Raw genomic sequence first — 72,089 nt, forward strand, 5'->3', positions numbered from 1 at the left:
ATATGCGATCATATTGAGTGGATCGTGGTTGTTAGATCAATCAAAAGTGTAACTTGGTATTAAATCATGCATATGTTGGAATATGATATAGGTTTGGGTTATCAAATTTGGTTAATCATGGCCACTGGATCCCTCAGAATGAAACTCCACATAAACCCTCATGCTTATTACAATATTTGGACTATTGGATCATGTTAATCATGTTTATTGGATCCATAAGAAGTGCAACTTAGGACAAATTGTCATGTTTGTTGTAATAAAATATGAATTGTAGGATGTTCATACACTCCAGGACCAATCCTTGGATTTGAAAGTGTATGATTCACAAACCTTGGGAAGAAGTGGGGAATCAACCCCACATGATGTCATAACCAATAAATGAATGCCATGTGGAAAGGTGGCGGATGAAGTGGGACCCTGTTGAAAATAGCAACAAGAAATGATGAAAATAGAAAAAAATAGCATTGCTAAAGATAGCATTTCAAGGTATTCCAATTTTAATTTGTCCTTGAATTAAAATTGAGAATTAAAATTCGAATTCAGTCTCGCCAGCTATTTGAAAAATAATTAGTTAATTCATCCCAAGTTAATTAGTTGGAGAAATTCAAACATGAAGTCTTTGTGAAGTCATGCAACAGTTATCCATTTGATTGAGGAAGTTATCCCTTAATTAAGGAGATAAGGATGAGTTGTATTTAGTTAGCTCAGTTAACTGAGTTAAGTCCAGTTAGATTAGTTCCAAATAGTTTGTGGAACTGATTGTTATTTCAGTCAGTGAATGCATGCATGCATGAAACTAGTGTACTCCAAATAACTGAATATTCTCTCATAAATAACTCATGCATGTAGTTTAGACAGAGACCCAATTGAGATTAAAGGCAAGGACAATGTACTATCAGTTACAAGAATTTTCCTATAAGCAAATCTATTGCATGTAGAAGGAATTCATTCCTTGAGGAGTGCATAGTTTTACAATGTGTTGGAGCAGTGTGTGAGATCATTTGTCACACAAGGTTATAGTAGGAGCACCCAGGGAAAATAGCACAAGGAAATAGGAGGCTTGGAGGATAGAGGGAGGCATATGAGTTGTTTGGTCTGTCTATGAGTAGTGAGAGGGATTGTACTGAGAGCTGGATAGCTGTGAGAGCTAAAGCTTTGTGTAACCCTGAGATGTTTCCACTTGTATGATAATACTAATAGCGAGGTTTTTAGCTGAGGCTTTCCCTAGAGTATTCTTCTGTATTTCATGTGTGATTGATTCTTCTTCACTATTATATGTGTTCTATTTGATCTTGCTCAAAATCGATTAAGCTTCCGTAAGTTTGAGAGTAGAAGTAGATTAAGTATTTTGCTTTAGTTACATTGCATTATTAGGTGATCTACAGTGAGAATTTATACATGGTATCAGAGAAAAGGTGATCAAAGCGGATAACGATATACAAAAAAAGGGAAAAGTTCGAAGTTTGAAGTTCTTGATTGTTGGTACAAAATTGACTTCCTATCACATCTCAAAGTTCACCAATGGTGTTCAATGGCTTGAGACTCGAGTATGCTCTGGATGGCATCTAGAATTACATAGCATGGAAGGATCACATGGAAGAGGTATTAGAAGACAATGGTCTAAAGGACTTCATTGATCAAGAAGTCCCCAAGCCAACGATAGCTAATGCCCAAGAATCGGTAGAATGGAAGAAATGTATGGCGAGAGTGAGGAGGATTCTTCTGGAGGGAGTTCGAGACATATTGTCTTGAGTCTCCATGGGAAGGAGAATCTGTTTTCAATGTGGAAGAAATTGAAGGACTTATATTAGAACAACAATGACTAGAGGAAGCTGGTGCTGAAGGACAATCTTTGGAAAATCAAGTGTGAAAAGGGCAACATGATTTATACATATCTGAACAAGCTCACCACCTGCAGAGATGAGATTGGAAGTGTAGGAATCATGATAGCTGATGATGATATGGTGAGTATTTCTCTCCTCAGTCTTCTTAAGAGTTGGCATAGCTACCAGGACTCAGTGAATGGAAGAGAGAAACTGCTGGATTGGGAACGACTGTGGTTGGATCTGATGCAGGAGGTGATCAGGAGGAGCACCAGAGATGGTTCTTCATATAAGCATGATGATGAAGAAAATCTTGCCTTAGTCAGTAAGGCAAGGAAAGGGAAAGAGAAGGCTTCTCATTCCAAATTGAGTTCTTCCCATGGTTGGAAGAAGATTGAAAATATAAAGTGAGATGCTTTAATTGTCATGAGGTGGGCCATTATGTAACTAATTGTCCGTTGAAGAAATCCAAGAAGGGATCCTCGAAACGATCAGAATGTGAGGCACTGGCCTCTCAGTTTGAGCTGGATTTTACCCTCATCGCATGCATGGTTTCATTGATGGTGGGTTGTGTTTGGTACCTGGACAATGGAGCCTCATTCCACATGACTGATGATAAGAGTTTATTCAGTACCTTGGAGGAGAAAGACCTCAAGATGTGCATAGATATGGGTGATGATGGAAAGTATTGTGTTTCAGGTGAAGGTACGTTTGTGTTTCAGAGGGAGCATGGAGCTCCTTTCACCTTGACTGATGTAAAGTATGTGTCTGGACTGAAGAAAAACTTAGTATCGGTCACGGTGTTGGAAGAAAAAGGTTATGATGTAGTCTTCAGTAAAGGAAAGGCATTCCTAAGACACATAGCCATGGGTTAGACCAAGAGGATTGGGATTCGAGTGAAGAATATCTACAAGATGGAGGTAGATGACTGTGCTGCATTAAGTTCCAAAGTAGAATTGGTGCAAAGCCAATATATTGGTGAGTTATGGCATAGAAGGTTGGGCCACTTGCATCATGAAGCCTTGAAGATAATGCAATAGATTTCTATCAGACTTCCCAAAGGTAAACTTGAGCAAGTAGACACATGCAAAGGTTGTACCTTGGGTAAGTATGCAAAATATTCCTTTCATGATTGAGACAATTGAGCTGAAGCAATCTTGGAGTGAGTTCACACAGATGTGTGTGGACCATTCTCGACAGCCTCCACTACTAAACAAAGGTATTATGTGATTTTCATTGATGATTTTTCTCGTAGATGCTGGATCTATTTCATGTAGAAGAAGGATTAAACCTTCTCAAATTTTTGTGAGTTGAAAGCTTTGGTTGAGAAAGAATCAGGAAAGAAGATCATGGCCTTAAGAATCGACAATGGTGGAGAGTATGTATCTCAAGAGTTTAAGGGCTTCTATGCAGTAGAAGGAATTAAACGGAAGTTGACGGCACCTCATAAACCACAGTAAAATGGGATGGCTGAAAGGAAGAACAGAACAATTATGGGGGTATCTTGGGCGATGTTGCATGACCAAGGCCTACCACTTCATTTGTGGGTTGAGGCATGCAACACAGTGGTCTATTTGCAGAATAGAAGCCCGCATCGCATACTTGGGATGAAGACACCAGAGGAAGATTTCTCCGGGAAGAGACCAGATGTGAGCCACTTCAGGATCTTTGGCTCATCGGTTTATTGCCATGTGACCAAGGATTCCCGGAAGAAACTTGAGCTGACAACTGAGTTGGGGATACTTGTGTGGTATACTGATACACCCCACGACTATTGGGTGTATTTTCCTACAAGTCAGAGGATATTGGTTCGCAGAGATCATAAGTTTGATGAGCAGAAGACCATGTGAGTTTCCCTTGAGAGGGAGCTCCAACTATAGGCTGTGGAGGAACTTTTGGTTCCTAAGGAGAAGAAGCCTTAGACTGATGTGGAGCATCCACATGCAGAGGTTCCAGGAGTGGAGACATCCACTCAAGCAAAGTCTTCCAGAGATGGGTGGAAGCACACAAGAGAAGCTGGTAGATTGTTGTCAGATGCGAGAGAGAATGTTGGAGAACCATCTTCTCAGTGCAGATAGAGGAGGTCACCTGATAGGTACAATGGATACATGGCCCTTATTGGGGAATGTGTTGAGATCGAGCCATCTTCCTTTGAGGAAGTAGTGCAGCAGCTGATTTGGGTTGATGCTATGGTGGAGGAGTATGACTCCATAGTTCGGAATAATGTTCGGGATGTGGTTCCAAGACTGGAGAACAAGTCAGTTATGAGTTCCCATTGTATTTACAAGGTAAAGAAAGCTGCTGATGGTAGTTTTGAGAAACATAAGGCAAGATTTGTTGCCCGTGGTTTCTCACAAGTCGAGGGGATCGACTATGATGAGACTTTGCTTCTGTAGCAAGGTACTCATCTATCAGATCGATGTTGGCACTATCAGCACAGATGGGTTGGAAGATCGATCATATGGATGTGAAGACTGCCTTCCTCAATGGAAAGATTGAGGAAGAGGTGTACATAGAGCATCTTGAAGGTTTTGAGACCTTCGATTATGAGTCACATGTGTTCCGACTCAAGAGAGCTTTGTACGGGCTGAAGTAAGCACCTCGTTCTTGGTACACCAAGATTGACAACTACTTAACTGGGTTGGGCTTCACGAAGAGTGAAGCGAATGTGAACTTGTACCACATCATGGTGGAAGGTATGTAGTTGATCATTGTTCTTTATGTTGATGATCTGATATTGACAGGCGATGATCAGTTGATGATGTCTTGCAAGGAGGCCCTCGCAAGAGAGTTCGAGATGAAAGACATGGGTCTCATGCACTACTTTCTAGGCATGGAAGTGTCGCAAAAGGACGGGGAAGTGTTTGTGTCTCAAGGCAAGTATGCCAATGAGATACTCAGGAGATTCCACATGGAGAAGTGTAAGCCCATGCAGACTCCTCTAGTAGGTAACTAGAGGAAGGAGGATGCTACTTCAGGAGAAGTAGTAGAAGCTACTGTGTATCGACAGCTTGTGGGTTCACTGATGTACTTAGTGAACACATGACTAGATTTGTGCTATGTGGTGAACCAACTGAGTCAAGCTATGGTTCAGTCTACTAAGCTGTTTTGGAAGGCAGTGAAGCATGTTTTGAGATACCTCAGAGGCACATCTCAGTATGGATTATGGTACAGACGGTCAGAGGGAGTGAAGCTACAGGGCTTCATAGATGCAAATTAGGAAGGGAGTCCATCAGATCAGAAGAGCACATCAGGAGGAATTTTCAACCTTGGTTCAGCTGTAGTTTCTTGGTATAGCAGGAAACAGAGGTCAGTTTCACTCAGCTCAGCAGAGGCTGAATACATGGCTACAAGTCAGGCAACATGTGAGGCCATTTGGATTCAGAAATTTCTAGTTGGTTTGTTTAATCAGAGGATGGATCCAACTGTGATCTATTATGATAATCAAAGTTGTATCAAACTCTTTGAGAATCCAGTATTTCATGACATGTCCAAGCATATCGACATTTAGTATCATCATCTCAGAGACTATGTGGCAAGGAGGATCATGTTGTTGTAGTATATTTTGACCAAGGAGCAAGATGCTGACATTTTGACTAAGGCATTATCAAAGTGTAAATTCGAGTTCCATAGAGACAGGATTGGGGTGGTAGATAATCCCTTTCTTATTGAGATGGAGTGTTGAAAATAGCAACAATAAATGCTAAAAATAGAAATGCTAAAAATAACATTGCTAAAGATAGAATTTTAGGATATTCCAATTTTAATTTGTCCTTGAATTAAAATTGAGAATTAAAATTCAAATTTAGTGTCACCAACTGTTTGAAAAATAATTAATTAATTCATCCCAAGTTAATTAGTTGGAGAAATTCAAACATGAAGTCTTTGTGAAGTCATGCAACAATTATCCCTTTGATTGAGGAAGTTATCCCTTAATTAAGGAGATAAGGATGAGTTGTAATTAGTTAGCTCAGTTAACTGAGTTAAGTCCAGTTAGATTAGTTCCAAATAGTTTGTGGAACTGATTGTGAGTTTAGTCAGTTAATGCATGCATGCATGAAACTAGTGTACTCAAGATAATTGAATATTCTCTCATAAATAACTCATGCATATCAGTTTAGACAGAGACCCAATTGAGATTAAAGGTAGGGAAAATGTACTATTAGTTGCAAGAATTTTCCTATAAGAAAATCTCTTGCATGTAGAAGGAATTCATTCCTTGAGGATTGCACAGTTTTACAGTGTTGGAGCAGTGTGTGAGATCAGTGTCACACAAGGTTACAACAGGAGCACCTAGGGAAAAAAACACAAGGAAATAGGAGGCTTGGACGATAGAGGGAAAGGCATATGAGTTATCTGGTCTATCCATGAGCAGAGAGAGGGATTGTACTAAGAGCTAGATAGCTGTGAGAGATAAAGATTTGTGTAATCCTGAGATATTTCCACTTGTATGATAATACATATAACGGGTTTTTAGCTAAGGCTTTCCCCAGAGTATTCATTTGTGTTTCATGTGTGATTGATTCTTCTTCTCTGTTATATGTGTTCTGTTTGATCTTGATCAAAATCAGTTAAGCTTCCGCAAGTTTGATAGTAGAAGTAGATTAAGTATTTTTCTTTAGTTACATTGCATTATCAGGTGACCTACAGTGAGAATTTCTACAGACCCTTCTATCTTAGTGGAGTTCAATAAAGTACCAAATGAACCAAGGGGTCCAAGTGGGGATTCAAAGGCAAAGAAAGTAGTTGCAAGTGTGCTAAGTGTTTAAGGGAAGACATATCACTTTGCATCCAATGAGAATAAACACACACACACACACACCCCTATACTTAAAAATTAAAGGGAGTGCATATAAACTAATGTATAATTATATAATAGTTACGTACTAAAGTTATAGGTAGTTTTAATGGATTCAAAAAATGGAGACAACGTAAAATCTATTTTTTTTAGATTTTTCACCGATTTTTCAGCTTATTAACTTGCAAGACATTTTGAGGACGTAAATGACATTTTTGGGTAGTGAAAACCCATGAACATTATGTGTACAATTGGTACACATAACATTTGTAGCTTAGATGAAATATCGTGGAGAAATATTTCCAATGAAATATTACAACTATGAAAAGAAGTTAGTATGAGAAAGTTATGTTGGAAATAGTACAAGGGAAAAAGGGTATCAATTTACTTCTAGGAGGTGAAACTCTACAAATAGAGCTTAATTTGGGACATAAAAGTAATCAATAGAAATATCTTGGAAAATTAGAACATAACCATGGATCCAAAATTGAAATTTGGACACACAATATCTCAAGGAAACGATAGAAAGATGTTGTGGCTGAATAGGGAAAATTATGCAAAATTAGCCAAAATTTTAATAGGCCATAACTCCCATCCCCTAACTCAAATTTGGGAAAACAAGTAGTCAATAGAAATCTCTCAAGAAGGAGAATGCATTTTTGAACCCAAAATTTTGATTTAGGACAAAATATTTCCTAGAAAATTAAAACAAGTCTATTAGTGGCCTACAAGAGTAGAATTAACATGAGGACCAAAAGTATGTCATATTACTAGAGAACTTACAATCATGAAGAGGAGGTCAAAGATATGAATGTTAGCATGGGTAATGATAAATATAGTCAAATGGAAATGGAAGGGGTAGGTTAGAGAACAAAGACTTAGGAGATCATGAGGAGTGCCAAAATGGAGGTGCTCAACTATAAGGATGACAATGAAAGATTGATCAAGGAAAAGTAGGAAATTAATACTCATATTCTACATATCCTAAATAATTTGAAAAGGAGAATGGGCAAGAAATTTGAGTCAAGTCATGTAGAGGAACACACATTACAATTTAAGAGGGAGGATATTGGAAGTTCAAGGAAATACAAGAGTGTTAATAGGGATCAACATAATTCATCAAGACATTCAACTAAGATAGCTTATGTTTCCTTAGAATTTGGGAGTAGTCCAAGCATATTACCAGTTGTCAGGTAATTTAATTGTTGGTTAAATTACTTAATTAAATTATAGAACAAGGTTTGTAAACTTGTGAAGTGTATGTGCATCGTATATGCTAGGAATCTATTTTCAATCAAAGAGAATGGATATAAAATGTAAATCCTAATCTAGCTATGATTAATTCTCATTATGTGTACACACATGTTCTATATACAATGTATTATAATTTAAATCATATTGAAAGCAAACTATTCTAATAAACAAGAATTTAAAGCTATTCTATTTGAGCAAGAAATGGAAATTTATTCTATTAGAAAATAAAAATAAATCCAATTTAATTGACTTGAAATAAATAATTACTCTAGAAAGATTTCAAAAATGAATTCTATTTTAATTCTAGTTTATAAAAAAATTCTAATCTAATTGACAAGTAAGAAAGAAGTTTATTCTAAAGAACCCGAAATCAATTTTATCTAAGAACATGAAAGGAAGTTTATCTATTGATAACTGAAATGAAACTAAATTAAAGATCAAAATAAAAGAGCATAAACTAAATGAAACTTGAACTGAAAGAGCGTTTATAGATTATTGGTGTGCATATCCCTAATTCAAATCAATATTAGCATGTAAGATGAATCTGAAACAAAGAAAGAAATTAAACATGAAAGAAATATTTTTGAGGTTTTTGTATTACTATTGAGTGCTCAAAATGTCATCGGTAGAAAATAAATGAGCAAATTGTTCTTGAAAATGAAGCATTAAAACATCTAAAAACTGAATCAAAATGAATGCTAATCTGATTGTAAAGCAATAAGGAATAAAATCAAAAGAACAACTATGCAGTCTCAAAACTTCAAAAGGGACCCTCTTGGTGAGTGCAAGGAAATAGAAACTCAGATCACTAGCTTAAGTCACCAACACATTTCACAATTGTGCCATGAGCAGAGTAATTTCATTAACTAAAATAGAGTCTTTTTAAGAGAGTAACAATAATTCAAGAATTTAACAACTGATTGCCTTGCTTCCAGATTGAAGAAATTTATAACTTTTTATGATCTAAAAAATATAAGAGATAAATGTTGAGAAGCGACTCCTTCATTTGATAACTAGACTCTAAAATTAGAATAGGAAGTTTACTCTCATGATTCGCTACTAGAAGAGTGAATCATGAGAGTGATTTTGATTGACACATCATTAACTAAAAATTCTAAATTCCAGATCTCGCTTGCTTGACTTCTCCACGCTCACTTGATGATAAGATTGAATTCTTAAAATTTTGCGTGAGAACAATCTTCTATAGCTAGGTTTGACTCTTGGTTTGACCAACAAGATTCTCATATTTTGTAAACTTCTAGGTGAGCCCAATAAGTGGATACCCATGTGGTTGGAAGTTGGCATTTTCTATATTTCTTTCTTGTCTTTAAATTCACGGGAACTTATTCAACATTGTATTTATCCGTAGAAATGTTAGTTACCTATGGAATGTGCATCTTTCAGTAGCTATAGCCATGTTCCAACCAATTTCACAAAGAAATCATAGACTATGAGCTGAGAGTGAATGATACCTTTTTTTGTAGTTATGCATGACCTATATGACGTCATAATTTGTGGATGAACTAAAAATGTGCACACATGGAAGTAAGTGAAGGAAACATTTTTTCAAAATGAGGACAATTTAGAGGCTCAACATTCCCCCATGCTGAATATGTTTCATGTCCTCATGCACAAAATTCAAAAACTAAAGTGATACCTTCTCACTGAATTTCCTCTGATTCTTGGATCAAGACATCCAAGTTTGTTGATGCTCCTCATCTTTGTACATTTAGACCATTTTGGTTTTGGCATCAAAAGATTCCCTTGTAACCCCTTGACTTTTTTCTAAGACCCTTATTATTTTCCTTGAGTTTTTGATTCTTCTTGTACCAATAGCACATCCTTAGTAAGTTAGCTTGTCTCATGTGTCTTATTCATTAGGTCTAGTTCATATACTTCTTCTTTTAAGTCATTAACAATCTTTTGCTCTTTATAGATTTTTGGTTCATGGTAAGATATAGGAGCATCACCATGTAAATAATCTTCATGAAATTTATATTCCACAAGAGGATTTACCTTTTTTGTGATTCATTTTCCAAGGTCTCCAAGTAGTCATAGATTTTCTGTTAAACAAGATCGATCTCAAGGGATTTTTTTACCAGAATTTGATAACATGTAGATTTTGCTGCTATTTCTGTCTTAACATTTTTTCCTTCATCGAGATCTATAGTCCTCAATGGTTCCTGATTTATTTGCTTGCCTGAATTCTTAATAATTATTTTGCTTCTCCTCAATTTATGTTCAGGTTCCATTGCATTTTTTTTTTCTTTTCCTTTGTTCTCCTTTGATGCCTTTGGTTTCTCTTTAATCACTGAATTTCTTTCTTCTAACATTTTATCTACTATTTTTCTTCTTAACTTAATTCAAAAATTGACTAAGGGAAACATCATATCCTATGCCATTATGTTGAGTCTCCATCTCCGCTGGTTCATTTTGTGTCACTGATAAGGTGCTCAAAAAAATAGCTCAAAATTCAAAGTTGTCAGATTGGTGTGGAACCTAGTCAGTAGTCTGTACAACTGACGTGGCACTGACTGGTCATGCCTATGTGGTAGGATGTCTGTGCAACTTCGACAAATGTTGTGGTGCCAAGTGGCAGTTTCTCATTGGGTGCATTTGGTGGAATTTGATTGGTCAGAAGTTGGCCAACCATAGGTTAGCATGTGGCCCAGTCAGGGGCTACCACGTGGCAGCCCGAGGCCACCAAAATTTTGGTTAATGTTCGGGAAGCAGCAGTGGGGGTCAAACCCGCGACCTCCAAGCATAAGTCCATAGTTCCTACCAACATGGGACATGAATGGTTCTTAACAAACTATGTGTTCAACATTTATTTAAAGACTTTGTACACGCCATTCTAGGGAAAGGACCAACCATGGGGACCAACCCTTGGACACGCGCCACCCACAAGACCACCATTGGAGTGCAGTGGGGGCCCGGTCGGTAGGGGCGGGCCATTGGCATTAGCCCCGAGCACGTGGCCCCCCACACGTCCATAATTTGCAAATTTAAGGCCTTATAGGCCATTTAAAGAGTCTGATAATTTCACATAGAATTTGACAAAATCCGTGCTTCGTTAGCACAATTTGGGGTGAATTTTTAGGATGGTACAGTAATTTGGGGAGTTTGTAGAGAGAATAGCAGAAAGACTCAAGGAAGCCATAAATTCTTCAGTTTTTTACCAAATCAGGAGCAGAAAGAGGCTAGACAAGCATTCTTGGGCATTCTAGAGCCATTGGAATAAGCTTCAGAGCTATATGAGAATTGTAAACTGATGTATTCACACTTTTGAGCATAACATAGAGGGCCAAGCCATTGGAAGTTAGACCAAGGAGATGTAGCCTAGGAGGGTTGAACTCCTTCATCATGTGCTGTTGTGCTATTGTTTTGGTGATGTTCATGTCTATTATATGTTTAAAAGCACTCTAAAATCTTATGTTTAAACTTGCAATTAACCTCATGAATCCTTAAGCACTCTAAGATATTCTGAAGAGGAATTTAGCACAACAAAACTAATTTTCCCATTCATATCAAGTTTGGTATCAGAGCTCTTGGTTTTCTTTGTGCGAGAAGGATTTAATTGTTTGCAAGTGAATGTGATGCTTACAAGGTTGAAGCTTAAGAGAGGATAAGGGAAGCTGGCTGAAAGTCTTGAAGTTGGGCAAGGAGAAGGAGTGCAAGGTTGCAACAATCTCCACCACTAGTTCTTCCTCAAGTTGTAGTTGAAGCTTTAGTGAGCATGTCACATGAAGGAGAACCTAAAAATATGACAGAGGATGAGAAGGTCTTTAGGGGGATTTCTTTGACATGACAAGGATGGTGAAAGTCCTCTATGAAGAGAGGAATACCACACTACAAGATGAAATCTCCAAGCCTCTTAAAGGAGAAGGTTCTTCAGGAGGAGGAGGTAATGGAAATGGAGGTAAATATCCACCCTATCCACCATCTTCTTCAACTTCATATTCATAGGAAACTTCACCCTCTTTCACTAATAAAACCCTTCCTCATACTAATCAACATACCTCAAAAGGAACTGGTAAAACACCCTTGTTAAAACTTGATGTTAAATTTGAACCGCCCATGTATAATGGTGAAGTGAATGTAGAGAAGCTTGACAATTGGGTTGATCAGTTGGAGGTCTATTGCATAATTCAAACCTTCAAGATGATGACATAAATATTTAGCTAGCTTCCTTGAGGCTAGAGAGTGTAGCACTACTATGGTGGGAATCTAGGACACAAGAAGAGATAAAAAAAAACCATGGTAAGATCTCAATTTCTTAGTCTGATTTCATTGTTGCAATTCAAATACAATTTTACCCTCTAGCATATATGCAGAAAGCCATCATGAATTGGCAGAAATTTAGACAACTTAAAGGTCAAAATGCGCAAGATTACAACCAAGAATTTAGAAAAAATTCTCTAATGTTGGGTGCATATTTGCAATCACAAGACACGTTGCTGAAGTATATAGGGGGTTTACATAGTTACATTAGGCATACTATCCTTATGTTTAATCCCAATAATCTAGATGAGGTGTGTGTGCAAGTCACTCATCTTGAGGTAAGAAGGAAAAATACTTCAGAAGAGGGTAGTAAAAAGCCATTTAAGGGTAGAGGAAAAGAAAAGGGTTTCAAAGGGAATGGAAAGAAAAATGCACCCATAAAGAAGGAAGGAGAGAAATTAACATGAAAACATTGTTCCATAGAGGGTCACGATGAAGCTCTTTGTTGGAAGCTTCATCCTGAGATGAAACCAAAGAAATTCAACAACAAGGGAAAAGAAAAGACAACTGCAATGATTCAAGAGAATTTGGGATTCGATTTAGGTGATGAAACTAAAATTACAACCATGGGTATGAAAGGAAAAGAATCCATTGCTAGCACTAGTATATCAAATTGTCACACTAGCACTCCAAATGAGGAAACAAGGATTGCATTATTTCATGTGAGGGTAATCTCAAAACATACAAAAATAGACACACTATTTGATAATGGGTCTCAAGCCAACTTGATATCTGAAGACTTAGTCAAGAAACTTAATCTTGAAACCATTCTACATCCCAAGCCATATCAATTGGGTTGGATATGCAAGGACACAAACTTAAAGCTTACAAGAAAATGTATTTTTCAGTTTGAAATCACAACAAACTTCATTAACGAAGTTGAATTAAATGTTGTATCGCTTGATATTTTAGGAATTGTTTTGGGTAGTCCTTATCTCTATGATAGAAAAGAAATCTTCTATCACCATGAAAACAAGTACCACTTGTTCAAATATGGTGTGGATTATAATGTGATATCTCATCACAAGAAACTAAATCTTTCATTAGTTAATGTAGGGCAAATGAAAATACTAGTAAATTCAAGCAAGAATTTAGTGCTTCTTATGATCAAACCTAATAATGATGTTGATTATGAAGCGTTTGATGGTTGTAATTCAAAATTGAAAACTGATTTGGTTGATGTAATTAACCATGATGATGAGGTGTTTCAGAAAGCAAAGGGATTTCCTCCTAAGAGGAGAATCCAACATGAAATACCATTGCAGCAAAAGTGTCTTCTTCAAAACATTGACATGCACTGGATGTCAAGAAGGGAAAGTGTAGAAATAATGAAGCAAATCCAAGGGTTATTAAACAAAAGGATCATCTAACCATATCCTTCACCATGTGGTGCACCTATTTTTCTGGTGCCCAAGAAGAATGGACAACATTTCATTAAATGGGACTCAAGGAGTGGCTATCATCAAAGTAGTTTTTTTGAAGAAGACATATGGAAGACGACATTCAAAACCAAACAAGGTTTGTTCGAATGGCTTGTTATGCTTTTTTGTCTTTTCCATGCTCCTACTAATTTCATGGATATGAAGAAAGATGTATTGAAGCCATTTCTAGACATAATAGTCTACTTAGATGACATTTCCATTTTCAGAAAATTTCATTATGAACATGTCATGTATGAGAGGAAAGTACTTGATGTCATAAGTCAAGAACATTTTTTATTGAAGATGTGTTAGGTCCCTATACTACTAGTGTAAACCCTTATTGTTATTAGTGCATTCCCATTATTATATTGTTGTGTCCATGTAGTCCCCATATTGTTATTATTGTGCCCCATAGAAGCCCACTATTGTTATTGTTGTGCCATTACATTATTAATGTTATGTCGGCTCTGATTATATTATGACCCCTTAGAGTCCTATATATAGAAAGGAGGTATTGTCATTTGTATCATCCAAGAATTGTTCATTTGTGTAATGTAAAGGAGGTTTCCCTCTAGAAGAGGCTGATTTTGAACTCATTGATCTATCTTTTCTATCTTTTCGTGAGTTGGTTTCATAACATTTGGTATCATAGCTTTGGGTTCTAGGGTTTCACTGCTCCAAACAGGTCATCGTGGAATTTTCGCTATAACCTTTTTGCTACAAAGTTTTAGAAGCTACAAAAAACACCCATTTACGCTGAAATCGTTTTGCACCTCAGGTCCAAATTTCAAATCTTGTCTTGCAATATTGTCGGAGATATGATCTATGGAAGCTAGGGTTTTGCCAAGCTCCAAAATTCAATATAAAATAGGTCATCATGCCATTTTCACTATAATTTGTTTTACGAAGGTTCAGACTCTAAAATTTAAACCCATTTGAGCCGAAACCTTGGTGAAGCTCAGGCCCGAATTTTAGATCTTGTTTCGCTATATTTTTGGAGATACGGTCCAAGACATTTATGGTTTGTCCAGGCTCCTGAATTACATCCCAAACACGTGACCTTGCAAAAATCGTCATAACTTTCTCTTTGAGCATCAAATTTAAATTTCGTAAGAATTTATAGAAAGAGGACAGACTGTAGTTTTCTGGGTATCAATTTTAGGTGTGAAGATTGAAACAGTGACATGTGGCAAGTCGTACAAGTTCGCTCTACTAAACTAGTCTATAATCAGGTCATCTTAGGAGATTTGGCATAACTATTTATTGAAGAATACGATATTGATCAGACTAGTGGGGCTAGAAAGAGGACTCAGAGGGCTACCAGAGACAAAGATTTAAAAACTTGAAGATCTAAAATTACAGAGTTAAAATGGTTTAAATATCGATCTCCTAAAATCAAGAAAAAGCTATATGAGGAAGTTTGATGGCAAGGATCCGATAAATTGGATAATACATATGGAGCAATATTTTGATCTACATGATTTACAATTATTACAAAATGTACATATTGCATCTTTATATTTAGAACCAAATCAGTTTGTATGGTATAGAGGGCTTTGTTCTCGTAAACCACTTGTCACCTCATTAATTCTCGTGGAGGAAATGATAGCACATTATGAGGATACAAAGAGAAACACCTTCTTTAGCCAATTGATAAATCTCAAACAAAATGGTTCAATGGCAGAGCACATTAAGGACTTCCAAAAATTGAATATAAGGGTAAATGATATTCCAGAGAAGCAAAGGGTTGATGTCTTCATAGGGAATTTAAAGGATAACATTCAACATGAGGTTCGTCTTTGGGAACCTGATTCATTGGAGAAGGCATTCAGGTTGGAAAGAAAAATTGAAAGCGGAATTATGGAAACAAGGAATCCTACCACTCACAACTATAAATATGGAAGTGTTTTTGCTTCTAGCCTTCCACAACCTACAAGGTTTACACCACAATAATTGGAAGAAAAAAGAGAAAAAGGGCTTTGTTACAATTGTGATAACAAATACACTAAAGGTCATAAGTATGTTGAGAAGAAATTATTTTACATAGATTGTGAAGAGGAGGAAGAAAAGGATCAATAAATGTCAAAAGAAGGGGGTATACACCAGGAACCAACCCCAAAGAAAGAAGAAATGAATCTGGCCATATCTTGTAAAACATTGGCAATAATTACCACTCCTCAAACTCTCAAGATAGAAGGACATATCAAGAAGTAAACGGTTCAAGAAGTGAAAGATCACGTCAAGCATCAAGAAATGAATCCAACCATATATTGTAATGCATTGGAAAGAATTACCACTCATCAAACTCTCAAGATAGAAGGACATATCAAGAAGAAAAAGGTTCAAGCAGTGAAAGATCACATTGAGCGTCAACAACAAGTTCTCCAAATTTTAAACGATAACCCCACTTTCGTGCAGAATCAAATGAAACATCAGGAAGATCAACATCGCATCGAAAGAAGTTTTGATATAGGAAACTGGGTATTTTTACGAATACAACCATACAAACAAATGTCCCTCAAGCAACCTAAGAAGGATAATGAATTATCGCCAAAGTACTATGGTCCTTACAAGGTGCTGCAAAAGATTGGTACTGTGGCATACAAATTGGAGCTTCCATCATCTTCCTGAGTGCCCCCACTTTTCCATGTTTCATGCTTAAAGAAGGTTATAGGTGACAAGCTCCTAGTTCAAACAATATTGTCAGAACTTGATGAGGAAGGAAAAATCATATTGGAACCTGAAGTAGTCATGGGAACAAGAACTCGACTGCTACGAAATTGATCTATTTTAGAGTATCTCATCAAGTGGAGGAACTCACCCACTGAAGATTCCACATGGGAGGATGAGAATTTTATACAGAAGAATCCAAAACTACTCAAGCGTTGAGGACAAAACCTTTTGAAGGAGAGGGGCATGTTAGGTCCCTATACTACTAGTGTAACCCCTTATTGTTATTAGTGAAACCCCCTTATTAAATTGTTGTGCTCATGTAGTCCCCATATTGTTATTATTGTGCCCCATAGAAGCCCACTATTGTTAGTGTTGTGCCCTTACATTATTATTGTTATGCCAGCTCTAATTGTTATGTGCCTATTGTGTTCTTTTGTTTACTATTGTTACTGGATAAACATTAATAATAATTGAAGATTAAATAATTCTCTGAAAAGATTTAAAAGTGTTAATTGCTAAGGAATACTAATTCACCCCCCCCCTAGTATTTCCAACAATTGGAATCAGAGCTTGGTTCCTCCAATAACAGTCTAACAAATGGAAGGAGATCTTGGAGTATAGTAAGAATAACATTCCTTTGTTCAGTGGAAATAAATATGCACTTTGGAGTGGAAGAATGCATGTTCATTTACTGGTGCAAGGATACGAAGTATGGGAAATCATTGACAAAGGCTTTACACCGACCCAGGATGAAGAAGGTAAGAAAAATATGGTATATGATGCAAAGGCTAAAGATCTTATTATCAATGGGCTTATCAAAATTGTTTATCTTAAATTATGAGTTGAAAAACTACTAAAGAGGTATGGGGAAGCTTGAAAATATATATGCAGGTGACTCAAAGGTGAAAGAAGCAAAGCTTCAAATTTACAAGGAAAAATTTGAGCAACTCAAAATGAAGGAAGATGAAAATATTGTTGCATACTTTCAGCTTATTGATGAAACAAAAAATACATTGGAAGGTTTGGGAGAACCTATCAACACAAAAATTGTTGTCCGAAAGATCCTTAGAACCTTTCCAACAAGATTCAAACCAAAGGTATCTGTCCTGGAAGATAGATTGGATCTGACCAATCTCAACATGGATGAATTGCATGGAACTATTACTGTTATAGACATTTTTGGGCACTGCAACCCCAATCATAAATGTCCATAAACCAAGGGCTCCTAAGTCCCTAAAAGTGTTGTTCCATCCCATAAAAGAACAAGGTCAGCTGATTACATCATCTCCCAGGAGATCTCCATGAAAATCTACTCAGAACTGGTCAAAACTGGGCCATCTCACCTGCTCCATGGTCAAAGTGCGCTGCATCCAACCTAAATTCACACGGGAGGTGCGATGCATACTAAAAATCCCTTCTATGGGGTGTGATGGGCGAGAGTGGACAAATGGCAGAGTCAATTTGCGAGGTGGAGGATCATGGAATCTTCTAGAAACTTCTCTTGTGACAATTGCCTCTCTGCATTCACCCAGGGATGAGTAAGAGATCATCAATCTCCAAGTGGAATCAAGAACTATCAGAGAGAGGACACTAATCAAACCTCAGAAGCTGACTCACCTCCCTGCAATCATCTATATATGGATCCCTCATCCCAAAGATCCAGGGGGGCTGGAATTTTGTATCTTGTAAGGAAGTGCTGCTGGTTTCTTGGTGTAACATCATAGTGTTGGGTGATCTAAGATTTTCATGAGGTGAAGAAGGGCTCTCTTGCTGAGAGGATGACGCTGGGTCAGAACAATTGGTTTTAATCCTCTTTTCTATTCTTGATATTAATAAAGCTATTCACGTTTTCCTCCACATTCTTGTATGATTGATGATATATGCATTTGTGTGGTCAATATATATCTGGTCCTATATTGTTTATGATAGTAGATCTCTGTTCTTGGATAGTGTTATGCTGCTTTGATTCCACAGGTGCTCTTTGAAGCTGGGTAGACGAGGAAGCGAGTGGAAAATATCTATCAGAAGGGAGAGGAATCAAGCAAGGAACCAAGCACAAGACAGAGGTTGGTCTCCTTTGTTCCCCTCTTATCTACTTCTCATAAAGGAAAACGAAAGTAGTTTTAGTTTGTTTGTTTCTAAGATAGCTACCAGTCTTAGTGGGACTAGCAGCTCTGCATAGACACTTGTTTTCCCGATAAAAAAATTGCGACTCCGCTGGGGAGCAAATAGATTGTTTGTTTGTCTATATTTGTTTGCTTTATAAACTTACATACAGAGCCTGAAGTCAAGCCAGCTAGCCTTCGAACTGCATTTTCTATGCAAGTGCAAAGTAGATCAATGCTGTTTCACTCTATCTCCAGGTTTTGTTTATGAACTGAACAATCAATTTAAAAGCTCTCTAATTGCCCTTGTGGTGGCTCTAGTAACCTCCTTAGATCTACCCCTGTGATTTATTTATTGATTATCACTTGCTCGACCTAAATCCCTCAATTGTGCTGCAAACTGTGATCAAGAACTGGATAGAAAGTCTCGCACTTTACCATCACACCCTCTCTTCAAGGATATCAGTATGCATCACACTTCCCGTGTGTTGTAGGTGGGATGCATACTGGAATCCCTGTGTAACAGGTGTGCTGATCAGAGAAGGCTAATTTTGCCTCTAGACTTTGGTTTTTCTTCACTCTTTTCAGCTCTATTCAGGAGTTTTGCTATCTGTAGTCAGTATACCTCTGTTGGAAACCCCATTCCTTGCCATTATTCTACCTCCATTATGCAAAGAACTGTAAATGTTTTGATGTATTGTGAGCCATTTTCAGTTCTCCTTTACAAAGAAGTAGCATAATTGAACTGTTGTTTCTTGATTTGGAAGTGTCGCAAGTGTCGTTCTCAGTCATAAAAGAGAATCTGATTGTTCTTGATAGTCGATTACACTGTTACTCTTGTATTTGATTTGAATTAGTAGTTTTTCAAGTGTCGAAAGAAATTTTTCCATTCCAAATCGCAAAGTGTTGTCATTGTCTTCATTTTGTCTTGAAAAGAAGCTTGTTAGTAATGTCGCTTTGAAAAATAATTCAGATTTGCGCTTAGCTTTATCTTTATCATTCACACATTAAGAAGGCTGAAAAAAAATACATGCATGTGCATTTGCATTTAGACTATTTGTTGGTTTGATTTAGGATAGTGCATATAGTGTGTGCTCTTTGCTCTATGTTGAAAGAATATCATCTCTCTTTCTTTAGTAGCTAGGATTTTCATTGTTAAAAAGAAGATTAAATGATTGTTTATCATCTTAGATTTCATCTTAGGAATTGTATATCTACATCACACGGTGAACCTGAAAGGAAAATTTCTTAAGCAAGGTCAACTGTAAAATAAATTTAATAAATCTAAAAATGCTTTGGAACCTAATGCACAACATTTAGAAGTCTAGGCTAGAGACGTATTCTGGCGTCGTAAAGCCTGGTAACTGTTGTTTTCGTTGTTGGTTGGGTGATTCCTTCACTTTGAGACGACAAGTGCCAGTACGGACTTGTGCTCCCACGTACCGTCGAGTATATATTGGGAGACCATAATAGGCTATATCCTTTATCCATAGGAAGCCGTGTCTGCTGCCCTATCGATCACAATGCACTGAACACAGCATTTGGGAAGATTAACTGCCATACCGTAAAAAGTATTCTGTAGTTTTGTGATTGTTTTGGTAATCCCTCTGTTTAGATTTCCAAAGTAGTCTCTTTCGCTCCTTTTTAGACTCCTTAAATGAAAAGGTCCATCTGAGCACTTGTCACTTCAGGCTCATTAAAAATCGAAGGCGACTAGAGTCATCTTTTGTTTTTTCTCGACTCTTAAAAATTGAAAAAACAAGTTGTGTCAAAGCATCTAAAATTTATTTTAATCGGAATAAACATCACCTTTCCTACATTGGTCTTAGGTTGAGAAAAATAGAGTCCACCAACCAAGGATTTCCCCTTGGGGGAAATCCTAGTCCTTTCTCCTCTTGGGGAGATGTTGGTGCACCCCATATGGCCACATTGTCACTTCCAGGATTGACAATCGGCCTGCCCGTATGGCTCTTCTCGACCTCTGTCGTTCAGAACACTGTGATTCCTGAGCACTCAAGTAAGCAACTATATGATACCAAAGCTACTCGCCAACCTTCTTCTTCATCAGATTCTCCCTCTCCTCCTTCCTCTTCGCTTGATGAAGTTGGTAAAGCCAAAAGTCAAGTAACTAAGAAGAAGAAAGAGAAGAAGAAGGAGGAGTTGAAGACAACAGGGGGAAACCAAGCATCATCTAGTGAAAATCCGCACACTGCGCTGTCAAAGCCTAAATCTCCATGTGTCATTTGCAAAGGAACTATCATCGAGATTGTCCCTGCATCCCTCGGATCTCAAGGGACTGGTATCCTCGTTTGCACAATCTGATGTCAACAACCTCTGATGATCATGTTGAAAGTACATCGTCAACTAGTGAAAGCAAAACGTCAGGACAAAAGGAAAAATAAATTCCCTTGTAAACTGTGTGAAGGCGATCATGCCGTCCACCATTGTCCCTTCCTAGACAAGGCTAAAAGAGTTTTGGACGATCGTCCGGTTGCACTGTTACGGCTTCCTCCTGGATATAAAAAACTCTTTCCAAGTCCATCACTAGTTGAAAATTCGACTGAAATGCCATTATGGTCGGTCGAAGCATCTATCATTGAAGATAAACCATCTGAATTCACACCAGACAAAAGTCAAAAGGTCGAGGCGGCAGTTGACCCGGTCTTTCCTTCAAAAGGTCCATCTTCAGATGATATAGTCACTGGAGAGAACAAGAATGACACCATTCAGATTCTCTTTGTAAGCACAGACTCTGATGAACATGGGGGCAGTCTACCCGTTCCTTTACCGCGGGAAGGAAGTTCCTTAGAGTCATATCCGGCCGTCTATTCGATCCCACCTCTAAGCAACCCATTGTTTCCTTTGATTGGAATCTACTAGGTAGACCCGTTTACCGGCTAGTGTACCATTTCGAATCATTTCTCAAATATATAGAATGGTCATGGCTGGTACCATCATAGATGAAGGGGCTTCTATGAGTATCCTTTCCTCAACTGCTTGGAAAGCACTTGGTTCACCATCGCTTTTTCCTGAAATGAGAAATCTAACAGGCTTTGACAAAAGAACCAGTCGACTGTTAGGGATCCTTCCCAATGTGCCAAAAACATTGAGAAGGAGAACCGTTCACATGAACGTAATGGTAGTCCAAGGACCCCTAGATTATAATCTACTCTTTAGATTAATGTGTTTTCCGCATGAAGGAAGAGTGGTCAAGCTCGTAGACCAGCTTTCATTCCCTGGCTCACACATAGCAAATAGTCAAATACCATCCCTAAATGGTATTTTCATGCAAGGAATGTCTCATCAATCCCCAGTCCGTCCACCTGATGAGCGCGAGTGATTCGGGAGGACATGACTGAAACCCCGGGGGCATGCACCCTGGTCTATTTCAGCAGGAAAACCTTAGGTATAGGGTAGGTTTCCGTGGAGGATATATGACTGGTTTATGAGATTAGACCGGAATAAGATACCTCTGTCAGAAGGTAGGCCTTTCCCGATAGAACAAATGTTTTGTCTGCAAATTGAGGGGTAACTTGTAAAAGGTAGGCCTTTCCCGATAAAACAAATGTTTTGTCTCCAAATTGAGGGGTAACCTGGGAAACTCTACTTCACTATACCTGAGGGCATGCAAACCTTTTGGCATGTAAGTGAAGAGTGACCATTTATTTTTTAAATTTGTAGGTCCTCGGACCCTTTAAATTCGTAGGATTGGTCGTTTCCTAACTTGCATAAAGAAAGGATGCGGGGCAAAGCTTTGAAAAAATGCCATCTTAGATGAGACATCCTTATTATACGACTGGATCGAGCAATTTTTATGTGGAGTTCAAGCTCGTTAAAAGTTAAACATAAGCAGTGAGCAAATTTTTCCCCCAGAGCTTAAGCTCATTCATTAAAAAATGAACCAATTTCTGGTAAATAACCATCGTGAATGCATTATCATCAACCTTTGAAGCCTTGGTCATCTTCTCATCAACACCTCCACTCTGTATTGGCCGATCATTCACCTCCATTTGATTTTTTACCCTTTTTGAGGAATAGCTGCGAAGAGTGTTCCTGTTAGCCATCCTTGTGACACTGCTGTGATTTGAAAATTCCAAACCTTACCTGGAATTAGCTGCTACCCGAATTTATCACTCATTCCTCGAAAAACAAGTCTCCTTTAAGATCTTTTCATCTGACTCGTAAAATATGAAAATATTGTTGAGTAATTGGGCTCTCTAGCTCGTTAAAGTGACCGGAAGTGCTATCCCTCCTTTAGATTTTAATCCTTTTGGACCTGAGGGATTATTACACAAAAAGATCGAGTGCTTGTTTTGTTCGGCTCGTTAAAATTACCGAAAATTCATCCCTTTTGTATTATTTTATACTTTTTCGGACTTAAGGGATTATATGACGAAAAGGATTGTTGGAGTTTTCTTTACGTCCCTTTTCAGACTCTCTAAAATTGAAAAGGACTGAGTTATCTTTGTCATTAAACTCGTTAAAATCGAATAGCGACAAACTTGTCCATACAGACAAGAACGAGTTTCACTATCGCTAGGCTCGTTAAAACATAGCGATGGTTTTGCCCGAAGGGAAAATTATAGAACAAGCATATGTTATCCTCCTCAAGCTTGACAAAAATAAAGAGGTACTGGTCAGCAATGACTGGGGAAAAATTGGGAAGAAAACTTGAAGAAAATTTATTGGTAGCAAGTCGCTCTTGAACATGACACTTTCACTCCGCATCCGAGTCGAGTTGGGTTGTTCCGTTCACTGGTCATATCACCATTGGTCCATCAAACCATCCATATTTTGGGTTAACGCTATCAATCCATCATGTCAGTGTCACCGGTATGTTCAAGAGAAGTCGCTCAGAGAATTCACCTGTGTCTCATCCACTGCAATACATTCATGCTCCATTCTTTCATGACCGCCACCCTGAACCCTCTATCATCAGGCCGTTTTCACCTCCAAAATCATTTACTCCATTCTGTGTCGTAGATGTGGGATTCATTAAGGCCCTCTTACGGCGGGTTGCTTCTTGTCGACATCAGCTCATTATCCAAGAAGTCGACTTAGGGACAACCCTTTCAGTACTTTGAAGCTTGCATGCCTCAATGACAAGTTTCTCACTTTCGGCGACAGGTTTACATCAATGGCCTTCGACCAAAAGATTTTGCGTGGTGTTCGATGCCAAGTCCCTTATTCACACCACGTGAATTGTATTGTAGTACCTTGAGGGTCATCATCATTATCGGTGATTCCTCTCGCGCCTATTAAAAGCTTACATCATTGGCTGGTAATCAGGCGATGTCTTTCCTGTTTGACTCTAGAACATCTCTCACATGGATCGACTTGTACTTTGACTGAAGATCGAATGAGATTGAAAACCCCGGATCTAGTTTCATCCATTCGGGCTGCAATATATATTCAGGAAAATAAAGATATCAAATGTACATCATTGCTGCACAGATAATCATCCAATCTAAGGGATGATGTCTCTACCAAAATCATCAGTCTGCACTCAGACGATTGTCTGTCTTATGTACATGAAAATGAATTTATAAAGCTGAGCATGGGAATGCCCACCTCGAATAGATCATGAAAATATTATGAGGATAATGTATTGTATTGTATCTTATTACAGGTCGCCTTCTAGCTTGAAAAAACTTCGGATCCTCATGATAAAGCATTTCACCCGACATCAAAAGATTAACGACCTCATGCTTTAGGGGGCAACTGTTATAGACATTTTTGGGCACTACAACCCCAATCATAAATGTCCATAAACCAAGGGCTCCTAAGTCCCTAAAAGTGTTGTTCCATCCCATAAAAGAACAAGGTTAGCTGATTACATCATCTCCCAGAAGTTCTCCATGAAAAACTACTCAAAACTGGTCAAGACTGGGCCATATCACCTGCTCCATGGTCAAAGTGCGATGCATCCCACCCAAATGCACATGAGAGGTGCGATGCATACTGAAAAGCCCTTCTATGGGGTGCGATGGGCGAGAGTGGACAAATGGCAGAGTCAATTTGCGAGGTGGAGGATCATGGAATCTTCTAGAAACTTCTCCTGTGACACTTGCCTCTCTGCATTCGCCCAGGGATGAGTAAGAGATCATCAATCTCCAAGTGGAATCAAGAACTATCAGAGAGAGGACACTAATCAAATCTCAGAAGTTGAATCACCTCCCTGCAATCATCTATATATGGATCCTCCATCCCAGAGATCCAGGGGGGTTGGAATTTTGCATCTTGTAAGGAAGTGCTACTGGTTTCTTGGTGTAACATCATAGTGTTGGGTGATCTAAGCTTTTCATGAGGTGAAGAAGGGCTTTCTTGCTAAGAGGATGATGCTAGGTTAGAAAAAGTGGTTGTAATCCTCTTTACTATTCTTGATATTAATAAAGCTATTCAAGTTTTCCTCCACATTCTTGTATGATTGATGATATATGCATTTGTGTGGTCAATATATATCTAGTCCTATATTGTTTATGATAGTAGATGTCTGTTCTTGGATAGTGTTATGCTGCTTTGATTCCACAGGTGCTCTTTGAAGCTGGGTAGATGAGGAAGCGAGTGGCAAAGATCTATCAGAAGGGAGAGGAATCAAGTAAGGAACCAAGCGCAAGATAGAGGTTGGTCTCCTTTTTTCCCCTCTTATCTACTTCTCATAAAGGAAAGCGAAAGTAGTTTTAGTTTGTTTGTTTCTAAGATAGCTACCAGTCTTAGTGGGACTAGCAGCTCTGCATAGACACTAGTTTTCCCGATAGCAATTACGACATATGAAATGAGAATTGAAGAAGAGGGTGACACATATCACTTAGAAACAACATTTTCCAAATCCAAGAAGACTGGTAAGGACAAGAAGACTCAAAAAGACAAAACTTGTAGCTATAAAGATGAAGAAAAGGAAGAAGATGAAGAAAAATTTTCAGATAAATAATTTTCCTACTTCACACGAAATATGAGAACAAGTATGGGAAAATTCAAAGGTAAACATACATTTATTTTTTTGAATCTGGTGAGGTTGGTCATTTTGCAGCCAAGTGTCTTCACAAAAATGAGGTTGTTATGAAAGGAAAGAAAGGCCCTATGAAGTTCAACAAGAAAGGCAAGAAGAAATGGTTTAAGAAAAGTTATTTCTCCAAAGAAGATAGCTCCTCATCCGATGAAGACAGTGATAATGAAGAATAAGCCAACAAAAGAGTTTTGTTTATGGCCAAGCACAATAAGCGAGAGACATCTGGTGAAGAAGGAGACGAAGAAGAAGAGATGACTGAGGTTTAATTTCAAAATGCAGTGATTAGGGTTATCAAAGAACTCAAGGTCGAAAAGAAGCACGTCAATACTCTTGAAGACAAATTAATGACATAAAAAGAAAAGCTCCTAAATCTAAAATCAAGGTTGAAGAATACAAACTAATTGAAGAATCACTCAGGAAATAGTTAAAGGAAAGCAACAAGGAAAGTGAAGCACTAGAATCTAAAACAATCTCTCTATGAAAGGAAGTAAAAAATGGAAAAATCTTCAAAACTATGCTAATAGATCAAAGGCATTGGAAGATCAAAGGCATGCAGTGACAAGAATGGTCTTCGTTACAAAGAAAAATATGAAAAGGAGTCAAGTCCTTCTATGACAACAAAAGAAGATGGATATGCAAAATATACTAAGTGGGCAGACCTCTCAGCTAAATCAAGAGATCAAGACTCACAGGAAGAACCTTGGAAGAAATTCCTCGAAGAAGATTTTCTCCCAGGTATCAACCTATATTTTATGGTTATTTTTATTCATGTGGAAGGTTTGAACATAGCGTTGTAGAATGTCACATGTATGTTTGGAATATAGTTACAGGTGATATTTTAGAAATGGAATTCTAGAACTCAACAGAATATAAACAACTTTGATCATTTGAGAGATGATGTGGAATGTTACAAATGTAACAATTTTGGACACCTGGCTAAAGATTGCAGACTTGGAAGTTCTTCAAAAGAATTCTCACAAAATCAGAATGAAAAAATATGGAAAAATAATATTGAAAAATGTTCTCTTGCTCCCAAGTATCAAAGAAACATAAATGTTTGGTATGTTGATAGTGGTTTGTCAACACATATGACTAGAGATAGCAATAAGTTCATATCCTTGAAGGAAAATAATGATGGAACAATGTCTTTTGGAAATGACAGGTCTTCAAACATCATTGGAGAAGGAACAGTCACTCTTGGAAGCAAGGATGCATTAGCGAAGGATGTGTTGTTGGTTGAAAATATGAATCACAATCTGCTCAGTGTTGGACATATGTGTGATTGAGGACACATAATGCCATTAAATTCTAAGAAATGTGAAATCAGGAAAGGCAAGTTTGGTAAAATTGTGGCTACAGCAAGCAGAGCTCCAAATGACATATATATTTTGGATGAGGTACCTAAAGGGTGATTTTTGGCGAAAGAAGATGAAAGTTGGTTATGGCACAAACGAATGGGACATATAAATTTCGACAATTTGGTCAAGATCAACAAAAAGGAAGTAGTAAGAGACATGCTGAAAATTTCAAAACCTACCAATATGATATGTGAATCTTGTCATTACAACAAACAAACCAAGATTGAGTTCAAGACAAAAGAACACTTTGCATCATGTCCATTGGAATTAATACATATTGATCTATGTGTTCCTATGAGAACAAAAGGTTTAGACAGAGAATTATACTTTATGCTAATGATAGATGATTACACCAAAATGACAATCGTTAGTTTCTTAGAGAAAAAGTCGGAGGCATTTGAGTGTTTTAAAATCTACAGGGAATTGGTCAAAAATGAAACCGATTTGAAGATCAAATGTTTGAGATCAAATAATGGTGGAGAATTCATTTCCAAGGTATTTCAGCAGTACTGTGATGAAAATGGAATAAAAAGGAAATTCTCAATAGCTAGAACACCACAAAAATTGGAGTTGCTGAAAGAAAAACCAGAACTGTACAAGAAATGGCCAGAACAATGTTAAATGACTCAAAATTAGATTATAAATTCTGGGTTCAAGCAACCGATACATCTATCTTCATTAAATAGAGGTCTCCTTAGGAACAATTGTAACATGACTCAATATGAACTATGGAAAGAAAGACTAGTTAATGTCAAATACTTCAAAATATTTGGAAGAAAATGCTACATCAAAAGAGAAGATCAAAAAATTGGGCAAGTTCGATTCCCATGTTGATGAAGGTAATTTCGATGGTTATTCATGCAAAAGGAAGGCTTATAGATGCTACAATATGAGGCAAAAATAAATTGTGGAAAGCATAAATGTTACTTTTGATGAAGATTTTGTTCCAAAGGATAATGATGAGATTATCTCTTTAGGCAAATCTGGGGTAGAATCTGTGAAGGATGAAGAAGAATCTCCAGAACAAGACCAATCAAATAAGGAAACAACAGTCAACCAAGAGGAAATAAGAAATGATTAACAAGATGTACAAGAAACTTCTCCAAAAGTTTTAAAAGGATTGTGTCAAAAGAATCATCTGTCAAATCAAATCATCAGCAAGATAAATTAAGGAATTAGAACCAAAAGAAGTCGACAAATTCGTTCATCACAACAAGCCCACCTTGCTGTTTTAGAAGTTTTTGAGACTAGCAATTTTGAGGAAGCTTGTCAAGATGAACATTGGGTAACAGCTATGAATGAAGAACTGGATCAAATTGAGAAGAACGTCACTTGGGAATTGGTTCCATGACCAAAGAATAACAATGTTATTGGAACTAAATGGGTCCTCAGAAAAAAAATGAATGAGGCCAGATAGGTTACCAGGAATAAGGCAAGATTAGTATGCAAAGGAAATGCTCAAGTAGAAGGAATTGATTTTGAAGAAACATTTGATCCCATTGCCAGAATGGAAGCTATTAGGATGTTTCTCACTTATGCATGCTCGAGAAAAATCAAGGTGTACCAAATGGATGTTAAGTAAACCTTTCTAAATGGTGAATTGGGAGAATAAGTTTACATTGAACAACCTGAAGGTTTTCAGCTCTTGACAAGGAAGAATACATCTGTAGATTAAAGAAGGCACTATATGGTATCAAACAAGCTCCTAGAGCTTGGGATGCTCGTCTTGATGGATATCTACATAAACAAGGATTCAATAAAGGAAGCACCACCAACATTATCTATGTGAAAGTGGATCAAGATAACCTAACAATTATTGAGGTATATGTGGACGATATAATCTTTGGAAGAAATGATGACAGATTAAGTAAAAAATTTGCCACAAAGATACAAAGTAAGTTTGAAATGTCTCTACTTGGCAAGCTAAAATAATTTTTAGGGCTTCAGATATCTCGGTATTATAAAGGAATATTTATATATCAAATCAAGTACATCAACGAAATTATGAAGAAATTCAAGATTGAAGATTCCAAGCCTGTCCTTACCCCAATGGTAAAAGGTTGCAATCTAAGTTTGGAATATTTGTCAAAGGATGTGGACCAAATGTTGTATAGATCTATGATTGGTAGTTTTCTATATGTGACATCTTCTTGGCTAGATGTAATGCAGGGAGTTGGACAAGTAGCAAGATTCTAAGAAGCACTAAAATAATCTCATATTATTGCCGTCAAAAGAATTCTTTAATATCTTAAGGGCACAACAAAATATGGTTTATGGTATCCCCAAGGAAATGATCTAGTTATCCAAGTTTATAAAAATACAGATTGGGTAGGAAGTGTTGATGACCGAAAGAGTACCAGTGGAGCAACATTCTATCTAGGTGGTTGCCTTGTTTCATGGTTAAGTAAAAAGTAGTCTTCAATATCTTTATCCACAACAAAAGTAGAATATATTGCGACAACAACTTGTTGTACTCAAGTTCTCTGGATGAAGCAAACTTTGCAAGATATTCAAGTCAAGTTTGATGAGACTATTCCCATCTTTTGTGATAACCCCAGTGCCATCAGTATCTCCAAGAATCGTATGATGCATTCCAAAACAAAATGCATTCTGATCAAATATCATTTCATTAGAGAGAGTCTTTGAAAATAATATAAAGCTTGAATATTTTGTCACAAAGGAACAAATTGTTGACATGTTTACGAAACCATTACCTCATGAATGATTTGAGTATCTTTGCCAAAAGCTTGGGATTCTCCCAAGTTATCATTAGAATCTTTCTTTTATCTAACTAAGTAGAAAGGGGGAGTGGAGGTTTGTACAGGTCCGCATGATGACAATTTTTCAGGGGGAGTTACCTTTTCCATTGATGATAAAGGGGGAGAGAAGGCAATAGGAAGAGGTGTCATGATCGCAAGGGGAGTACTTTTGTTGCCATCAATGCTAATGGTGAGATTGTGGATCAGTGGTTGTCATTGATGTCAACCCAAGTAGAACCAACGACTACCCAATCTTGCATGGTCATTTTTACTTCACAAATCATCCTATTCTAAGTCAAGGATATTCGATATGGATTCTATGCATTGAGATGTTTCTGTTGATATATGTCACGTCACGTAGTACTTCATGGTTTGAGAGTTATTCGTCTTTGAAGTTAGTAACCCCAATTAGTGGGCTAAAAGCCCATGGGGTTGTGGCATGGCATTTATCATTGTTTTTTTTCATTGAATAGTCAATAATTAATAGTTTTTTAAGCTCCTAAAATCCCTCCAACATTCTCTATAGAAGCCCCTCTCAACTCTATAAAAAGAAATCTCATATATCCTTCAAAAGTAGCGATTGTGCAATTTTCTCTATAACTTTATTGCTGAGAAGTATTAGATGCTAAAATTAAAATCCATTTGAGAAGAAATAATGATTAACATCGTGACCAAATTTTAGATCTTGGTTCACTATATTTTCAGAGATATGATTTGTGGAAGTTAGGGTTTTTATAGGCTCCCAAATTTCATTTCAAAGAGGTGACCTTGGGAAATTCGTCATAACTTTCTCTATGAGAAGCGGATGGGAATTCTGTAAAAAGTGGTGGATAGTGAACGGATGGTAGTTTTCAGTGTAGAAATTTCAGAGCCGAAGGAGGAAAAAGTGACACGTGGCATGCCATACCAGTTCGCTCTACTAAACTAGTCCATAATTAGGTCATTGTGAGAGATGGGGAAAAACTTTGTCTTGAAGAATCAAAATCGGGTCACACCCATGGCAGTGAAAAAAAGACTCAGAGGGATACTACAAGACAAAATATCACATATATGGGATCTGAAATCACAGAGATACATCAGATTCAATATCGTGATCCTAGAAGGCAAGAAGAAAACTAGATCAAGTGTTGTCAAGGGGTGCAAAGGACCAGACTTTCTAGGGCACAAAAGAGCAAGGTACAGCAAAATGATGCAGCAGAGGTAAGCTCTAGGTAAGTATATTTTGTATATGCATGTTCATCTCTTAATTGTATTAGGTTCTTTGTATTCTAATTTGTTTTTTTTTTTAACGCTGACATATGCTCTGTAGGATGAGGTAAGTTTTGCTATTATCATGTCATGGGTATTTCCTTGAAGAATTTTTGCAGGTATTATATATTCATCAAGAGAAGACTCAATGCATAATATAATTTTTTGAAGAGTGACAAAGGGTGGCATGACAAGAGCATCAATCAAGGTGAAAAACATCAACAAGAAGTTCACCACATGAAGTCTTCAAGTGGGAAGCACTGGATACAGTCATTGTAAAAGTATCATTGTACAGAGTCATTGTAAAAGAATCATTGTAAAATTTGTACAAGTGTCTATCTGCCAAGAGTTGAAGAGGTAGTGTTGGGAGGTCTAGGATCATCAGGTGGTTGTGTCATAGTTGGGTTATGGTCTAGCGTGTCTTCTTCTTCTACATCATTCTATATCATTGTAAAGTGGATCATTTTCCCTGGTACGGGAGTCCATTATTCTTTTATTCTTCTATAGGGTGGTAGGATGGTGCTAGGCTAATGCATGAAGTCACCAATAGGTTCAAGCCTAGGAAAACTTCAGGGTGGTAGGGTGGTGCTAGGGTGAGTTTTAGCTCATTGGGTGTTGGGGCATCTGTTTAGTTGACTACTGAAGAATCTCAGGCATTGGAGCATCCATCTAGTGGAAGTTGGATAAGAATGATTTTCTAGATTCTAGGAAGTTCGAGCTTTCTTTTCAATTAGAGTTGAATATTAGAAAAGTGTTCAGGTGGTTTTTTTCCCAGAGGGCGTTTCCACCTTAAAAACTGTGTGCATTTGTGTTCCTTTTGTTTACTACTATCCTTGTACAAACACCGACAATACTTGAAGATTAACTAATGCTATGAAATATTAATAATATTACTAATTGAAAGGAATACTGATTCACCCCCCAGTATTTCCAACATCTGCATCTATCTAGCCCTCAAATATGGGAATGTAAAAGTAGCTTGTACCTTAAAAGGAGTGACGCCTCTAGAGTGGCTGTTGGATGAAGATGCGATGCCTGTGGGTAGCCATCGAAGAATCTGGGCAAAGTTATCTATCATCACATTCCTCTATTGCTTGAGGGCTTCCTCGAGAAATATTTTGATAGGATCTCATTCCCAATCATCTTTCTATTCTTCCACCATAGGAGGCCATCGGGGTTTGCGAGGCTGGTCTTGCAAATGTTCAACTAGATCGAGCCCTAACTCCTTATACCCTAACTTTGTTGGGGACATGCAAAGAAAAATAGAGAAAGAGCGTATCACTTTGATACCATTGATTTGAACATAAACAAGAACACAAAAAATTATAGATATAACCATAAATACATAAATGTAGTAGAAATAAAACTTCATTTCATTAATATTAGAATACTGAAATAGTCTTAAAAACATAATGAAAATAAACTAGCTCGGGCAACAGTAGCTTATCTCTGAGAAGACATGTGGTGGCGACATGCCTCTGAACTGTGTTACAATGAGGATCAAGGGAATATTTATTATTGAACAACAATGGAAAACCCTAAAAAACCAAAAACATAACCCTAGGAGATGGAACACCAAGAGTTTGTGGGCTCTGTTGGGGTTAGTTGGGTAGCCAACTTCTTGGGGTCATAACTTTGTCAGATTATCTCCGTTTGGCACATATGATACCTTGTTAGAAAGGTATCCATGAGTACTACATGATTTTTGGTAGGCCCAATTATGGGCCTATTGCAAACCTCAAAAAACAAGTCAAAACTGCTCCAAAAGTTTAGGACCTAAAAAACTACTAAAAATAGTAAATGCTAAAATAAACATGGAAAAATATGAAACTGATTGGATGTCTAGGTGGAATATGTGGGTGGCCACCAATATCCACTTGGATCAACAATAAGTGATAAATACCTTAGGGTATATGTAATAAAAAGAATGCAACGCCATCTAAGAAGTTTAATGCATTTGAGAGAGGACAGGGACTTTGATCTAAGGAGCAGAATAAGGAGTTCATGCAGTGTTGGACTTATGGAGGAGAGAATCGTAGGAGAGATTGTCCACATCATCAGGTGGTAGATCACAGATATATAGTGCTCAGGAGGCACAAATAGTGGGAGATGTTGGGCAAAGTATTCCTAGGATCTATGTAGTGATAGATAATAGACATGCAGACCATCAAGAATCTATTATTTAGATGGACGGTAAGCTTTGTGATCAAGTTATTTCTATTTTGATTGACCTTGGATCTAATTATAGTTATGCTAATCCTAACCTGGTGGATAAGTGTGTTTTGAATAAATAAGTACACGCAGAGTTTTGGTTAGTACAGTTGGATACTGGTACAAAGAAGCAGGTTCATCATTGGGTAAGAGATTGTACATTTGGTTTGAATGGTATGCCTAACTTAGCAAATTTGAACGTATTACAGTTGGGATCACACAATATGTTGTTGGGAATGGATTTTTTGTACCTTCATAGAACCAAGGGATATGGTTATGACAAAACCATTGAGTGCTTGGATGACAATGGAGAATAGAGAGTCTTGTGGGGTAAGAAGAAAGCAACATCAGTTAGAATGCTGAAAACTATACAAGCCAAGCGTACTCACAAGAAAGGGTGTGTGTTATTTAGAGTGAACATTTCTAGTGACAAAGGTAAGGAAGTTGAGGATGAAGATGTTTTTAGCAGGTACCCAGTTCTACAACAGTTTCAGGATATATTTCCTACAAATATTTCAGAGTTGCCACCTCACAGGGAAGTAGAATTTTCTATTGAGTTGGTGCCAAGGGAAAATCCGACATCGAATGCACCTTATATGATGAGAACACCAAAATTGGTAGATTTGAAGCTGCAGTTGAAGGAAATGTTGTACAAGGGAAACATTAGGCCAAGTGCATCTCCATGGGGCACACCAGTATTATTTGTGAAGAATAAGGATGGTACTCTCAGGCTATGCATTGACTATAGGAAGTTAAACAAAGTGACCATCAAGAGCAAGTACCCGTTATCGAGGATTGATGACTTATTCGATTAATTGAAGGGAGAAACAGTGTTCTCGAAGATTGATCTGAGATCCAGATATCATTAGGTACGCATTAAAGAAGAGGACATCTACAAGACAACTTTCTAGACCATGTATGGGCATTATGAGTTTTTGTAGTTCTAATTGGTTTAACTAATTCTCCAACTACCTTTATGTGCTTGATGAATAATGTGTTTTTTCCGTATTTAGACAAGTTTTTTATTGTTTTCATTGATGATATATTGGTATATTCAAAAAATTAAGAAGAGCATGCGAAAATTTAACAACAGTGTTGAGATTGTTGAGAGAGCATCGTTTGTATGTTAAGCTCAACAAGTGCAGTTTCTTTCAAACTAAGGTACACTTCTTGGGACCTGTGGTTTCCAAGGATGGTATAACAACTGACCCATAAAAGGTAAGAGCTGTCATGGAGTGGGCATATCCCAGTAAAGTGGATGAGGTGAGATCTTTCATGGGGTTAGCAGGTTATTACAGTAGGTTCATTTGAAACTTCTTGCATATTTCTTATCCTATCACATTGTTGCAGAGGAAAGGTAAGAAGTTTGAATGGACAGAGGAGTGTGCCACCAGTTTTGAGCAGCTCAAGCAGTTATTGAAACAAGAGCCAGCATTAACGATTATAGATCCAAAAAAAGAGTTTGTAGTATGTACATATTCTTTTAAGAGAGGACTTGTTGAGTCCTTATACATGATGGGCAGGTGGTATGCTATGAGTCACCGAAACTAAATGAGCATGAGTAGAACTACCAACACATGATCTTTAGTTGGCAGTGATCATACATGCATTGAAGATGTGGAGGCATTATCTTCTTGGTAGGAGGTTTATATTGATGAGTGATCACAATGGTTTGTAGTATCTATTTTACCAAGAAAATCTAAATGGAAGGAAGGCTCGGTGGTTTGCCACGATCAATGATTTCAACTATGAGATTAGGTATATCAAAGGTAAAGAGAACATGGTGGTAGATGCTCTTAGCATGAAGATACAGGTAAATCACATAGCAACTATGAGCTCCTATGGGATAGATTTATAGGACATGACCTTGTGGGTAGGTCACTAGGATGATAGGTATATGGAGGTTGTGCACATGTTGCAACATAGTATAGGTATAGGTACATGTACATGTAGTGGTACGAGTACATGTACATGTAGTGGTATGGGTACATGTACATGTAGTGGTACATGTACATGTATAGATGTAGGTGCACATGATGTGGACTACCATCTCACGACATATGGATTAGTAAGGTTTAGAGACAGTATATATGTTCTAGATAACAGTGAGCTCAAGAAGGTGATCTTGAGGGAGTTTCATGCAAAACCATATTCAAGTCACTTGGGTTATTATAAGATGCTGAATGTAGCGAAGAAATTCTATTATTGGCCGAATTTGAAGAGAGACGTAGCAGAGTTTATGGCTAGCTACTTGGATTTTCAGCAGGTGAAGGAATAATGTAAGAATCAAGGTGGACTGCTACAACTGATTCCAATTCTAGAGTGGAAATGGGAGGTCATTTCCATGGACTTTATCAAACGTTTTCTGAGGATAGCGAGACAACATGATTCCATCATGGTAGTGGTGGACATGTTGACAAAGGTAGCACACTTCATTCCAGTGAAGTCTACATGCTCAACGAGTTATGTAGCACAAGTCTTCATTAGGGACATGGTCAGATTGCATCTAGTTTTGAAGAATATTGTGCCAGACAGGGATGCGAAGTTCACTTCTAAATTTTGGAAGGAGTTATTTGTAGGTTTGGGCACAAACTTGGCCTTCACTACAACTTATCATCTGCAGATAGATGGACAAATAGAGAGGGTCAATAGGATATTGGAGGACATGTTGAGGATGTATGTGATGCATCAACAATGAAAGTGGGAAGAGTACCTTCCACTGGTAGAGTTCGTTTATAACAATGGGTATCAGGAATCCTTGAGGATGAGTCTGTTTGAGGTATTGTATGGACAGAGTTGTAACATTCCCATCAGTTGGAGTGATCCAGTTAACAGGGAGTTGATTGGACTAGACATGTTGGAAGACATGGAGTAGGAAATGCAGGTAATAAAGAATAATTTGAAAGAAACACAAGAGAGGAAGAAGATCTCCTTGTGAATTGGATAATGTGCCAAGATGGCAACCCACTTTTGTGGACCTTTCAGGATTATTAAGAGGACTAGGCTAGTAACCTATCGACTTGCACTACCTCCAACACTAAAATTCCATAATGTTTAACATGTGTCATTGCTTAAGAAGTATGTTAAATATGTTGATCATTTGATTGAATGGTCTGTATTGCAGGTGGAGCTAGAAGGATAATTATAGCTGAACCACAATGTATTTCTTAGAGAAATATGCTCATGCTCCATAACTGAGAAATCAAGCAAGTTAAAGTGCAATGGAAGAACTTTGGGCTCTATGAAACTACATGTGATATGGCTGATCAGATGTGGGCTATGTATCCTTCCTTATTCGCTAGTTGAGCAGGTTGTTTTGTATATGTTTTTGGTACATGTTTTGGTGATGTTTAGTATATTTACATATGTATATGGATGTAAATACCACTATGAGATATGTTATAAAGCTCCAATAAGTGGTATGGTTTTCATATCATTATGATGTTATACTTGTTATGTTTTCATGTTGGTTTGCTTCTCAGCAGGATGACCATTGTAAATATTGCAACAAGCTAAGTTATAAAGCTCCATGGGCAGTATGTTTTACTTAGAACAAACTTGTTGATTATAGGTGTTGTTGAATGCCGATGATGGTGTTCCCCCAAGGAGGAGGGTTCTGTAACAACCCTGGTAAAAAATTCCATGCAATAAAAGTTAATAAAGGAAAAATAATAACCACGGTTGATAGGACACTTATTCCAAGTTGAATTTTGGGAAAAAAAACATAGTGATGGGGATCATTGGTGATTGATTAATGGCTAAGGAAATTAGCAAAGGCAGTGGAAAAGGCTATGGACAAGAAAAATGGCGTTTTGGCACATTTATTTATAAAAATAATGGAAATTAGGAGAAAAAGGAGGTAAAAGGTCACAGGTCACATGTGAGGAGGAAAATGAAAGAAAATAATGGAAAATGAAGATAATAGAGGCCTCATTAATAAAAAGGATTCTGAGGATCAGTTCACAAACTTTTGTTAAGGATGAACTCAACCATCTTCACAAAGTTTTTGAACTAAATGGTTATAATAGGAATACCATTAAGGAAGCCATGCAGCAATGCTTAAGTAAGAATAACGATGATATCAAAGGTCAAAATTTGTCAACTCCTAAGGTCTCCCTTCCGTACATAAAAGGCACCATCGATAAAATTACTAAAATTCTTAATAAACACAACATTAATGTAGCCTTCACCCATACTAACACCATCAAACAATTATTCAACTCAGTTAAAGATCCCATAAACCCTAACCTTCAAAAGTGTGTTTATGTTATTCCTTGCTCATGCGGAAAGGAATACATAGGTGAAACTGGAAGGTCTTTCAACATCAGAATTAAAGAACACACTGCCGACTTAAGAAGAGAGAGGACCTCAAAATATGCCTTAGCAGAACATGTTCACTCTTCCTCTCATTATATTTGCATGGAAGAATCTAAACTAATTAGAAAAGAGGACCACTATCTTAAAAGGAAAATCAAAGAAGCCATTGAAATAGAAAAAGAAAGAACAACTTGAACCGTGAGGACGGATTAAAACTAAGCAACACCTGGAAACCTTTATTCAAAATCTTAAAGAGTCAATGATTAACACATATCCCTTATAATAATTTAATCCCTCCTCTCTCATTCATAATAAAAAATTTTCTAACATCCTCTTTATATATATATATATATATATATATATATATATTAATATATATAAACAAATAAATAAATGATCATCCTATTGAATATAAAATTTTCTTATAATAAAACATTTCTCAAATGTAATTTATTTCATTACTATTAAAAATAAAAATAAAATTTTGATCATAATTTATTAATTATAATATTATAAGTAACATATGAATTTAAATTAAACCAATGGTTTTAATAACTCAAATTAAAATAATTTAGAACTTATTAACACTAGAATTTAGATATTCTAATAAAATTATAGTGAATTAACTAAATACTTAACAATTTAAAATTCAATATAAGACATTTAATTTATTAATCTAAAAGCAAGAATTCTTAATAATAATTGAACAAACAAAAATATATATATATATATATATATATATATATATTTTCTTATATGAAAATAATTCTCAGATTAATCAAATTTCACCACATTCATTTATTAAAAATAAAAATAAAAATTCTCATATTTTATTATAATCTAGAAATTCATATTAAAAAAGTTGTAATAATTCAAATTAAAAATAAATTATAAGAAAACTATTAATTAATAAGAATTAATAGTGAATATTTATAATATTTATTATAATAATTATTAGTTATTATTATTATAAATTATTATAAATTATTACTATTAATTATTATTATTACTATTAAATAATAAGAATTAATATTTATAATATTTATTACTAATAATTAATAATTAATAATAATAATTAATAATTATTACTTATTAATGATTATTCTTATAAATTATTACTATTAATTAGTATTACTACTGTTAATTATTAATTATTATTATTAATTAATTATTAGTATTATTATTAATTTATACTAAGAATTATTTATATTTAGATCAAGATTAAGAATAGTTCTATAAATCATATAATTAATTTCTTGATAATTAGATTTAATAATAAATAGTTTGTAATAATTATTATTTTAATATCCTCTAATTAATGAATTAACCTCTAAATTAAAAATCTTCATAAAATAAAAATTATAAGAATTACAATAAAAATTAAATTAAAAAAAACCTAAAAATATGGATAATAATAAATATTAAGAACCGACCTTCATCTCATCAAAACAACTCACCTCATAACTATTTAAAACTCTCATTTAGCTCTTCTACTATCAACATTCAAAAATAGTCCTGATGATGGATCCCTGTTGGGATTTGAAACGTTGACAGAATATGGTTATTACTGTGGGTTCTCCGGTAACTAACTCAGAAAATCAAAACTTACTAAACACTAGAGTTTATATATTCAATTAGATTATAGTGAATTAATTAAGTAAATCCTTAATATTTTAAAATCAATTTAACGCATCAATAGAAATTTCATAATTGTTCATTTATTATCCTAAATTCAAGAATTCTTAAAAAAAAAAAAAAAAAAAAAAAAAAACAAAAACATTACATCAGAATCATATTTATGAATTATAAGTAATCTATAAATTTATATATAAAAAAAGGTAATAAAGCTTGCATAATTATAATTATAAATTAATCTCAACTAATTAACAAATAGATTATATTGAATTTAATTAATCAAATCCCTAATGGTTAAATTAAAAAAAAATTCTAAATATTAACAAACTAATCAGATATTGGTCGACTAAATTTCTTATATTATTCTTTTCATAACCCATATATATACTTTGAAATACAACTCCTCGATACATCATTAATATCTTCTTAAATCTATTGACGCATCCCCTGATGATCGACTCACTTGGTAGTCCGAAATGTTGGGTTCAGAAAACTCTATAACAGGTTATTCCTCTATCAAAAATTTTTCCTCACCTATGTGGATTCATTATTTAATAAAACTTTTGTTAGTTTAATTTTTGAGCTCTCTCTCTATTCTCTCTCTCATACTCTTGGACACAAAGTTTTATTGGAGCACTCTGGGAGGAGTGTGGCATATTTGGATTTTTAGAGAAAGAAGGAAAATGAAGAGCAAGAAAGCGCAAGAGGACATCGAGATAAACAACTACATCAGGTTTTTCTTGTAGGTACCAAGTTGCATGTATGTTTTCTTCACTAGCCTTTTCCTGGATTGACAGTGGATTTTCCTAGCCTTGCCATTTCCTGGATAAACATGGTGTTTTGGGTTCATTTATTTGTTTTTTGGTTGGTTCTCATGTTTTTTTTAACTTGGGTTGAGTTACTAGTTCCTGGAGCCTTGGTTGGACAAATTCTCTGGAGCCCTATAACAACTGCGGTTGAGTTATTGGTCCTAGAGCCTTGATTGGACAAACCCTCTAGAGCCCAAAGACAATTGTGTGTTGAGTTACTAGTCCTAGAGCCTTGGTTGGAACAAATGCGTTGGAGCCATGGAAGGCTTGGATAGAGACCAATCTGGTGATGGTTTGTGACGTCGGGTTGTAAGTTGGAATGTTTGATGGGTTGAGGCGGTTTGGCCTATGGAAGCCCTAAATGGTTTTGATTGATGTGTTTTATGATATCCTACATTCATGCTAGGAATATGGCATGGGGGTGACTGTATGAAGAGAGATTTGGCTCAACCATGTGTATGGTCGAGTGGTTTGTGGAAGTCCCGAACCTAGTTGGCCTTTGCATCATTAATATGAGGTTATTTATCCTTATTATTTCATGAGTATTGTACTGGTTTATATGTTGATTATATGATTGTTGTTTCCTTGGTATTTCTATTGTTATTCTGCTAGTTATGAACATGTATTATGACAATGGCTATCCATGGCTCTCATCATACTTTTACCTGTAAATGAATGAACACTGTATAAATGGCCTAATAGATGAAATTGCAGCTAATGTGTTGAGGCATCAATGCTTCCTAGCTATTCTTAGATAAGTATGATACCCCTATGCTCAGTTCTGCTATTAAGACCTATAGCTTTCATATTTGTGACATGTTTGACTAAATGCCTATCATGGCTATACATCCATATACATATGCCTGTTTTGGTGATGTTTAGTATATGTACATTTCCAAGCATCAACAAAACCTTAGTATGAAATTTTGACCTAGTTTTTTCTTCCAATATTAATATCTTCTTTGAATACAAGTTCCTAGAGCATCATAACATTTTTGTGCACATAGTGAAAATATTTTTTGACCTTTTACTTGACTTCTATTAGTGAAAAAGGAGTTTCACACTATGCAATCTGATACTCATGTGCAAAAGTGGAAATTTCATGATAACTCCCCTCAAAGATCCAATTATTTTATGGAAGTTTGATTCATGTACATAAATTATCATATCTAAACCTCCCCACAATTGTTTTGCATATTTTTCGTGGAATCATTTATTCAAACATCGACCTCTCCATGTAGACATTTGAGTCCATCGAAGAAACTCAGAATAGGATAATAAGGTGATAATAATTAGAAAAACCCCTAGAGATAACTCAATAGGGCGGTTAGTGAAGTTTAGTGAAATAAAACATATATGTGTAATAATACAAAGGTAGTTAGAAACATAGGCACGGTATAAGGGAAAATATGGTTACACAAGAGAGTCACTCAACCCCCTTTCCATAATTAGAGAACTCTCAAAAAGTGAACAATGGAGATGAAATAAGGTTGTGAAATTGACAACAATTCTTTGAATAGTAAGGATCTAGTTAATAATTTTACATAAATTTTTCTAATCATAGTTGATCAACGCTTGACCTCTGTGATGCTCAGTGGAATCACACTTTTGAACAATTACTCATACCTTGAGTAGGGGCTTGATAAACATTTCCCATGAAGGTGAACCCTACAATATAGAATATTAGGGGAGTATTTAGGGATATTTGAAGAATGATTTTCAGGGAAATAATATTTGGTTTGTTTCTTTCATAAGAAATCAAAATAACTGATTTTCATTTACAAACTTCAATGAACATTTGTTAAAATAGGGATACAATAATTCAAGTTGTGATGAACATAAAGGATGTAGTGAGCATTATGGCATCTTAGTTAACCTCTCATGCTATTGACACACATGAGGAACCAATGGATTGATGTTCTTGGTTGAGAATAATGTTTGCATGCAAGGTTTGGGGATTTTCTTTAGTCTATGTTTCCAATAAATTAATTGGTAGGACCTAACTTTGGCATAAGATAGTTTGATTACTCTCCATGATTGAATGGGTATGAGGGGAGGATTTTAATATGATAGAATGGGAAAGTGATAATTGTAGGGGGATGAAATGACCCTTGTAATTGCCTATATGGGCCAAAATTACATGAATACAAAAGAATTTTAGGGGTGTTAATACATAGTGTGGGGTCAAAAAAGCTTGCTACTATGGGTTGGTACATGTGGTTGACAAAGGAATAAGGAAATTGTTGAGTTAAAATAGGAAGGGAATTTTGAGTTCTAAAATTATCTTCTTGAGGACAATTATAAAATAAGGGTTATGTATTTTTAGAGAAAAATAAATGAAAATACTATTTTTATTACATTTTTGGCTTATCTCCTTATATGTTTACTCAAATATCAAATGTAGTCACTCATTAATTCTGCATCCAATGAGTACCATTTTGCATACTTGAGAAGACCCACATGAAAAAAATTGAAAACACATGCAAAAATATGTCTTTCTCTCAATGAGTGCCCACTCTGCATACTTTTGAATAAACCCACAAAAATATGTGTTTATTGAAAAAACACATCTTTTTTCATGTGTTTTCATTTTTTGTGTGTGTGGATCTAATCAAAAGTATACAGAGTGGGTATTAGTTGGATGTGGAATTCAATTTTTCATCCAATAGGTGCCTACACTACATATGAGAGAAGATGTGTTTCTTGAAAGAAACACATCTTTTTCTAGGTGTTTTCAATTTTTTGGAGTGTGTCTACTCAAAATTATGCATAGTCGGTACTTAATGGATATATAATTGAATTCCAGATCCAATGGGTTCCTACACTTGAAATTTGAGTAATTCTATAAGGATATAAGCTCAAAAGACAACTAAAAAGTAGTTTCCTTCTCTTCCCTCCAAAAATATATACCCCTGGGGATGACATCATCATCTGTTGAAATAAAGAATTGCTAAGCGGGGGGGTGAATCAATAATTAGTGATCTTTTTCAATTTTAAGCTCAACTCTTAAATTCCTTTCACTCTTGGCAATTAATTATGCGAGAATTCTAAATATAATATATAGGAATCAATATAAACCATTTACATGAACATACAATCCATCAATTGAGCAACATGCACATATTGGCACAAGTCATTTTACGCGGAAACCCAAAGGGAGAAAACCACCAATATGGTTGTTATTATGATGCAATTTAAGCTCCTACTTAACTACATCAAGTTTTTTTTGAGCACCCACTCACAGGAGGTCCTAACCCCCTTAAGATAACAAGCCACTACTTTCCAAGAGGCACCAACCTCTTATGAATGTAGACCACCACTTACTCTAGCCAACTGTTATGCTTTTCATACAATTTTCAAACTGAAAACAAAGGCCGATATAAATCCACTATATATATATATATATATATAGATATATATAGATATATATAGAGTTGTGTGAAAAGTGTAGGGGATTTATGTGAGTGAGGATGCAGAAGGGAGACTAGTGGCGAGAGTTGACAGTTATTCAAATCAACTAAGGGCCAAGACCAGAGCTCATTGAGTAGTGAAGAGTGCAGCGCAAAGAAGGATTGTAAAGCAGAGAGAAAGGTGTTGAGTGGAGTGCCCCTACCTTCTCTCTTGGGTGCAAACGTTTTAGCTGAGTGGATGCTGTCTGCAGGTCCGTGCCACCTTGCTCTGTATCGGTTTTAGGCTCAGGCGAAGGTGACTTTTGTGCTTCGTGATCTTCTTTCGCTACCTTCTGCTGCTCTGCTGCTAACTTCACAGTGTCGCATGCTGCTTGGGCCTTAGCTGTTGCTGCTTTGTTTCTGCACTTTTCTGCCAACTACGCCATCTGCAGTTTTGCCTCTTCCTTTTTCTGCTGTGTGGCAGGACTCTCTACTTCCACCATGGAGCTGGATGGGGCATGCCACTCCAGCAGCCATGACTCAAGGATTGTGAAGATGACATCGTCTATTGCCAGATAGGGTAACTTGCGCCACGTCTTCGCAGGGTCCTTCCATGCCCTGATGTAGTCATGGTGAAAATCTGCCTTGAACTCCATGAAGCTCTGCAGACTGTTGTAGACTTTGGCGATAACCACAACTTGTGATTAATCCCCATTCTGATGTTCAAATCCATGAGCACCTAGAATATTTTACTATCCCTTATCCTTTGTGCATCCCTGGTTGCCCACAGCAAAGTGTACTTCGCTGCCTCCGAAAGGTCCTACACGATAGTTGGGAATTGGATATCTTCAGGAAATTCCCAGGCCACCAGTACTATTGACAACAGAAGCCACACATAGTGAAAAGTATTTCCTTGATATTGTGCCTCACGACAGTTCTCAACGAACTCTCCGCATAAATAGTTTTCCTAGTTGAACTGGAACCCTTATGCGCATTGCACTGCTAGTGCAACCACCAGCGTGGGCACCTCATCCGCGCAGTACTTCCGCATAACCTTCCCTACCAATATCTGCATCGCAACTTTAACTGTAGGGTTGTTGATGCTGGAAATGGTGTACCCTCTCTTCTTCTTCTCCAACTCAAAATTCTTCTTCATGGCCTTCACGGTGGCCAAATCATCGCTCTTTCCCAATGAGATGTTTGCTGGGTCCTCCCCTTTGCAAGGGAGCCAGGTAATTCTATGAATCAAATGGTCTATGATGGGGATGGGATCCTCCAGCCACAAGTACCCATCATGTACCAGGCAAAGTAGTTTCCTGATGACAAAAATGGTCATTGGGGCACAATGGTAATGCAACACCTAGAGTAGGTTTAACAACCTTGCTTTCTCAACTCCTCTTAGCCATTTACGCCGCTCCAATTCTATGATTCTGGTCGGCACGTCTTTATTATGGTGCATGAGCTACGTGGTCGCGAGATGCATGAACTTCTCGGGGTCCACGAGATCCCAATCCTTAAACTTCAGCACGGGCACTCGTCCCAAGTGCGCTCCTTCAAAAATAATGTCATCAGGGAGTAGCAGAGTTTGTAGAGAACTCTTGCTCTCATCTGTATCTTTGGGCACTCTTGCTTTACCCTTCTGCGGAGGAACATATGCGGGTAGCCTGGTAAGAGGGTCCGCACCCTGGGTCTCAACCTCCATTTCTACATCCTCATCCTCTATCTCATTGGCCTCCAAATTGATAGCCTTCACCTTTCTTTCCATGGTGAGCCTAGTCCTCAACAGATTTCTAGGTGATACGCGCACCGATACCATGGCCTGCTTGTCTTTCTTGGGTCTCGGTGTGCGCAACGATTTATGGATTTCTGTGACTATCCCAACACTTTCTAGGACTTCCACTTTTGTAACGGCCTATGCGGCTTCCTTGGCAGTCATTACTCTAGTATCCATGGCTTCTTCAGGTCCTACCATAGTGCGATTCCACAAGTATCTCAACGTCTCGGGTAATTGCTCAAGCAATGAATTTGCCTTCATAAGATCGAACAATTCTAGGTTCATGAGTGCTTGTGCACGCAACAACTCGGTCCTCAAATTGCCAAGTGTTTTTTGCTAGATACCCTTTTTAATTTATAACACCTTTTGAATTTAAATTCGACCATTCCCCCCACATTCGATCCATTAATGCTCGATCGGCGGTATATTTTCAAGAATCTAGCCCATAAATTTCACCTTAAATGACTGCCGCCCGCTCCATTTGGTCTCAAACCAAGCATCACATCATGAATAGTGACTGTAACGATCACTTTCCAGCTGACCCGTGTGGCAACGTACCTACCCTCGCATTGTCGCGGACCCTGGGACACTTCACTACTGCGCGTTGCCCTGACATTGTGCAGTCCCGGGTAGAGTAGTTTATAGTCCCGCGCCTCCTTTTAGCTACTTGGAGTGCTAAAACTATGCTTTTGTCACCTATTCAGATGGCTGAGCCCCCTGTGTATGTCTTCAAATGACTTCCATTGACTTTTCCTAGGAAGAGTTCTCCATTTAACTTTACCAATTGCACCGTGCCACCATCTGTGATCTCCTTAATAACATACGGTCCTAGCCAATATATTTTGAGCTTCCTTGGGAATTTATTGAACTTACTATCATACAACAATACCAAATCATTCACCTTGAAGGTGCGCTACTTAATATATCGATTGTGCCAAGCCTTTTCATGTTTCTTTTTGACTTGTTGGTGAAATCCAACCAAAAATCGTTCTTCCTCGAGCTCCTCCAACTACGCGAGCCTCTTCTCCAGGGCTCCACGATCCATCATACCTATAAGCGCTACTATGCGCAGAGTAGGCACGATGTATTCCATAGGAATTATGACTTCCACTCCATAGACAAGCCTAAAAGGTGTTTGTCCCATTAGTTTCTTGCATGTCGTCCTATAAGCCCATAATACTACAACTATGCGCAGGTCCCAATCACTTTGTTGCGTGTTGCATACCTTGGTTAGCATGGTCTCCAATACTTTGTTGAATGCTTCTACAGTCTCGTTATCCTATGGGTGATACGTTGTGCTCTTCTAATGATACATCTGAAACTCTTCTGTCAACACACTGATTGTTTCATTCAGGAAGTGCGTACTGCAATCTCTCATTAAGATCTTTGGACATCCCAATCACGTTAGTACATGTTAAAACAGAAACTTTGTGGTAGTTGTGGCCATGCAATCCTTCACCGGCTGTGCTTCTGCCCAATGAGTCAGGTACTCTATTGCAGTGATAATATATCTCGAGCCTATTTTTCCTTGAGGTTTGATAGGTCCTACAAAATCTATTGCCCACTTTTCGAAAGGTTACAACGTCATTTGTGGATTCAAAGGCATTTCTTCCCTCTGCGATGGCTTACTTGTTCTTTGACATACATCGGATGCCTTTCAATATGATTTGGAATCCTGATGAAGGGTTGGTCACCACAACTTGGCGTGTAGAATCTTCTGCGCAGTTGCTCTTCCCGCATAATGTCCTCTGGCGATGCCCCCATGAGTGTCCTTGAGGATGCTGCATTTTCAAATTCAGGTACATACCTTCATAATATTTCATCATTCCCCATCTTGTATAGATGCCCAACAATGACAGAGAAATTTTTTGTGTGCACCACTAATTCCTTCTTCTGATGGACAGAGTATTATTTCGATGTAGTTTCAGTTGTTAGAAAGTGAATTATATCTTCAAAATGTCCATCCACTATGCACACAACAAAGAGCTGCGTGTCAGGTAATCCTTCCTCTAGACTAGTAGGTTCCTCCCCTGTCTCAATGCGCGACAGGTGATCTGGTCCCGCATTCAATCGTCCAGGCTTCACAACAACTTTAAAATCATATTCTTGGAACAATAAAATCCATCTACATATGCGCCCCCCAACACAGGCTTATTGACCAAGTACTTCAACGCAGAATGATCTGTATACATCTTAAAGTGTCCTCCTAGCAAGTAGTGTTGATACTTCTGGAGCGCATACACCATAGCTAGTCCCTCACGCCCAGTGGTGGAATTGTTCTTCTCTGCTTTAGATAATTTGCGACTCATGAACGTGATAGGGTGATCCAAGCCCTCTCCAATATCTTGTGTTAGTACTACCCCTAGAACTATAAACAACGTGTCAACATGAACATGAAACTCTTTCTTCCAATTCGAGAAGACCAGAATCGGTGCAGTAACCATCTTTTCTTTCAACACATCTAGGCTTTTCTTACAGTCATCGTTCCAATAGAACATGACATCCTTTTTCAACAGCTTTTCCATCGGCGCGGTGATCTCAGCATAACCTTTAATAAACTTTCTTTAGTACCCTATATGTCCTAGAGTAGCGCACAACTGTTTCGCACTCTGCAACGCTTCCAAGTTTAGAATCACCACAATTTTCACAGGGTCTACCATCAACCCTTGTTTACAAACCACATGCCCCAACAGGTTCCCAAAAGGAATGAGGAACAAACACTTCTTTAGGTTGAGCATGATTTGGTATCTTTAGCATGTATCCAACATCAAGTGCAAGTTCGCTACATGGCACCTAACTAGCCCAAATACAATCCAGTCATCAAAATAGACCTCCAAGAACTTATGAATATATTCCCTCAATGCTGCAACAACCACGTGTGAAACAATAGCAGGGGCATTCTTCATTCCAAATGGCATGACAATATATTGAAAGCAACCCCACTCAGTCGCGAAGGTTGTCTTGCACCTATCCTCTGGCGCGATTTTGATATGGTGGTACCCTGAGAACCCATCAGTGAAAGAATATGCTTCCTGATCGCCTACATTGTCCAACACCTCATCCATGAATGGAGTTGAGAATGGATCATGTACACATGTGTCATTTAATTTTCTGAGATCCACACATATTCTTATTTCGTCCTTCTGCTTCTTCTCTTGTACCACCATCAGGTTTACCCAATCAGATTCCTCCACAGACTCAATGATGCCTACTGCGAGCATCTTGTCTAGTTCTAGGCGGACCTTTTCCTTGTATTTCGGATTTAAGTGATACAACCTCTGCTTAACTGGCTTTGCGTCAGGTTTTAATGTGATCTTCATTACCCCTAAATCTCTAATTATTCCCTTCAAATTCATAAACTTGGTCGGGAATAAGTCCTGATATTTGTGGAGTAATTCAATGACCTTATCCACTGTCACATCGTCCCAGTAGTCTCCAATTTTTGAGAATTTAGGTTCCGCCTTAGTACCAATATTCACCTGCTTAGTCTTCATTAGCGCGGTTATGTCAGCTTCTCAATTTGTGGTCCCTGAACCTCGTGGTAGCCTTCCATCTTTGGAATGTTAATTTTCCACAGATCTTCATATTCTTCTTCAGTAGTTATATTATAACATTCCAACGTGCAACTCAGCTGAGTAGCCCATTCAGGCTAAATCAATTCTATCGGCTCTTGTGGTATCCTAAAGATGACTGCTTTTACCTCTTGTAGCGCTTCATCAATACTGTCCCACCCATCCTAAAAACTGAAGGTCATCACAAACCCTTTGCATAGGACATCCCATTCACATGTCCCATGGTGGAGCTCTATTTCTATATACCAGTTCATTGGTATAACATATAGGGTATGACAGAACAGGTGCACCCACTTAGGTTGTGGCTTTTATCTATAGGCCTGCGCCCACTTGGCCAGATACATGCGTGGATCATCCTACCCATTGTACTTATCTGTCAATCACACCCTAGGCTTCCCAAATTGTGTGCGCATCATTCCCCTACATTCACGCCAGTCGTCAAAGCTCCATTTGTACGTACCCCACCATCTTGCAGGTGTAGCATGTAGTACCCAGTCCAAGGCCTAGAATTGTTGCTTTTCCGGCACCTCCCTTTCAAATTTATTCAAGAAGTTATCTACCTCACTTAGACCATCATAAGTAGGCAGATATCTTACTTTTTTTGATACGCAGTACAGTGACCTTGTCATCATATTACAATTTAGTGTAGTTACCTCATGTAACTGATTCTGCCATTTCCCTGTTTCCTCATCCGAATTTGAAGTACAGGAGCTTTCACGCTCCAATGCAATCCGCCCATCTACGGTGGGATTCACCCAGTCCTGGTTTCACACTGTTATCTTATAGATGCAATCCAAATCATCATCACTGTCATAGTCGTGCACTAGCTTCGTATAGCACGATCCTTCAACAGGGTCCAGGGGTACAATTACACGTAGTGACTTCTTTTCAAAAATCAATTTTTTCTTTTTTAGATTGACCACCCTATTCATTTCAGTGGCCCAATCAATTCCTAGGAGCACAGGGTAGGGGTTGTTTTCATCAACAATCTCTATCACTTCAAAGTCTGCCAGCACGCTTGCTCCCTCAATATCCATAGTTATTCCCTGCAATCGCCCCATGGGTATTATTTTTTGTTGGTTCGCCATTCTTAGCTAAATTGGAGATCACTGCAGCACAGGTCTCCCATTTTCTTCCATGTCTATTTCAGTAGAACATTTGTATCTGATCCTAAATCTAGGATTACTTGATCCATCTCATATTCTCTGATCTGCGTGGTAAGTCTCATTTCTCTTCCCATCCTTGTTTTATGTTTTCTGATCTTCCTGACTACGCGTAGTTCTCTTGGCGTGGTCCCAACGCATCTGTTAATGAGTTCCTGTAACCCTTGCACTGCCTTATTGTCGTGCAGTAGCTTCATAAATGTTTCCAGGAATGGTTGTGAGCATAGATGGGTCCATCTCCGGCTCTGGTTTATCTTTGCTTCTTGAAGTGGAGGCATCAATGAAGTTATTCTTAGATTCCATGAAGGTTTCCCGAGTGCACTCCAAATCAAACTCCGCTTCTTTCACTGGAGCTTTGCGAACCGAAGTACTATCTCTAGTTGTTTGCCTTTGTCATCTGCTATCGCGATTCCACTTCGAAGCACAATTTTCACATTCAGATCTTCCTCACGTGGTTCAGACCTCATCATTTGTAGGTTCTGAGTTGGGGGAGGCAGTAGTGCTCCTTTGTTGTGTATCCTAGCTATCAGTGTAGGACAATCTTCTGTCTCATGATCAAACAAGGTGCAATACAAACACGATAGGCACATTGGATTCGTGCAATCGTGGGCATAATGTCCTATCTCTCTGCAATTGTAGCATATTAACTGTTCACAACCTTTTCCAGGTCCTCCTTCGCCTCAGCCTTGTTCATTCCCTTGAAATCCTATCCACGCCATTCCTGCAGTATGGTCAAGGGGATGTGTTTCAGCCTGAACTCTATAGGTGGGAGTTTTATCCATGATTAACTCATAGCTTCTACAAGTGCACTCATCGAGTCCCACTGACCTACAGAAGTTGTAGAACAACTGTTGTGAATTTTTCATATGCTTCTGTAACAAGTGACAATTGTTAGTGGCATGTTTTTCTATTATTTAAAAAATTGCGCACCACAAAGCAGGTGCCGCGCTAGGTCCTGCTTGTGCTTCCAGTCTTAGGGGCATCGGTCCTCCTCTTGCGAGGTAATTTTGTGAAAACCAGGAAGTGGTCCTTATCATGGCCCTGACCCTTACATTTTATGCACTATACCTCTTCGTGCACTTCTAGTCGAGCTGTCTTGTCCTATTTCAGACTCTGCATCTCAAGGCATGAATTCTTCAGCTGCGTGTGGATCTGCTGAACTCCTAAGTTAGGATCCTGCATTGGGGTCTCATGTAGCCTCATATAAATCTCTAAGGCATCCGCTTGAGTTTTTATCTTCTGCTATGATAATGCACTCCTTAAATGTGGCATTAGCAAAGCTACAAACCACTGACGATGAAGTCCATCCGTCAGATTCATATTAGCTTCGTGAATGGTACATTTCAGCCTCTAATCCAGCTCACAAGGAGTCTCACCTAATAGCATCTTGATCTCTTTGAATCCAATGATCGTGTGTGCTTCAAACTTCGGCTTGCTGAATTCTTTATTTAGCACTAGTTAGATATCCGCGATTCCTGCATTGGGATTATCATTGGAGTGCTTAATATACCATGTCAGCGTGCGGCCCTACAGGGTGCTAACCAATGTCACTTTCTTTATATTGTCATCTATAACTCCTTTCGCTTCCCATATAGCCATTACCACGAATCAGAAATGGTACGGATCCTCATTTCCCAAACCTTTGAACATAGGAAACTTCACTGTGCTTGCCATATTGAATCGCGGTGGTGGTGGAGGTAGTATGGGTGAAGATGGAGGGGATGGTGGTGAAGCTGGTGGCAGTGTGGGTGGAGGTGGTATTCACGGAATTCTTTGCCTTATTAGATGGATTGCACTTTGCAGTGAGACCTTTGAAAGCTCTTCCTCATCCCCTCATGGAGATGAAATCAAGGGGCTAGTTTCTGGTCCCTTATTTCCTTCATTCCTGTAAGCTTTTCCACTTCACGTAGCCCCGAACATCAATGTAACTGCATAACCCTCATTTCACACAATAGCATTTTAATCCAAGTATTCAAAGACTTTACGTACTTACCTTGCGGTCCTTTGAGAAAGCGTCGCTTGCCTCACTATAGCTAACTGAGGTGTCAACCGTGAACTCAGTAATGAATCCTCCTATAATATGATCGAGCCAATGATCAACGGTGTGCGCAATCTTATCCTTCGATGCTTCCAACCTTCATACTAACTCTGGGGTCCACACAATAGGACCGTCAAGCTTCCACCTTCCTTGGCTATCTGTTAGCTTCGCGATCTACTCGTATAGATCAGTAGGGAAGGAAGCGAAGAAGATTTCATGGATCTTCGTGTATAGGTAGTAGTCTAACCACTCTTATTTTGACAGTCGCGGGTTCTTGTTCTCTTGCACCACGAACTCGTGAATTCTTCTGTCCAACCAGCCTTCAATTTCTTTCTTAGTTGGATTCTAATGATATGACATTAGACATCTCTATGTAGGTTCCGGTCATGGCAACAGAACCATTTGTTGGTTTATAAGGGCATGACCCAGGTTTAGAGTTATTTAGTGAAACAAATCCCTACACTACTGGCCCTTCGGCATCAGCCCATGGAGCACGGATTGAAGTCTCACCCGAAGCAGTATGGGGGATGCTAGAACCCAGTTGCCGCACCCTTGAGATGTCTGAGATGTCGACTTAGTCCAACTAGACCTGTCTTCGTGCAGGTTGTTTCGCACACTATTCCAACCTTCAATACCTTCGTGATTTGTTATAATTGTCTTTCATGCAGCCCTAACCAGGGGCTGAGATGCTTTTGCATTGCTAAGGCAATGAACTACACTATTTCCCCAAACTACACTACATATCTTACTTATCTTCTTAACAGATCTTAGTTAACTTCGTGTAAATAGATAGTCTATCTTGCATTCACTTAATCAATACAATTATACACATTCGCACATCACATAAGTATGAGAAGTGAATTTCATACCCAAGATAACAGATGCATAAAACATGAAATAAATACACAGAAATGATAGGAAACTTCTCTTTATTAATACTTCCAATTGTTATAGACTTGAATCACCCTACGCACTCAGCTGTAGGGGTTCGTGCACTCAGCTGCGGACTACTAGGCCTTTGTGCACTCAACTGCAAAGCCTTCTCCTACTCTACGACCCGAAAACTAGACTTTACTCCATATATATATCTTGCATACATCATATGTTCATCTTTTCTTTTTCCAATTTCTCTCAAATACTTAGAGCCGCGCTCTATTTATACAATCCCATGGTCCACAGACCATGGGTAGATCTCCATAGCTAACATTACAATAACAAAACTAAGGCTAGACAACCCTATGACTCTTTTACAAACTACGCGCTCTGCTCCCACAAAATGTGGAGTCTTTACATCACAATTACAATCTTTGATCAAAATTTGGGCTCTAATCCCCAAAAATTCCCTTGGGGATCCCACACCCAACAATAGTGATAATGAAGAATAAATCAACGAAAGAGTTTTGTTTATGGCCAAGCACAATTAGCAAGAGGCATCTAGCAAAGAAGGAGATGAAGAAGAAGAGATGAATAAGGTTGAATTTCAAAATGAAGTGATCAGGGTTATCAAAGAACTCAAGGTCAAGAAGAAGCACGTCATTACTCTTGAAGACGAATTAATGACATAAAAATAACATGTCCTAAATATTAAAATCAAGGTTGAAGAATACAAACTAATTGAAGAATCGCTCAGGAAATAATTAAAGGAAAGAAACAAGGAAAGTGAAGCACTAGAAGTTGAAATAGTCTCTCTACAAAAGGAAGTAAAAATGGAAAAATCTTCAAAACTATGCCAACATATCAAAGGCATTGGAAGTTCAAAGCCATGTAGTGACAAGACTAGTCTTGGTTACATAGAAAAATCGGAAAAGGAGTCAAGTCCTTCTATGACAACAAAAGAAGATGGATATGCAAAATATACTAAGTAGGCAGACCTCTCAGATAAATCAAGACATCAAGACTCGTAGGAAGGACCTTGGAAGAAATTCCTCGAAGAAGATTTCCTCCCAGGTATCAACATATCTTTTATGGTCAATGTTATTCATGTGGAAGGTTTGGACATAAAGCTGTAGAATTTCGCATGTATTTTTGGAATGAATATAGTTGTAGGTTTTAACCCCGTACAGAAATTACCTGCATACGAATTCTAAAACACAGAAAATAAACAATTCGAGAGCATAACACATAAAACACATATACACAGAGATTTCCCCTAGATCCCAAAACCGAGACTACGAGCTTGATTTTTCATTATGTTCCTTTCAATGTTACAATACATATCTATACATGCCGAAGCATCCAATACCATGGATTGAAAAACCATCGCGTCCAATACCATGGACCGAAAACAATTGCGTCCAAAAAACATGTGTGAATATCATGCACAAAACCATAGGTGGGTTTGCCCAAGCTAACATAGGTTCCAAAACCAAAATTTTCCGGGGCATTGCCCCGAACCCCATAAAGTGGGGTTACAGGTACACCTCAAACCCCCTATGACCCCCCCCACTACACAATCGGCATAGCGAAGAGGGGCTTCGCCCCCACTCTAACCCCTTGGTTAACTACACGTGCTAGTCGTGGAAAGAATATAACACAACCCAATAATAGCTACAGGAGATCTTTCAGAAATGGATATTCCAGAACTCAACACAATATCAATAGATTTGATCATTTGAGAGATGATGTCGAATGTTACAAATGTAACAATTTTGGACACCTAGATAAAGATAGCAGACTTGGAAGTTCTTCAAAAGAATTCTCACAAAATCAGAATGAACAAATATGGAAAAAGAAGATTGAAAAATGTGTTCTTGCTCTCAAGGATCAAACAAATAGAAACGTTTAGTATGTTGACAATGGTTTCTCAATGCATATCATTGGATATAGAAATAAGTTCATATCCTTGAAGGAAAATAATGATGGAAGAATGTATTTTGGAAATGACAGGTCTTCAAACGTCATAGAAGTAGGAAACAATCACTCTTGGAAGCAAGGATGCATTAGCGAAGGATGTTGTGTTGGTTGAAAATATGAATCATAATCTGCTCACTGTTGGACATATGTGTGATCAAGGACACACAATGCCATTAAATTCTAAGAAATGTGAAATCAGGAAAGGCAAGTTCGGTAAAATTGTGGCTATAGCAAGCAGAGCTCTAAATGACATATATATTTTGGATGAGGCACCTAAAGGGTGATTTTTGGCGAAAGAATATGGAAGTTGGTAATGGCACAAATGAATGGAACATATAAATTTTGACAATTTGGTCAGGATTAGCAAAAAGGAAGAAGTAAGAGATATGCCAAAAATTTCAAAACCTACCAATTTTTGAGCCTAGCAATTTTGAGGAAGCTAGTCAAGACGAACATTGGGTAGCAACTATGAATGAAGAACTGGATCAAATTGAGAAGAACGACACTTGGGAATTGGTTCCACGACCAAAGCATAAAAATGTTATGGGAATTAAATGGGTCTTCAGAAAAAAATTGAATGAGGACGGACAGGTTACCAGGAATAAGGTAAGATTAGTCTGCAAAGGATATCCTCAAGTAGAAGGAATTTATTTTGACGAAACATTTGATCCCGTTGCCAGAATGGAAGCTATCAGGATGTTTCTCGCTTATGCATGCTCGAGAAAAAATAAGGTGTACCAAATGGATGTTATGTCAACCTTTCTAAATGGTGAATTGGAAGAAGAACTTTACATTGAACAACCTGAAGGTTTTCTTCTCTCTGGCAAGGAAGACTACGTCGGCAGATAAAAGAAGGCACTAAATGGTCTCAAACAAGCTCCTAGAGCTTGGGATGCTCGTCTTGTTGGATATATACATCAACAAGGATTCAAGAAAGGAAGTGCCAACAACAATCTCTATGTGAAAGTGGATCAAGGTAACCTAACAATTATTGAGGTATATGTGGACGATATAATCTTTGGAAGAAATGATGACAGATTAAGTAAAAGATTTGCCACAAAGATGCAAAGTGAGTTTGAAATATCTCTACTTGGTGAGCTGACATACTTTTTAGGGCTTTAGATATCTCGGTACTATAAAGGAATATTTGTATATCTAATACAATACATCAAGGAAATTCTCAAGAAATTCAAGATGGAAGATTGCAAGCCCGTCCTTACCCCAATGGTAAAAGGTTGCAAGGTAAGTTTGTAATATTCATTAAAGGATGTGGACTGAAGGTTGTATAGATCTATGATTGGTAGTCTTCTATATGTGACATCTTCTTGGCTAGACGTAATGCAGGCAGTTGGACAAGTAGTAGGATTCCAAGCAACACCAAAATAATCTCATATTATTGTTGTCAAAATAATTCTTCGATATCTTAAGGGCACAACAGAATATGGTTTATGGCATCCCCAAGGAAATGATCTAGTAATCCAAGTTTATATAGATGCAGATTGGGTAGGAAGTGTTGATTATCGAAAGAGTACTAGTGGAGCAACATTATATCTAGGTGGTTGCTTTGTTTCATGGTTAAGTAAAAAGTAGTCTTCAATCTCATTATCCATAGCAGAAGAAGAATATATCGTGACAACAACTTGTTGTACTCAAGTTCTATAGATGAAGCAAAATTTACAAGATATTCGCTTCAAGTTTGATGAGACTATTCCCATCTTCTGTGATAACACCAGTGCCATCAGTATCTCCAAGAATCCTATGATGCATTCCAAAACAATGCACATTCCAATAAAATATCATTTCATTAGAGAGCAGGTCGCCAAAAAGAATATCAAAATTGAATATGTTGGCACAAAGAAACAAACTTTTGACATCTTTACCAAACCATTACCCCCTGAATCATTTGAGTATCTTCACCAAAAGCTTGGGATTCTCCCAAGTTATCATTAGACTCTTTCACTTATCTAACTAAATAGAAAGGGGGAGTGGAGGTGTGTATAGGTCCTCATGATGACAAATTTTCAAGGGGAGTTACCTTTGACATTGATGACAAAGGGGGAGAGAAGGCAGTAGGAAGAGGTGTCATGATCGCAAGGGGAATACTTGTGTTTCCATCAATGCTAATGGGGGATATTGTGGACCAGTGGTTGTCATTGACGTCAACCCAAGAAGCACCAGGGGATACCTCAATCTTGCATGGCCATTTTGAATTCACAAATCATCCTATTCTGAGTCAAGTATCTTCTATATGGATTCTACGCGTTGAGATGTTTTTGTTGATATATGGCACACCACGTAATTCTTCATGATTTGAGAGTTATTCATGTTTGAAGTTAGTAACCCCAATTAGTGGGCTAATACCACATTTGATTGTGGCATGACACTCATCATTGGTTGTGGTTATTGAATAGTCAATAAATAATAATGTTTTATGCTCCTAAAATCCATCCAACGTTCACTAGTTGAGGACCCTCTCAAGTCAAGCAATTTCTATAAATAGTGACCCTCATATCCTCCTTAGTAAGCACTTTTCAACGAACTATCTTGAGAGGAGACCTCTATAATTTTCGGTCCTCATGAGCTTCTAATGAAGGATATGTTGTATGGAGTTTAAGGCTTTGTTGAGGTCTCATTAGGGCACAAAAGTATGATCAAGTTTGGAGGTCTGTTTTGAAGCAAGTTTAGAGCCTTGGATTCTAGGATTTCACTGCTTCAAACAAGTAATCATGGATGTTTCACTATAAATGTCTTTCTACGAAGCTTCATAAGCTGACATTAAAACCCATTTTATCTAAAAGCTTGATGAAACTCGTGACCAAATTTCAGATCTTGCTTCTCTATATTATCAGAGATATGATTTGAGGAAGTTAGGGTTTTTGTAGGCTCTTGAATTCGATGTCAAATAGGTAACCTTGAGAAAAGAATCATAAATTTCTCTTTGAGCATTGGATTCAAATTTCGTAAATAGTGATAGAAAGAGGACGAATTTTAGTTTGTTGGGTATCATTTTGAGGGCCGAAGGTCAAAACAGTGACATGTGGAATTTTGTACAAGTTCGCTCTACTGAATCAGTCTATAATCGAGTCATCGTGGGAGATTGGGCATAACTCTTTATTGAAGAATCCAATATCGATATGACCTATGGTGTTGGAAATAGGACTCATAGGGCTACCACAAGAATAAATTTCAGACCTTGGAGATCCGAAATTATATATATACAACAAATTCAATATAGAGCTCCTAGAAGGCAAGAAAAAGTATGCATTCAAGGATCATTGTAGTAAGGACCACACATAAATAGTAAAGGGTAAGTCTACTAGAACAATATGATTTACAATGATTTTCTTGTACTTGACAGAGGCATTTGAATTTTGAGTATCATCTTTGACATATGTTTTTGCAGGACATCGTAAGTATATCGTTTTGTATTTGTTTGGGTCTTTCTTGTTAATGCATGTGCAGGAAAGATGACACTTTAGAACAACTCAAACACATAATAGAAGGACATGCAAGCCAAAGTACCATTACTTGAAGAAATCACAACAATACCTCAGCAGATGCAAGTGATCCAAGAAGCAATGTCAAGTCAAGTGTCACGTCTTGGAAAAAAGCTAGTGTTGTAAAAGAGTCATCATTGTAAATTTGTAAAAGAGTCATCATTGAAAGAGTCATTATTGTAAAATAGTCAATATGCCTAGAGTGGAAGAGCCATTGTTGGGAGGTATAGGAGACATTTTGGGATGATGTCATGGTTGGGTTGCAGGTCATAGTGTGATTGGGTGTTTGGTCAAGTACAAGAAAATCATTGTAAATCATATTGTATCGTGGATCATTGTCCCTAGTACGAGAGTCCACACTCTTGTCTCACTTCTAATCATTATATGGTGGTAGAGAGGTGCTAGGTTGGTGCATGAAGTCACCTACAAGTTGGGGCTTGTGAATAGTTCAGGGTGGTAGGTTGGTCTAGGATGTTGGAGCATCCATTCAGTTGACTACTGATGAAACTAGGGCATTGGGGCATTCTTCGAGTGGGAGATGGAGAAGAATGATTTTCTACAATTCTAGGAAGTTGTAACTTTTATTTTAGTTGGGGTTGAAGATTAAAGAATTTATTAGAAAAGTGTTCGGTGGTTTATTACCTAGAGGGGGTTTTCCACCTAAAATTATTGTGCCTATTTTGTTCTTTTTGTTTACTGTTTTTACTGGATAAACATTAATAATAATTGAAGATTAAACTAAAAATATTTAAAAGTGCTGATTTCTAAGGAATACCGATTCACCCCTCCCCTCTCAATATTTCCAACATAGAATTCCATACTAACTTTCCAAAAGGCATAGTTTGTCCCATCAAAGACTGATATCTTATTTAAGTAAGCATCTTGGCTCTCTTGTCTAGACATGATTCCTTGCAGATCTACCTTCTAGTGGGTAGAGTGTTTATTAAGGTAGTTGGCTTATGATACCGATTGTTGAAATAAGGAATTACTAGAGGGGGGGGGGTGAAAATCAATAATTAGTGAGATTTTTCAATTTTAAGCTCAACTCTTAAATTCCTTCCACCCTTGGAAATTACTTATGTTAGAATTCTTAATACAATATATAGGCATAAATATTAACCATTCATGAACATACAATCCATCAATTGAGCAACATGCACAAACTGACACAAGTATTTTTATGTGGAAACCCAAAGGGATAAAACCACCAATCTATTTGTTATTATGATGTAATTTAAGCTTCTACTTAATTACATGATTTTTTTTTATTTTTATTTTTAATTTTTTTTTTAATTTTTTTTTTTAATTTTTAATTTTATTTTTTCTGAGCACCCACTCACAAGAGGCCCTAACCCCCTTAATATAGCAAGCCACTACTTTCCAAGAGGCACCAACCTCTTATGAATGTAGGCCACCACTTGTTCTAGCCAACTGTTATGCTTTTCATACAATTTTCAAACTGAAAAACAAAGGCCAATACAAATCCACACACACACACACACAAACACTGTTTGTGTGTGTGTGTGAAGATAACTTGGTCAACTGCTCCCTCAACACCTTTCTCTCTAATTTACAGTCCTTCTTTGCACTACCCTCTTCACTACTCAATCAACTTTGGTCTCGACCTGTTAAGATATTCCGACACATAGGAAATAGTTAAGTACAACTTGGTCTAGTATAGAGTTAGGTATAGAGCTAGGTAAAGTGTGTTTCTTTACCTTGTACATTTTGTAACTTACAATCCGACGGTCACGATATGTAGTGATCCGACGTTTCATTCTCTCCTCGGTATTACCGACACTTGATCCGTGGCTTAACACCTGATTGGTCCATGATTTCTATTTAAAGCGCATGGAGGGTCATTTGTAGAGTAATCCGTCTATGAGAGAAGCTTATGTAAATTTTCATTCTTTTATTAATAAAATGCCTGAAGTGGCCGCGTTGGCTCAGGCCGTGGACTGTTTCCCTCTTTGAGGGTTTTAACCATGTCAAAATACTGGTGTATTGATCTGCAATCACAAGTTGAAGGAATTGACTATACTGAAACCTTCTCCCCTGTTGCCAAAATGAACTCTATCCGCCTTGTTCTTTCCCTTGTTGCCTCTTTCAAATGGGAAGTCCATCAGATGGATGTTAAATCCACCTTCTTGCATGGGGACTTGCATGAAGAAATCTATATGGAACAACCTATTGGCTTTATACAAACAGACTCCAGCCTTGTATGTCGGCTTAAGAAATCCATTTATGGTCTCAAGCAAGCTCCTCGAGCTTGGTATGCCAAAATGGATAACTTTCTTTTAGAATTTGGCTTCTCTAGGTGTCATTCTGACAATACTGTCTACACCAAGAAAGTGGGCAAGTCTCTTATCATTCTTGTTCTTTATGATGATGATCTTATCCTGACTGGTAGTGATCCCAACCTTATAAACCATGTGAATTCTAGCCTTAAAAGGAAGTTTGAAATGACAGACTTAGGACACTTACATTATTTTCTTGGTCTTCAAGTCTTGCAATCCAAGGAAGGTATTTCCCTTTCTCAGTCCAAGTATGCCTGTGATATTCTACGCCACTTTCACATGGAAGACTGTAAGCCAACCCCTTCTCCCTTTCAGTCTGGAGTCAAAATTTCTGTCACTTGTACTTCTCCTGAAGTTGATGCTACCTTATACCGTCAACTTGTCGGAAAACTTTTGTATCTAACCCATACTCATCCTAACCTTTCCTTTGCCGCTGGCCTTGTTGCTAAGTTTATGCAAAACCCACATGAAAGTCATTGGAAAGAAGCTAAAAGAATACTTCGTTATGTTCGAGGTATAGTTCAGTTTGGGATTCATTACAGTGCCGAAGCAGCTCCTCTATTGGTTGGTTTCACTGATTCTGATTGGGCTGGTGACCCTGATGATCGGAAGTCTACTGCAGGTTATGTGTTCACTCTTGGTTCAGGACCTATTACATGGGCTTGCAAGAAACAAGGTGCCATTTCTCTTTCTTTAGCAGAAGCAGAGTATCGTGGTGCCGTAGAAGCTAGTAAGGAAGCCTTGTGGTTTTGTCAGATCCTGTCAGAGTTTGGCTTTCAGCAGCAGCATCCGACTACACTTTGGTGTGATAATCAAAGTGCCATTCAGCTATGCAAAGATCTAGTCCAACATCAGTGCAGCAAACACATTGAACTGCACATGAACTTCATCATAAAGCTCATTCATTACCATGTTCTTGAAGTGCAATATTGTTTAACAAATGATCAAGTTGCAGACATCTTCACAAAGGCTCTCACAGAGACGAAGTTCACTAAACTTCGATTTATGGTTGGAGTTCAGGAAGTTGTCACTAAGGGGGGATAGGCTCTAGTGCCTCCTTCCTTCTCCTATTGTGTCATATTTGTAAATCCTTCAATCCTTTCCCAATTTGTTCTTAAGGGGAGATGTTAGGATATTCCGAAACATAGGAAATAGTTAAGTACAACTTGGTCTAGTATAGAGTTAGGTAAAGTGTGTTTCTTTACCTTGTACATTTTGTAACTTACAATCCAACGGTCAAGATATGTAGTGATCCGACGATTCATTCTCTCCTCAGTATTACCGACACTTGATCCGTGGCTTAACACCCGATTGGTCCATGATTTCTATTTAAAGCGCATGGAGGGTCATTTGTAGAGTAATCCGTCTATGAGAGAAGCTTATGTAAATTTTCATTCTTTTATTAATAAATTGCCTGAAGTGGCCGCGTTGGCTCAGGCCGTGGATTGTTTCCCTCTTTGAGGGTTTTAACCACGTAAAAATACTGGTGTATTGATCTGCGATCTGTTGTGAGCGGTGTCCTTTGGTGTTCTGTCTGAGGAACTTACCCTGTAAATTCCTACACGACCCTCAGTTTATCTAAATAACTATCAGCTCTCAGCACCAGTTTCCCTTCTACACCCTCACTCACATACAATTCCTTACACTCTTCACACAACTCTCAATTCTCCAACTCACAACAATGCTACATTCCCTAAATTCACAATTGCAATGCATGATTTCATTTCTCTATTACATAGAGAATGGTGTTATCTTAGCTGTTAGCCACCTCGCCCGAAAGCATACTCTCAACATGGTTCTCAATCATGCTTCTCCATCATGCTATTACTTCAACAATATTGGCCACTACAACAACATTAAACCTAGTAATGGGCACTTGTGTGTTACTCCATGCTGAGAATTAAATCTCTATAAAACTGCGCATTACAACAACATTAATCACAGAATAGACTCTAAGAGTTTTTCATACTAAGAATCAATTCTCTGTCGGTCTGAATGCTTCAACAAGGTTCTTCCATGCTTATTAATTGATCAAAAAGTTAGGCTTGTACCTATGAAATGACTCATTTACCCAACAATATTTTCCATTTAATTTTTCATGGTGTGCAAGAAAGTTTAGTTTGAACCAGACTCATTAAATAATTATATACATCGTCATCCTTATAGCCTCATTTTCCTATTCTAGACAATTTCCCATTATGGCTCATTAACACTGATTTTACCATTGCTGCTACTTTGCAAATCTAGTTGCTGACCCGTTCAAGCTCTGTTATCCATGAATATGGCATAATGTCACATTTGGAACCCATTTAAAATTGATGACTTCTTCCAAATCTACTGACTCATCCCTTCCCTTTTTTTGTCTTTTGGAAAAAAGGCCCTTGGTATCATGAATATCATGCAACAATGCTACAAAACCATTGTAGATGGGCTCTTGGTGCTTTTCTACCTTTTAAGCCCCAAGAAGGCTGGTCTTTCTCTGTGCCCTCATTCACTAGTTGCACCCATGACCATGTTCTATGCTTTACTATAGCCCCCAACCTTCCTATCTCGGAGTATTTCCGTTTGTATTTGGCCTGAAGGCACCTGGTCTCATTAACACATGACAATGCTACAAAATCAAGTCCTAGACGTGCCTTCAGTCATTTGATAGAGCAGTCAAGTGCTAGAAAGATCTCTGTCACTTGGATCTTTTCTCTCGACCATATCTCCAATACACCTTTATAAACCTCCAGGGTAAGCCTTATGAGATTACATGTCCTGTGGGGCTGCCTGACGCCTCTTCTCATCGACTCTATGCTACCTCTCTGTCCGTTGTGCTAGCCCGATGCCTTTTCAACTTGTCACTTTCTCCCATGCCACTTTTAAAATTTCAGGATGTAGCCTTAGGGATGACGTGTTCAGGTGGGTTCGTCAAACACTCACATCAACCAATCAACTACCTACCAAGCTGAGTTGGCTCTGACAACTGCTATGAAAACCCATTAGTTTCTATGTGCACTACCCAAAACCTTCTCGGCTCCTGCTAGTGTGATGAAGTCATCAATGCCACATGGAACCTTCTGAGTGGCGACATGTGTCACCAAAATTTGGCCCATTCGGCCACCCAAAAATGCTAAATTTTCTTGCAAAATGTCCCCTTGTACCGATATCATGCTGACATCACCCCAACCAATTAAATGTTGCCACATGCTTACCTTCACATGCTGCCACGTTGCTCGACTGTCTATGATCTTGACCCTTCACCTTCACATTCCTTTAAAACCCATAGGGAACTCTCACTGGGCCTACATGTAGGGAGGGCTCCACCACCAACCAATCAAAATGTTCCCTGTTGCGGCCAAGTCCACTTTCGGCAAACACTTCCATCCCGACGGTCACCTTCGCAACCCTTTAAACACTTATGGGTTCCATTTGTTAGGCTCAACTAGAAAGTGTGGCCTCCATTGGCTAATCAACTATGTCCACTTAAATTTTTTGTGGACTATCCATGCAATCCCAACACTTACCATCCCGGGCCTCCTCATTTGCGCCTTGTTTGAACTTTCTGGTGTACATCTGCTAGGCTTAGCTATAACAAGGGCTCCACTATTAACCAATCAAAAGAGTCTCTACCACTATTTTGTTTTCTTACACCCTCCAAAATTTCATTTGGTGGCTCTGTTAGCAACTTCAATAGCTTTGGCCATACTGCCAAACTTGGACTTGCTGCATAGGGTCCTCTAGCTACTTTTGGCTCTGCTCATTTGACTTTTAGGGCACCTAACTTTGACTAGTGATAAATCCTGATCCAGAAAGCATTTTTTAGACTTCAACATATTGTTGGAAATCTATTTCTCAATAAAAACCAACTATGCTAATTCTAAGAGCATCTGAGCTAAGAATACAAGGAAAAATTCTCTCAAATCATAGACTTCCACCCATCATAGCTATAAAATTTTATAGCTTCTTTGCCTATGCTGCTATTATAATGATTCTCTATTGAAGACTACAACAACCATAGGACTCCCCCTTGAGCTGAACATCAATGATGGGTTAGTTGACATCGATGCCAACACATAAGATTGCACCAACCATTATGATAATTCCAGCTATCCAATATAATCTTGAATCTTAATGGTTTTTATCAAAGTTGATTTTGTTAGTAAATATTTTTTTTAGGTCTGTTTTTGACCTAAAAATTCCATTTATGCCAAAATTTCACTAATTATATTCTAACTTATGAACAACCACCTTTAGTTACAAGGACTAATGAATGGTGCAAGTATAGTTTGTCATAATTGAATAAAATAATCTCCCTATCTCCACATAAATTATTGTTGATATTGAAGAAAATATAGATAATATATTCCCTTATAAATTCAATGTTTCTCTTTGGAGAAGGATAAGTGTGTGTGTGACATGCAATCCTTAGGAATTTGGTGCTAAAACTAGGGGGAGAGGAATGTTGTATCTTATGGTGTGAAAAAGCCATCCAATGTATTGGAAAGTTTTGAGCCTAGGGTGCTAGAATTGCTAGGAAACGCATGCAAAGACATAATAGTACTCAAATATGACAAGCATAATAAGAGTTGGAGATGAATCTCTATGAAGGAAGAGTATAAAAGAAACTAAATTACAAACCTAACTTAGAGTTGGAGATGTATATTTATAAGGGAAGCATATCAAGGCAAGTGTATTTCATAATAATCTTAGGAAATATAAGGATTGTAGGGCAAGGGGAGATATGATTAGGGAGTATATGTATTAGATTAAGGATGGTGATTCCCCTACAAAAATATATTTATAGTGCTTAAAAAGTTCATAATTCAAAAAGATCTCTAGCTCTTAGAGATTTACAAAGAACCTAACTAAGGACGAAAAACACCAAATATTTTAATATCATTTTCAATGAATCTTTTCCACTATGTGTATTCTTACTCATTACGAGGTTATAATGTGGTAAAGAAAGAAAGGTAATTAGGTATATATGTAATATTGTTGAATTTTACAGAACATTGTTGAATGTGATTGGTTTAGAATATTTATAAATGAGTTCATAAACCATCAAAGCAAAAATATGGGAGGATTGATTAATGTGAGTTTGATCGAACTGATCCTTGAGGGATCCAAAATGAAAATGGCTAAAGGTTAGTGGACATTATGCTCTTTAATATTTCTTACAAAATCCTAGTAAAGGGATTGCCTAGTTTCATTAAATAACTTGTTTTTGTAGTAGTTTGACTAGAGAAAACAAGTCTTATGAAAGGAGAATGTGTTTTTGACAATCTCATCACAACATGGAGATCAATGATTGGGATTGTGAATATGATCTAAAGTCATTTTTTTTAAAGATAAATTTTGATACAGTATATGCCAAGGTTGAATGATATTTTTCTAAATATACTGGATTAGTCAATATTTGGGTCTTTCTTCACTAGGGCCATAATAAGTCTTTTCGTAAAGGGTTCAGCTAAAGCTTGTATGGAAAAAACTTTTTTTGAGTCCACCCAGCTCCAAAGATATATATGTTAGGGTCATCCCTTAGCCCCAACTCCAAATATGTGAATGTTTCAAATTCTCATATATTTATTAGTGACAACTATAATCCAAGTGCAAATTCAATGAATTTCCTTTCTAGGAGTCCTTTATTAGTTAACATAAATTTTCATAGAAGCAATGGGGGTAGAGGTGAATGAGGACATGACAAATCTTCTCTTGTTGAATAGAGAAAACCATGTCACTGAATTAACAAGAAGTGGGGGATAATAACATCATATTTTATTTTAAGTCTTAGTCAAGATATCCAATTTGGAGAAACTGAAATCATCTCTTTGATGTATAATTTAATACGAAGACCATCATATTTTCTTATAAAATACATCTTGCTTGAAAATAAATACCTCAAATATAAGTAGATTTTTCAAGAAACAAATAAATTTTCAATGGGGATGTTTTTTGCAACTATGGTTTTGAGGTGACAACATTGAAATGATCATAACTCTAATATTTATTGGAATTTATGTTTGGACCACATCTATGAAACTTTAAATCCACTGTGCATCTATTGGCACTAATTTGTTGACAATCTAGGAGTGATGTTAAAAGATAATTACTTCATGATACTTGCAATTATCGCCCAGGAATCCATAAAATCACATCAATGGTTTCTTTACTTCCTAAACTTCAATTAAAACATGTATTTTTCTTAAACCAGGTGTTTTAAAAGAGGATCTCATATCTACAACAATTTTCTTTAGGTTCTACATCAATAGCTTTAGAAATGAATCTAAATCTCATTAGCCAATTTGTTCCTTGAAAAAAGAAAATAAAGAAAAAAATAACACCCGAAATTTCTTAAGAAAGAGCTTTGATACAATTTGTAGTTAAACTTGAAAGAGAAAAGATAAAAAATAAACATTGAGAATAACCAAGTACATTTTCACAACAGAAAACACAAGAACATAGAGAGGATCCTTAAGGTAACATAACATTTCTTATGGAAAGAATCACTTCACAAGCCATCATTTCTACAATACAATATTCAATGTAACACCCGGGCCTATGATTTCCCCTGTGTGTGTGATATGTACATATTAGGTTTAGGTTGGTGAGTGAGGAAATAATTTTGGTGTTGGTGAGATCATGTACATATGTGTTTTAGGCTAGTGTGTCTATGTTTAAATGGTTTGAGGCCAAAGTGACTAGTTTTGTAGATGTTAAAGCACATGCATATAATAAATGCACCATTGGTACAAACCAAGTCAGACAAGAGTTACAAACCTTTGGCACACTTTAACCTCTCATTTTTCATTTGATAAAATCTTTTTGAGCTAGAATGTGTTCTTAGGAAGGTTAGAAATATTTGCTATATCATGTGGCCTAATGCATTAAATTTGCAGGACATTTAGGATTTATTGTGCAAAACGCGTTGGAGATCAACATGAGAAGATTTAGGAGGATTCTTCCTTGCTTCAGGCCCATAAACAACTTGGCTGGCTCATGAGAAGTTACTACCCCTTGGTGGCTGCAAGTACACCAAGAGACTAGATCCAATTTTTTAGGAATTTGGAGGGAAGCATCCCTCCATTAAGGGGGATTTCCCCTCACTAGATTTTTGTATAAATAAGAGATCCTAACATCTAAGTGGGGATTCAAATTATAGAGGAAGGTAGTGAGTATCAGCAAAGGAGACTTTTGCTTGTCATTTCAATTGTTATGTTACATATTTTAATAGTTCTTGAGGTTAGTAAAAACATCATTTTGTTTCCAGCATAAGTTTAATTCAAGGTACCAGAGTCTCCTTTAGTTAGGGTCCAACCCAAGTTCTCAAGCCCCTTCCTTTGTACATTCATTTATGTATTTCTTTTGCATGCACTTAGTATAGCTGTGATTTTTTGCAAAACTGGTTTATGAGAAAAATGTTGACATTATGGATAACGTGTTGTCCTTGATGGAAAACTACTTGTCAAATATGTCCTTGATGTAAACTTGATGATTATAGAACTATTTCAGATGACATGACTAATGGTACATGCATTATGGCACAAAAATTATAGAAGATAGGGAAAAAGAAATGATAGTTCAGTTACAGATGGATGAAAAATGTGAAGTTTGAAAAGTATATGAGACCCCTGTGAAGAGTAGTTACATAGATACATAGGTTTTGTGAACAAAAGTCACGTACATAATCCAAACTATGGAAAATTAAAAACTAGGGGCCATTACCATGGTAATTAACCATAGTATTGTGACGATAATGTCTATTTGATCCTGTCAAGTGAATACCATCAAAATTACCAAAGGATTTTCCTGAGGTATTAACAAAGGAAAAAAATATATAAGGAGATGGAGATCAAGGAGTTAAGTGTGTAATGAATAAATTATTCATGTGTGATCAGATCTGAAACTGTATTGAAGACTAATGGATATACTTGCTTAGTTTGTTTATGTTTGCTAGATATGTAGTTGTGGTGATGGTGTGATTTGGATGTGTTTGCAGTGATATGAAACTTTAACAGTATGTGCACTAAGATATGGATTTGATAGATGTTGTGGTTTGCAATTAATATTCAATTCAGTAGTTTAAGGTATGTACACAAGTTTTCTTCAGTATTGTCGCATACATACACATATCTGGTTCAATATTGTTGCGTATAGATTTTGTGATAATTTATTTAGTATGTTGAAATCTATACGCAGCTGTTATGCATGGTAATCACGTACATACATAGCTATGTTTTATGGATGTCACATATATTTACTAGGTTTTGAATTGTTGCTTGGTGATAACAGTTGATGAATTATGTTTTATTTGTTGCAGTTCGTCAATGATGTCTTGATTAGAATGGTCTGTATTTGACAATGTGGATTGGAATATTGGTCAATGATGATGATACATAATTGTGATTTGGCTCAATACTGGTATATTTGTGATTAGTTTCTGCTGTGATTCAGTATGTTAGTGATTCAGTGGGTGATGCAGTGATTCAATTTTAGTATTTGGTGATTTGAGATCTGTACATTGGTTTTATGTAGAGGAAAAGCGCATATACGCAATCTTGCTTCAGAAAAAGAACATATATATTATGAAGTCAATTTGACCAGGGTTTGCAATCATTGCACATTGTTTCTGTTATGACTGTCTAGTACCCAATAGTGTGATTAATCAGCGATTGGTTGAATGGTTGATGTGTGAAAATATTATTTGGTATAGCATTCATTTGATCCAGTTGCATTGGTTGAGATTTAGTTTAGTGATTGGCTTGCTTCAGTATTCATTGGCTTGATGTCTCAATGATTCAATTGGTTTACAATGCTTCCGTGTTTCAGTTTTTCTGATTCAGTATTCAGTTTGTTATATTGGTTTGGGCTTATTTTTGGTGTGGGTCCAGTGTGAAATTTGATGAAAGATGGCTTGCATACTAATAGGTGGATCTAGTATGAAATATTGTGAAATGTAGTCCACAAAGTACTAAGGGTTTCAACCTTTGGTGAGGGGGTAGGATCTCCCTTTCAGTACAAGCTGGTAAATAAGATCAGGGGGTTGTAGCTCCCTTCCAGTGGGTGTTGGAAAAAAAGTGGAGGTTGTAGCCTCTTGCAGGTGGGTACCCACATGCTGGTAAGAGTATGTGCCAGTACAATATGTAATGAATATTTTATTTATATAATAAAAAAGAAAACAAAGATGACAACATCAATGTTTTTATCCCACATTAGTTTTCCACCTAAAATCTGTATTTTCATATGTGTTGCTGTGTTTCTTATGTGTTGTGATTTATCTATTATTTACTGCATACTGAATGGATAATGAACTAATAATGCAACAATTAAGTTAATCATCTAATGGAAGTTCTGAAAAATTAATTAATTTGGATATACACAGCTTGCATGCACTGAAGTCGCACACACATAGTATGTATGAATAACATTAGCATACATAATTATGAATGTGAAATTTAAAGTTAAAGTGAATTAAAAATACTGATTCACCACCACCCCCTCCCCCCCCACCCCTGAGTATTTTCCACCAAGCCACCTTTGTTTAATGGAAATAACTCTATGTTTTGGAAGGTCAGAATGCAATTGTATTTGCAGGTATTAGGATCTAATGTATGGGAAATTGTTGAAGGTGGATATCAATATCCAACCTCCATTCGCACAGATGATGCAGAAAGGAAACAATATGAGAACAATGCAAAGGCTGTAAATTCTATCTTGGGAGGATTGGATGAATATGAGTTTGTGAATGTTATGCAGTTGAGCACCGCAAATGAAATATGGGATAAGCTTGTTCAAAGCTATGAAGGTGACTCTAAGGTAAAAAGTGCTAAACTTACATCATATAGAATTCAACACGAGTCTCTTAGAATGCATGATGATGAAAGCATTGCAAGATTTTTCCTTAGAGTAGACGAGATTATTAACAAAATGAAATGTCTCAGTGACAAAATAAAGGATATTGTTGTTGTTGAAAATATTTTGAGATCACTAACCCCAAAGTTTGATTCCAAAGTCTATGCCATTGAAGAAATGCATAATTTGAAGAATATTACCATTGAACAATTCCATGGGATCTTGACAGCTTATGAGATGAGAAAAGTGGATACATTAGGTGTTAGAGAAACAATATTCAAAGCCACGAATAAAGGGAAAGAAAAGGAAGAGCCTAAAGATACAAGTTGCAATTTAAGACGAAGAAGAAGCGAATTTTGTGAAGAAGCTCCAAGTAGGAACTAGTAGGTTGAAAGGTAAAGTTACTTTCAAATGTTTGCCTATGGAAGAGTAGGTCACTATGCTGCTAAGTGTCCTTATAAAGAAAATCATGAAAAATGAAAGATTGTTTCAAATAAGAATGTTAAAAGAGGTTTTACTAGCAAGAAAAGTTTTTATACACATGAAGATAGTAAATATTCTTCCAATAATGAGGATGATGAATCAGATCAAGATTATAAATTACTTATGACATTCAAAGAAAAATGTGTAAATGAGTCTGGTAGTAATGACAACTTTGTGGATTCTATAGAAGAAATTGATAGACTCAAGGTCGACAACAAGAATCAAGAAAAGAAACTTAGCATGTATAAAGAAAAAAACCTAGTTGAAGAAACAACCCAACTAAAGATCTATCTAGAAGAGGCTAAATTGGTAGAAGAATCTTTAAATAAATAGGTCTGTGGAAATTTAGAACTCGAAATTGTGGGACTAAGAAAGGAACTTGAGAAAACTAAGGCTCTAAATCTTAGATTTTCTAAGGGATCTAAAAATTTAGAGGAAAAAAGTTTTAGCACTATCCACTAATCAAGAAAGGTCTTGGATACAATCCAAATGGTGAAACATCAGATCCTATGAAATCCTATGAGATAGGTACAAAAAGCTACACCAATGTTATAAGAGGAAGCATTCATTAGAATAGTAGGAGTCGACAAAAAATGAAGGGTTAAACTATACTTAGGAAAGACAACCATTCCATGAACAAAGGAAAAACTACTAAAAAAGGTATTATAATCCTATGTATTCTTACTTCAATGGCCAATGCTTCACTTGTCACAACTTTGGTCACAAAGTAGTTCGTTGTGTTGCTTATAAAACGATTATGACTAGAGAAGCAAGAAATCAACATAATGCAAACAGGTCAATGAAGTCTTTTTATAATGCTTTATCCCCTCTCCAGAATGAAGTTGAATGTTCTATTTGAAATAAATTTGGTCATGAATAAACTTAATATATAAGTAGGATGAATTCATCTTATCAACATGAGAAAAATTCAGAACCTCCCAAGGTGTGGAAAAATAAAATTACTTCATTTAAAAACTGTGGTTTGGCATTATATGTAGGAGATCAAGAGCATCTATGGTACATTGACAGTGGTTGTTCAAAGCATATGAAAGGTGATAGAGATAAATTTGTTTCTTTTAATGAAATTAAGAAAGAAAAGAAGGTGAATTTTGGTAATAATTCCCCTGTTATTATTAAAGGAAAAGGATTCGTGGTATTAATAGAAAAGGTCAAAGTTGAGAATGTATTTTTTGTTGATTTGCTAAGAAATAACTTGTTAAGTGTTAGTAAAATGTACGATCAGGTGCATGATGTCATTTTCAGGTCAAAGAATTGCTTGGTAAGAAATTTGGATACAGGTAAGACTATAATAAAGGGAACCTGAATTCTAGGCAATGTCTATATCCCAGAAGGCGGCAAAGAGCACTTATTTTTGATAAAATCTGAAGAAAGTTGGCTCTAGCACAAAACATTCAGACACCTTAGCTTTTATAAAATATACAAATCAAGAAAGGATTAGTTTGTGACTTGCCAGACATCTCTCCACCT

Source organism: Pinus tabuliformis, chromosome 9 (genome assembly GCF_031772625.1).
Source record: "Pinus tabuliformis cultivar Carrire ecotype Pingquan chromosome 9, CPIR1, whole genome shotgun sequence".
Classification (NCBI taxonomy): domain Eukaryota; kingdom Viridiplantae; phylum Streptophyta; class Pinopsida; order Pinales; family Pinaceae; genus Pinus; species Pinus tabuliformis.